This window comes from Papaver somniferum, chromosome 3, assembly GCF_003573695.1.
Source record: "Papaver somniferum cultivar HN1 chromosome 3, ASM357369v1, whole genome shotgun sequence".
Classification (NCBI taxonomy): domain Eukaryota; kingdom Viridiplantae; phylum Streptophyta; class Magnoliopsida; order Ranunculales; family Papaveraceae; genus Papaver; species Papaver somniferum.
The window spans coordinates 203598654-203670742 of record NC_039360.1 but is presented as its reverse complement, the minus strand read 5'-3'; the positions used below and the strand labels follow the sequence as shown (position 1 = coordinate 203670742).

The 72089-nt window shown below is 38.9% G+C and overlaps 1 pseudogene; it reads right to left on the bottom strand.

The window, feature by feature from the left end:
- Window positions 1-39046: 39046 nt before the first annotated feature.
- LOC113358455 lies at window positions 39047-44480 on the bottom strand (annotated as a pseudogene).
- Between the last annotated feature and the right edge of the window lie 27609 nt (window positions 44481-72089).

Sequence of the window (72089 nt, the reverse complement as noted above, 5' to 3'; positions counted from 1 at the left end):
TCAAATATGGGGCGTGTGACCTGGGTTAATTTATTCTCTTACCAAAAACATTTTTCTTAACGGATTTATTTGCATGGATGTCGACATTTTCTTATCGGTTTTTGAATGTTGATGACAGAATTATGTCGACATCATGGCAGCATTATTCCACATGCAGTATTGATTCGCACATTAATGTGCATTGATTTCACCCTTTATGTTTGCCTATAAAAAGAATTCGAAACTTTCATTTTCATTTGTGTCCAGAAGAGCTACTATCCTCTTCTTTTCGTCTCTCTCCCTCTGTGTGGTTTTTTTGTTTTCTTCCGTGCTTTGTTGTTGAGTTCGTATGAGTGGGCAAGTATTATAGTGCTAACAATACTTGCAACGGGCAGTTTTATCATGGATACAACTTGACCACAGGGTATAGGCATCACTCATTCTTGAGGCGTACCAGTCAACTATTGTGTTAAGAACAACGTGTTGAACACGTGACTCTGTCCTCTGTTTGTTGTCCATTTGAGTGTTTATTTAGCTTCCAGAAATATTGTTTCCACTAAGGGCTTGGGCTTACAGATCGAGCTCGTGCTTGCGCCATGGACTTTGGTCAACCAAGACTTTCCTTTTTGGAAAAATTTCTTTTGATTTATTTCCTATTCATTTTGAAAATCAAAATAAATTATGTCTCAAATATGGGGCGTGTGACCTGGGTTAATTTATTCTCTTACCAAAAACATTTTTCTTAACGGATTTATTTGCATGGATGTCGACATTTTCTTATCGGTTTTTGAATGTTGATGACAGAATTATGTCGACATCATGGCAGCATTATTCCACATGCAGTATTGATTCGCACATTAATGTGCATTGATTTCACCCTTTATGTTTGCCTATAAAAAGAATTCGAAACTTTCATTTTCATTTGTGTCCAGAAGCTACTATCCTCTTCTTTTCGTCTCTCTCCCTCTGTGTGGTTTTTTTGTTTTCTTCCGTGCTTTGTTGTTGAGTTCGTATGAGTGGGCAAGTATTATAGTGCTAACAATACTTGCAACGGGCAGTTTTATCATGGATACAACTTGACCACAGGGTATAGGCATCACTCATTCTTGAGGCGTACCAGTCAACTATTGTGTTAAGAACAACGTGTTGAACACGTGACTCTGTCCTCTGTTTGTTGTCCATTTGAGTGTTTATTTAGCTTCCAGAAATATTATTGTTTCCACTAAGGGCTTGGGCTTACAGATCGAGCTCGTGCTTGCGCCATGGACTTTGGTCAACCAAGACTTTCCTTTTTGGAAAAATTTCTTTTGATTTATTTCCTATTCATTTTGAAAATCAAAATAAATTATGTCTCAAATATGGGGCGTGTGACCTGGGTTAATTTATTCTCTTACCAAAAACATTTTTCTTAACGGATTTTTGCATGGATGTCGACATTTTCTTATCGGTTTTTGAATGTTGATGACAGAATTATGTCGACATCATGGCAGCATTATTCCACATGCAGTATTGATTCGCACATTAATGTGCATTGATTTCACCCTTTATGTTTGCCTATAAAAAGAATTCGAAACTTTCATTTTCATTTGTGTCCAGAAGAGCTACTATCCTCTTCTTTTCGTCTCTCTCCCTCTGTGGTTTTTTGTTTTCTTCCGTGCTTTGTTGTTGAGTTCGTATGAGTGGGCAAGTATTATAGTGCTAACAATACTTGCAACGGGCAGTTTTATCATGGATACAACTTGACCACAGGGTATAGGCATCACTCATTCTTGAGGCGTACCAGTCAACTATTGTGTTAAGAACAACGTGTTGAACACGTGACTCTGTCCTCTGTTTGTTGTCCATTTGAGTGTTTATTTAGCTTCCAGAAATATTATTGTTTCCACTAAGGGCTTGGGCTTACAGATCGAGCTCGTGCTTGCGCCATGGACTTTGGTCAACCAAGACTTTCCTTTTTGGAAAAATTTCTTTTGATTTATTTCCTATTCATTTTGAAAATCAAAATAAATTATGTCTCAAATATGGGGCGTGTGACCTGGGTTAATTTATTCTCTTACCAAAAACATTTTTCTTAACGGATTTATTTGCATGGATGTCGACATTTTCTTATCGGTTTTTGAATGTTGATGACAGAATTATGTCGACATCATGGCAGCATTATTCCACATGCAGTATTGATTCGCACATTAATGTGCATTGATTTCACCCTTTATGTTTGCCTATAAAAAGAATTCGAAACTTTCATTTTCATTTGTGTCCAGAAGAGCTACTATCCTCTTCTTTTCGTCTCTCTCCCTCTGTGTGGTTTTTTTGTTTTCTTCCGTGCTTTGTTGTTGAGTTCGTATGAGTGGGCAAGTATTATAGTGCTAACAATACTTGCAACGGGCAGTTTTATCATGGATACAACTTGACCACAGGGTATAGGCATCACTCATTCTTGAGGCGTACCAGTCAACTATTGTGTTAAGAACAACGTGTTGAACACGTGACTCTGTCCTCTGTTTGTTGTCCATTTGAGTGTTTATTTAGCTTCCAGAAATATTATTGTTTCCACTAAGGGCTTGGGCTTACAGATCGAGCTCGTGCTTGCGCCATGGACTTTGGTCAACCAAGACTTTCCTTTTTGGAAAAATTTCTTTTGATTTATTTCCTATTCATTTTGAAAATCAAAATAAATTATGTCTCAAATATGGGGCGTGTGACCTGGGTTAATTTATTCTCTTACCAAAAACATTTTTCTTAACGGATTTATTTGCATGGATGTCGACATTTTCTTATCGGTTTTTGAATGTTGATGACAGAATTATGTCGACATCATGGCAGCATTATTCCACATGCAGTATTGATTCGCACATTAATGTGCATTGATTTCACCCTTTATGTTTGCCTATAAAAAGAATTCGAAACTTTCATTTTCATTTGTGTCCAGAAGAGCTACTATCCTCTTCTTTTCGTCTCTCTCCCTCTGTGTGGTTTTTTTGTTTTCTTCCGTGCTTTGTTGTTGAGTTCGTATGAGTGGGCAAGTATTATAGTGCTAACAATACTTGCAACGGGCAGTTTTATCATGGATACAACTTGACCACAGGGTATAGGCATCACTCATTCTTGAGGCGTACCAGTCAACTATTGTGTTAAGAACAACGTGTTGAACACGTGACTCTGTCCTCTGTTTGTTGTCCATTTGAGTGTTTATTTTGCTTCCAGAAATATTATTGTTTCCACTAAGGGCTTGGGCTTACAGATCGAGCTCGTGCTTGCGCCATGGACTTTGGTCAACCAAGACTTTCCTTTTTGGAAAAATTTCTTTTGATTTATTTCCTATTCATTTTGAAAATCAAAATAAATTATGTCTCAAATATGGGGCGTGTGACCTGGGTTAATTTATTCTCTTACCAAAAACATTTTTCTTAACGGATTTATTTGCATGGATGTCGACATTTTCTTATCGGTTTTTGAATGTTGATGACAGAATTATGTCGACATCATGGCAGCATTATTCCACATGCAGTATTGATTCGCACATTAATGTGCATTGATTTCACCCTTTATGTTTGCCTATAAAAAGAATTCGAAACTTTCATTTTCATTTGTGTCCAGAAGAGCTACTATCCTCTTCTTTTCGTCTCTCTCCCTCTGTGTGGTTTTTTTGTTTTCTTCCGTGCTTTGTTGTTGAGTTCGTATGAGTGGGCAAGTATTATAGTGCTAACAATACTTGCAACGGGCAGTTTTATCATGGATACAACTTGACCACAGGGTATAGGCATCACTCATTCTTGAGGCGTACCAGTCAACTATTGTGTTAAGAACAACGTGTTGAACACGTGACTCTGTCCTCTGTTTGTTGTCCATTTGAGTGTTTATTTAGCTTCCAGAAATATTATTGTTTCCACTAAGGGCTTGGGCTTACAGATCGAGCTCGTGCTTGCGCCATGGACTTTGGTCAACCAAGACTTTCCTTTTTGGAAAAATTTCTTTTGATTTATTTCCTATTCATTTTGAAAATCAAAATAAATTATGTCTCAAATATGGGGCGTGTGACCTGGGTTAATTTATTCTCTTACCAAAAACATTTTTCTTAACGGATTTATTTGCATGGATGTCGACATTTTCTTATCGGTTTTTGAATGTTGATGACAGAATTATGTCGACATCATGGCAGCATTATTCCACATGCAGTATTGATTCGCACATTAATGTGCATTGATTTCACCCTTTATGTTTGCCTATAAAAAGAATTCGAAACTTTCATTTTCATTTGTGTCCAGAAGAGCTACTATCCTCTTCTTTTCGTCTCTCTCCCTCTGTGTGGTTTTTTTGTTTTCTTCCGTGCTTTGTTGTTGAGTTCGTATGAGTGGGCAAGTATTATAGTGCTAACAATACTTGCAACGGGCAGTTTTATCATGGATACAACTTGACCACAGGGTATAGGCATCACTCATTCTTGGGGCGTACCAGTCAACTATTGTGTTAAGAACAACGTGTTGAACACGTGACTCTGTCCTCTGTTTGTTGTCCATTTGAGTGTTTATTTAGCTTCCAGAAATTTTACTTCTAACATCTTTCTTTGAGTGTTTTATTGTTACAGTTGCAACATTATATGCTACTATATTGTATGAACATGATAATACTATCATGTTTATTTTTGATAATACTAATCCTCGTCCCAAATCGATGAATATGAATGGTACTTGTGATAGTGAGTTTGTAATCTAGCATTAGAGATGGAGTTTAACCTAATTTCCTATTTCAAACATTTCTTGTTTGATATCACTATATTTTAGGATAAAAAATATTTTATTTCCTATTTTAGATTATAATTTAATTAAAAAAATGGATTTATGTAAGTTGTTGATGTTTGGTTTAGACCAGTCGATCCAAATAATTTGTTTTGTGCACACTCTTTAAAGGTATGTGCAAAAAATTGGACTTTTTTCGAAACCACTTCTATATTGATTCTCTCTTTGACGTTTTAACGAAACCCTAGTACTTATTCTTCCTTTCTTCTCCACCGCATCCCCTCCTCTTCCTCTCATGAAATTGTTTTCTTCTGCTCACTGTTTTTTCTTATAAAACTTGAGTTTTTTTTTTGTCGCGGGTTAGAATTAACTAGTCGTGTTTTGATTTGTGCATGAGAGTCTGCCAGTTCGAACTAGGTAATGTTTTTTTTAACAATTCAATTCGAACTGGGTAATGTTTTTTAACAGTACCTGGTACTTTAATGATGTTAGAGATTATTCATTTTATGTTTTTGCATTCAAAATAGGGTTTTTAATTTTACATTGTTTTGGATTCTCGAACTGATTGTTAGTTTTTGATTTTTGATATCTGTAGGGGGTTGTCAGTATCAAAATCTATAATCAGGTATTTGGTATCATCATCATGGTTTTTGTGATTATTCAGTCCATTTTTTTGCTTTCAAATTTTCTAATTTTACGTTGTTTTGAGCTCTCGGGTTGGATGATTTCAAAGACATCAGATGTGATTCACTAAATCGGGGCAACAGCTTGATAGAACCCGGAACCAGGTATCAAGACGGCTAGTGCAGTCAAAAGGTATTAATGTTTCTTATGATAATATTGTGATAATAGAATTCAATAGAACCAAAACAATTATGGAAATTAGATGTGTTTAATTGTTGTATTGCAATTGATGTTCGATCTCGAAGAGAAGGAAGGGATGCATGCAAACTAATGGCGCGGTATTATTTATTTTTTGTTGGATTCTGGTCACAAATGTTAAATGCCTAAAAAAAAAAGGAAGGTGATCTTGACGGATCCTAAACCATATATGTGAGTCATGTGGTCTACATGTACACTATCATGGGGTTGTGTTGTTAGACTAACCCTAATGGTAGTATGCGTGGTAATGGAAGTTGTGATCCTTACTGCATTATAGGCATATTTTAATTAGATAAATTTCTTGGGTCCTGGAAATAAGTATTGAGCTTCATTTACTTTGGACAATTCTATGTTTCATTCTCGTTTATTTGCTTTGTGGGATTCGTTTGTTTGGCGTAGTCATTGGAAAAAAGAAATTATTCATGATAATAGCTACTATGCACGTAAGTACGATATTTTTACACCCATATTTACACTAGCTAGGCCTCGTTATTTTGCTGATAATATTATCTTGAGTTTTTTGTAGGACATACAGGAGAATTCAACCACCGGAAAAATAAATGGCGAAATTGGAGGTCAAATTGCGTTTGCGATTAAAATCAACAATACGCTACTCAATGCACCAAAGTAGTTATTGTGCTGCAGGCAAGTCAATAATTATTTATGTTGCCCCGCCACCGTAATACATTATTTCACAGTCAGAAAACAACTAAATGAATCAAAGGAATCCTTTTGTGTGCAGACACATAAAGCCACCATGGGACTAACCGAAATGGACGTCGCCTACTTCCTCACTGCATTTCTTTTATGGTTTAACTTTGAAGCAGCAATCCATTTTATTTAGTTCTCTTTCACCTCACTGGGTCAAAACGGAAATGGGAGAGTTGATGTAAGACGAGATCTCAACAGAGTGGTGGCTGGTGAATCGAACAAGAAGGTTGACTATCAAATAGAGTTTGGGGCTAAACTAGATAGATTTCATTTGTGTTTGATTATTGAGGCGTGATGCAATCAGTTGATAGAAAAATTAAATGAAGTTGGGATATCTCATAGGGTTTGAAATTAGGCATTAGTAGTGTTTTCATGGCTGAAATCAACAAGGAAGTAGTAATGAGTGTGTTAGTTGAATGAGTTGTCTGTGGGGGCTACTTGCATGAACAAGATTGAGCTTAGGTTACAAATTGTATGGGCATTCACATGAGCATCTCTTGGTGCTCAATTGAAATAGAATTAGCAGCTGACTAGGGAGATTATGCCGATAAATCAAGCAAACAACGAGACGGAGATAGTCATTGAATCGAAGGTTGTTGATGTGGCCAAGTTTCATTCAACTGTTGTGATTGGTGGTGTTGGAATTCAGGGACGGAGCTAGAAATTCTATACAAGGAAGGTTAATCAAAAAAAAAAATTTAAGGGGGATAATAATAGATTTTTCTTAGAAATAATGGGAATTATAAAGGACTTTTAATACATTATAAAAGTTTTAGGGGAGGCGGGAGCCACCCCTGGCTTCCACTAAGCTCTGTCCCTGTTGGAGGTTACATGTTGATCCTTGATATGAGTGGAGATGGATTCTCGAGTTGGTGGTAGTACTGGTGACAACAACAACAAATGGAATGGGCGTTTTACTGGTGGTGGCTTTGACGTCCCGGAGATTGAGTGAAGTGATGTGACCGAGATTAGGGGAAATTGAGATGTTATGAACGATGCAGGATGATGAAGGATGGATGGTCAGTATAGCTATTTTCGTGAGAGGAGAAAAGTGATAGACGCACAGAATGGAGAAAGATTTGATGTGTTCTATAATAATTAAGTATGATAATTTGAGTTCGAGTTTGGTTTGATTTGAATTTAAAATTTTGTTCCGGAAAGTCAGACTCAAGACTCGGTTTGTTGTCGTTAATAAGGGGTTGTGGTGTAATGTTTACCATTGGTTTTATGAAATCCTAGTGTTTGGGAAATTAACTCAGAGAAGAACAAGAAAGATGGGTATCAGCTAAGTTGTTTGTGTGGGGATTTGACTTAGCGTTGTAGCGGAGTTAAGCAAAATGGATTTGGGTAGGGCCTTCGAATTTAGATGAACTGATTGGAAGTATTTGCTAGTGCAAATAAACATATCTTTTGAGACAGTTTCAAGGGAGGATGGCTAGAGAGCCGCAAATAGTGAATAGCTAGGATTTGAAGTTTTCAATTCCGCTTATGATTAGTTATAGATTTCATTTTCATTCATTTTTGGCTTTTAAGAAAGCTGTGTCTAGCTAAATTGCTTGTTAGGGTTTAGGTAAAAACTAATTTTGATCATGTACACTTTATATAATATTTTTCAACAATGATTTAATTGATTAGTAGTTTCACTTCATATAGCTTGGTATTTAATTATTCATGTGATAATCTTGATTATCTATGCTTTTGAATTGATATGGTGTGGTTTGGTTAAGTTCTTTGACGTGATATGATTTATGATTGATAAGTAATGTCTTAGAATCACTACCCGTGAAGCGAAGGAGATTACAGTGAAGAAACAAAATTTGATAACACAATGAATGTATTCCAGATATTAGTAGAGTTCACGTGATTTAATTAGCGGAAACCAAAAATCCTAGCAACCCATGACCCACATTCTGTTAGTAATTATTGTTTTATTTTGTTCCGAATTTCTGAAAAATTGTTAAAACATCATCTTATTAATTAGTTATTTTTGATATTAGTTATTAGTAGTATTTTCACACTCCTCATTGGAATAACCTATACTTGCCATTGTCTACTAGTTAATATTGTGCACTTGCAATATTTTATTGTAGGTTTTTGATCCTATCAAATTTGATGAGACTTCAAAGCATAGGTTGCTTTGGGTTTAAGCTAAGATAGCTTTGGAACCAAGCAAACAATATCCACCTTTAGATGAAAGCTTTGAATCTTATTCACACAAACAAGATACACACTCTGGTTAATTAAATCACAACCGAACTGTGTACAAAGACTATGTTCAACATGGTTAGCCAAAGCTAGCCGGTTTGAACTTAAAAGCTTAACACTCATTTTCATGAACACAAAGACATTAATCTTGAGTCCCAATTTTGTGATCAAATAAGTCTAGTGCTAGTTAGAGTATTGATCGAATGCAAATCATCTCATAGAAATAATTTAATCGCATTTGAACACAATCAACATAGTTTGTAAATGCACAACGAACAAATACATGAGTCGCTAGTGAATTGGTTGAGTCATGGTATGCGGACTGGTTTGCAAACTTATGAGCAAAAACAAGTTCCGGAGTTGACATAACTTTTTCAGTGCACGTGTCGGTTTGTAAACTTAGGTGCAAAACTGAGTTCCGGAGTTCACATAACTTTTTCAGTTTGCGAACCAGTTTGGAAACCTTAAGACTTTACCGGTTCCAGAGCTCACATAACCTTTACAGTTTGCGTACCGGTTTGGATACTAAACTGGTTCAATAACATAGAACTGTATTAGTTCGCATACCGGTTTGGATACTTTAACCTGGTTCCCTTGCCACAGTTCTAAAATGGTTTGTATACGAATATAAATATCAATCCAAATCACGAAACAAACAGATTTTCCCATGATATACATACGAATATGCGTATCACACAAATCTGTAAGTCGATATATAGCTACACTGCTACGTGTACAAGCACATGTAATACGGCTTCAGACATATAACAGTTATCTCATTTTGTAAGACTGATAACACCGTCTTGTATTATGAATATAGTAGTTCTGTATTTTCTTTAAATCAATTTGAAACATTCCCGAGTAACATCAATGACACGTATCATTGTTCCAGACTATTTCCGAATGATAAACTTGAATCATGATTTGGTTCCGAACAATAAATTTTTCTCCACCGAAATTGATCAAGTATGAACAAATGTTCATTAAGCTTATTCATTATATTTCGAGAAATTCGTAAACTAAATAATTAGTTCTCGACTCGAAATTCTTGTCTATGCAAGCTAGTCTAATTAGTTATGCGACAATCGTCTCAAGGATACAAAGGTGAATATAACTGACTCCTAGTACATCCCTTTGATAGACTCCTAGAACATACTTCGAGATACACTGATCGTGTCATTCCCATAATATGTACCCAGTCGTAACTGACTCCTAGTACATCCCTGCGAGATACGCTGGTCAGAGACAAGTAACCCATGGTCTCACAGAGACATTATTAGTCACTCAAGCCTCACTTTCCGTCTCGAAAATATCTTAGCTGATTCTGAAGAGATTCAATCTCATGAGCTAAGACTCAACTGACCTCATGAAAATCCGAGCTAAATCATCTCATTCAAAAGGTTTTATGCAAGCTCAAGACTTAGGCACAAGCCTCACCTAAGGAACAATCGTTTTTTAAGCTTTTGAAACATGCTTGTGGTTAACAAATTGGGATTAAATCATGCATGCTTATAAAAAAACGTGTATAAGCTTCCTTGAGCTTCACAAACTTAACAAAGGGACCCACGGGTTAGAGTTCGACCTCCACATGACATATGTGACTGACCGTGAGGATTTGGATCCCAATTTCAGCTCTTCTCACACTCTGCACGATATTTCTTAGGTATTCTTTGTCTCTCACGTGACTTATCCTAGTCATATTCACATTTTTCTATCTTGGCCAACGTATCCTATAAAGAATATCTCTCCATCCCAACATATCATCCCAAAGGTTGACTCAGTCGCACATAAATTGGAGGGGGGGGAGGGGAGGTATACATCAATTAGGGTTTTGGTCTGGTTGTTTATAGCACGCGTGTGAGAAATACCAAGCCTATTTATTATCGCAAAAGAGAGTAAAAGCGGTAGAATAAGAGGATAACCTCAACCCAATTTACCCCTAGTTTTTCCTGAAAAGACGGGAAAAGTGTTTTGCACGGCAAGCTATCCATATTTTCATCGACCTAAGATTAGAGAATTCAGCTATAAATAAGTCATCTATTCACCAAGCTAAAAAAAACTTTCTCAGAAACTTTAAGAGAAATTATTCTGCAAACCTATGATTTTCTGATCTTTCTTCGTCAGTGCTTCCCTACCTAATACCAACTTTAATCTCTTAGTTGACTAAAGCACCCCTTGTACGACCACTTCTCTTGGTTTAGGCGAGGTTTTTTGTATTCAAACTCCCAGAACTCACTTTAAAAAACCCTAGGGTACCACTTTTAGCCTCTCATCGATTCAGGTAAATACACTAGGGCATCTCAGAAAATTTGAAAGGAAAAGCAACCAACAGAGATAAAATTAGAAGCATCTAAAACAAGCGATTTTGTTAAAGGGGGAGCAAAATGCGATCTGAGGAGTGCAAAAACCGTAGTCAACTCGTTAATAAGAACTGATTTAATATATTTTTATGAGTCAGACAAATTTACCCTTGTTAACCACACATATTGTTCGCACACAATTTATACCAGAACAAAAGTTAACCCTTCTGCCGACACCCACTTATCTTCTTAACCATAACCTATTCCACCATTACCAGAACTTAAAACTTGACTTTCTTTAATGGCGATTATGTTCATTCCACTGTAATCACGTTTAATATTTCTTTAATATTTTGCATCGTTATTTAAAACATTGATGTTGAACAATGAATTATATACTTCTCCATCGTATATCATTGTTTTTATTTACTCGAGGAACACAAAAAACTTTCTTCGTAATCTTCATCTTATTTACTAGTACTAGATCCCTTTATATCACGCTAACACATAGCCACTAAATCCGCTGGATCATATTCATTCGTCTGGTAGGTACCACGTACCAACAAATATATTCAATATCCTGAAGGCTTTAATATCTTCTATCTTGTGGATTTCTTTTATGTGTTATATATCATTAATCTGCAGAAAAACAAATCCTAAAATGTGTTTTTTAACCTAATGTTTCTATGTAAAATGGTTGAAATTTTCATAAATTTGTACCATAATGATTTGTAGAACCTGTAAGATTCGGCAAATAAAATTCATTATGTTCCAGTAAACCTAAGTCTGTATGATAGAATTCATTTACAAGGGTTCATAATATTTTTGAAAGAAGAAGATGAAAGAAGTGTTTCAAAACGTGTGCGAGGGATTCATGCGAGTAATAAGGACATTTTAGTCTGAGTCGGGATAATATATTGACTAGGGAACAATTAGTGAGTCGACTACGATTTTTGCACTCCTCATATCGCATTTTGCTCTCCCTTTAACAAAAATCAAATAAGCAGGTTCTTCACTTGATTTTTTCATATCCTCCCTCAATACACGAATCATCAAACATAAAAAATTAGTTATAGGTCATAACATATATAATTTTACTACTTACTAGCATATCAAATCTATATGCGGTTGATATGGGGTTGAAGTAATGAAATTTCAGATGAAACTAGTTAGAATCGATTAAGAGACGAAACTTTGGCAATTCCCGAGCCAAAAAACTGATTGATATGCCTCTATGTCAACGAAACAAAAAAGTTCAATGGAAACTATTTTTTTTTAAATAATACAAACCATGTGTTGGTGGCATTAATTATGTTAATTAATTATTATTTTCGAGGAAAAATATTTTAATTTTGTGACCCTTGTTGTACCAAATATATTCCTATAATACTCTTCGAGATTTGCACTCGATAATGATATTTCAGCCACTGGATGATTCTATAATTTCCTCGAGATGCATGCTTGAAGAAAGAATTTTGCTAATTGATGTATCAGCTCTCCTATAGCTTTGGCTCTCAAAGAACTGCTGATAAATAAAAGTGGCGGTGCCCGCTAGGACACGATCCCTCAATGATAAGAGCGACTGCAGGTTTCTATAGGGAGAGAAGGATTAGAAATGTAAAACCTTTCCAGTTGGAATTCTATTTCTATTTATAGGTTGTAAAGAAATTGTATATCTAGACACATTCGTATCTGGACCAAATCCTCTCCAGGTTCATCCTGGTCCAAACTAATTCACCTTTCTTTTAGGAATCTATAATTTCCGGGTTTGAATATATGCCTGGTCTTACCAGCAAATTGATCTACCTTTTTTTAGGGATTTTTAACCTCTATGTTTGAATATGTACCTGGTTTTACCAACAAACTAATTCACCACTTTTTTTAAGGATTCTAACATCCAGGTTTGAATATATACCTGATCTTACCATCAAACCAACTCACATATATATATAAAGATACAATGCATTTGGTCATTCAATTTAGAAGGGTAATTGATGACCGGGTATAATCATTCTTCCATATTTTTTACCAAATGGTCCAACACTTATCTTGGGTAGAATCATTAGGTTGAGGAACTTGGGCACGTATACCAAACTATATGGTACAAACATCGCCCTTTATTAATCCGTACAAACATCACCCCTACTAATCCTCAACTTGTTAATGGGTTCAGAAAAGTTCCTTAGTTCAACTGCTCCAACATTTTACTTAGACGCCCCCCAAGATACTTGCTGAAGTGACATGGTTGTCTAGCTTGTGAACAAGGTTGCACTTGGTGCTGTTGGAAGAGAGTTTTTCATAGTCAAATATGAACAAGGATTGATGATTATATCACGGTTTTCAAGATATATGCTTGCTACTATAATAAGTCTTTTTGCTTACGTTACGATTTTTTTTTCTTCGCATTTTGGCAAGGCTATTGCACTGACTGCCATAACCTGTTGGCACGTCTCTTGGATAATGTATTAGTCCTTTTGATCAACAATTGTTATTGGTCTCGTTTTTGATACAAGAGTTCTTGGTTTCACTGTCGCAAAGCTTGGTGAGATTTTGTGCTTGCAATGAGAGCAAGACTTAAGTCTCTACTTGTGAGGTGATTCCACGGATGCTTGCATGATAAAAGGATTTTGCTCGTGTTGTGGTTGTTGTATAACTTCACTATTTGGAAAAAGCTAGCATATTTCTTCTCTAAAATATGGATACTCGTGCTTACATTAGTATAATGCTATGAATATACTCCAATTGATGTTCCAATGATGATGAATATGTCGAGATGTGATCTGCGCATTTTAGATGGTTGTAAAACATCACAACTACTCATGCATTGAGAGCTAAGTGATGTTCTTCTATGTTTTCTCGAGTGATGCTTCACTATATCTTAAACCTAATGAGGGGAGTATGAACTAAATAGGAAAATCATTTATTTGAGATCTTCGTTTTACATAGTTGATTTTTTATGATTATTTTTCTTTCCAAAAAATTTTCTTCTATATTTTGCAAAAAAAAATCATCATCGCTCCTTGCGATTTTTTTTCTTCTCCTCCTCGCTTTTTCCTCTGTTTTAAACAAAGCGTCTTCATGCAAAAAAAAAATTTCATTTTTTCGGCTTTTGCTCCAACACCAAGTACGCCTATTTATGCAAATATTTTTTTACTTTTTTTCTCCACGTTCCGGCTCCAAGAAAGCTTGTTCATGCATATACATATATTTTTTTTTGATTCCATCAAAAATTGTGTGGAAATTGATTTGATTTTTTATCTCCTTTTTCATTTTGAATATATATACATATATATATATATATATTTGTATGTATTCCTTTTTCGCTCCAACAAAGTTTCTTCATACACTTTATATTGTTTTGCAGATGACTAGTGGAAATTGTGCATCAACTCATGAAGGCGCCCCTAACGCAAATAGGTGTAAGGTAATTTTGAAGAGAACACACGAATGTCAGTGATATCCGTGAACTTATCATCTTCCAATGGACCCTTCTTGAACACTCCAACTGGTTCAACTGGTCCTTCAATAATGTTGGATCGCCAACATGTACTCCTAGTCCCCTGTGCAAGAAATCTCTGAAAGAAATCTTTGACTGGGTGGCTCCATATGATGTGCATCCAGATTTTATGGCGATGTCTGTGAAGCAAAATGACATCGCAATCGAGGAGTATGAGTCGGTTATCTTTGACTACGACATTGCTAAAGGTTTATCCGAGGCTGCCTCTTATCAACGGATCGTTTGACATTACTGACCAGGCAGGAATGCTAGGTATTTGTTTCCAGAACACGTTCCGTTTATTGCCATCAATTGATTGCGTAAATAAGATGCAAAAATCTGCTATAGCTACCCGGGATATGGGGATTAGAGTTGCCTTTGCTAATAGGGATCATGAAATTTCCTTCCTTCGGCCTGAAAGAGCTCTTAAAGTTCTGGAGATTGAAGACCTCCGAGATGATGTAAAGGAGTATCATTGATGAAGATGAATATCTTTTATTTTTTCTTCTGAAGTAGTAGTTTATTTACCCACTCTTCTTTGTTCCTTAGAAATCTCTATTCGGAAGCCAATTCTTGTTTAAACATTTGTCAGGCTTTAAACAATGATTTTTTATTTTTATTTTGTAATTTGAAATGTTAAGCCCGGTTGTGCGGATTTTTACTATAAACTCTTTTTTCCCTGAGAAAGGGGCTACATTGCCTATGGATTAGGTCCTTCTTGTTCTTGAGCCTGCGCTAAACCGATTTAGGTTTATCCTGCTTGCAAATATGCGAAGTATTGACTAAGACCGTGTAAGAAATATTTTTGAAGCCAAAGCCACGTTGGGATAAGTGCTAGCTCTATATGAGAGTTATTGTTTAACAATAACTCTAACTAGTGTCGAAGTGTACTGATTACGCATTTGTTTATAAATTATGCATTTGTATGTGAATTGTGCATATGTTGTAAGACTAGAAAATATGAATAATGTCAAAGAAAATTGAGCAATAGTTTAAGCTTACCTTGTGAGGCGTGAATGGATACAACATCGCAAATATGCATCCCATACGAATTGTGAACTATTTCCAATTTTTGGGCTCCATTTTGCTGCTCCTCACTCAATATAACTTTCCTCCTGCTAGCTTATCTATCAGGTAAGTTCCTTCCCCAGACGCCCCCATCTGTTTGACTACTGTGAGTAAAACTCGCAATGGTGTGTAGGTCCAATTTTTTTAAACTCGTGCAAGTTTGAACTTGGGTTGATCCAAAAGAATAAATCGTTGATTGGATCAGTGTGTTGAACCACTAGTTGGATCAATGAGCTAAATTTATGATTGAACCGACGACTTGGAATGTTGGTCCTAGCGAGTTAAATCGCTGGGGAAGTCTTGAGTTTGATTAATGGACCGAGGGATCGTTCAGGAAAGCTCAATTATGAGGCAAGCAAGTAATGCTGGAATTTTCATAGTGATATGGTGGTGATGTTTTATGTTGATTTTCTACGAGTATACAACTTGAGATCGATAAATATCTGTGATGCTAGACTAAGAGAGTATGAATGTATATGTTGATTGTATTGCAACTGACACCGACATGATGCTCATGTTGCTAGGCGTATCGTTATTAACAACTGCCATCCTCACACATGCGCGGTGCAAGCGGTGTCTTTTTTTTATCCATCATTACAAGATTTCATCCATAACGGAATACATTGGTGATTATTCCCATGGAAGCCATCTAAGGTGATTAACTCCCATTTTCAAGCGACATTGAGGAACGACGATCTTTGCTTTGTGTTTCTTTTGCTTTCTTTTGTTTGTATTTGTTTTAATCCTTTCGCTTTTTTTCGTCAGGGTACTCATTTCGCTTCCTCTCATCAAGGTATTCCTTCCTCTCCCACTTGTCGAGGTACTCTTCCCTCGCGTATGTTGTTCTGGCAATGACTAGGTCCCGATAGTTATTTTGATTTTACGAAGGAAGGTATGATGACTTCCTTAGAGATCATTTAACAGTCGATTTTCCTTTAATACATTACTTTCTTCAAGGGCTTTCCTTTTACAAGATCCATGTCTCATATCGTGACCACTTCTTACCTTTCACGCTCGCCAGCCTTCGAATAAAGGTCGTGCAAGCTGGTATAGAGTGACACTTTCAGAGTATGAGGTATTACCCTTTGCGGTCTCTTATTCACTAATGCATTCAGTATTTTTTTATTTTTATCTAACTATTGTAATTTTTTGCGTGTACTCAAATTTGTGGATGTTAATCAGGTTGTATCCATATGCATAATATGCGAGGCTAAATAAAAGCATCCTGCGATTTCCATGGGATAAGCGTCGTTACTAGTGACGTTCAACCCCTTATTGAAGTGGGTGATCAACATCGCTCTGAATTTTTATTACTATTACATCTATATTGTTGTTTTGGTCGCTTCGACTTGCTTGTGATGTAGCCATAGATCCTGATCTACTTTTCTAAAAATTCATTCTCTATGCCCCACAGTGTTCCCTAAAAGATGTTGTACAAAATATATTCCTACAACACTCTTCGAGATTTTCACTTGATGATGATATTTTAGTCGCTAAATGATTCTACAATTTCCTCGAGATGTGTTCTTGAAGAAAGAATTTCGTTACTTGATGTATCAGCTCTCTTATAACTGAAGTTCTCTAAGAATTGTTGAAATGTGTGTGTGTGTTTGGGGGGGGGGGGAGGCGGGGTTCACCTTCCGATGCCTCAATAAGTAGGAGAGACTGCAGGTTTTATGGGGAGAGAAGGATTATAAATGTGTAACTTTCCAGTTGGAATTTCATATGTATTTATAGGTTGTACAACGAATATATATTCTAACCTCCAAGTTTGAATATATACCTCGTCTTAGCATCAAACCAATTCACCTATTTTTAGGAATACAATAAATTTGGTCATTCAGTGTAAAAGGATAATTGCTAACTGGGGTCATTCTTCCATATTTTTAACCCAATGATCCAATACTTATCTTGGGTTGAATTATTGGGATGAGGCGCTTGGGCCCATATATCAAACTATATGGTACAAACAACCTTCTTCTAGTTAACTACAGTGGTTTACAGACAAAACTTGGTCCAAGTACCAACCCTTAAATTCTGAATAACTAGGTACCAAAGCAAGGTTCACGTCACGACAAAACTTGCATATAAAAGTACAAAAGGCCCAAATTCTTACTATTACTCATGCTATGGATAATTAAGGAGGATATGTTAACATGCGAAAATAATAATTAGGGCAATTTCTTTAGCAATCTCTTTATGACCTTTTCGACAAAAAAAAAAGAAACGAGATATATATCTCATTGATGGAAAGATTTTGAAGATGAAAGTTATCCCTGGAATCCAACAGTTTCTTCGAAACCTTAAAACCAGCATAATCCCTTTCAGTAAGCCATTCTGTGTCTATATCAACCATATTAATCCTAGCAGTGTCAACTCATATTCAATGACTTGTAGTTTTGCTAAGTTGTGTAGTCTAACAGCTTAATCCACTTGGAAAGGCTTCTCTTAGATATAACCCACACTTTTGTTAATTATAACTTATATTAACCATGACCCATAACCTTTTTTCAATTTATTAACTGTAGCCCAAATCATAGCCCAAAACTTGTTTACCAGTTAACTTAAATTCATAGCTAGTTAGAGGCGAGCTGAGTTGTCATATAACCGACCCTACTGAGTTCGATTCAGTTATTAAAATTAATCCTCAAATCCTAAATCGTTTTATTCAGAAACCCATTGCTACTTCTGAACTAGTAAACCAGTCAAGCGATAAAAATAAACCCTAGAATATTGTTTACAAAATTTGTTGAAAAATAAGTCACCTGAATCATCATGGGACGAACTAAAGGAGAAAAATTCAAATCAACTTCACAAGATAGCTCAAGGTCAGTTGAACTAAATTTTTAAGATTTTAAATTTAAACCCTAATGAGAATTAATCGTGTTTATGGGTTTTTGATGTTTAGGTAAGAAATTTTGTTGTTGAGGTTATGTTCATTAGTTATAGACCAATTAGTCTACCATGAATTTATGATTTAAAGTTTTTATCAAAGTTGTTCAGTGTTTAAGTGTTAATGTTAGGATTCATCATTCCATGTATTTGATAAAATGTCAGAATCAGATACATATATGGTAACGGAAGGAAGCATGTTTATTTACTTTTTTATTTTGTTTGTGATGTTGAGTTCTTTCATTGTTTAGGAATTTGTTGATATTAACTAAATATACGATCTTAATAGAAATTTATTATAAATTAATTTCCTCTTTTATTGTTTTTGGTTTAGAAAAAGAACGAAAAAATTGCCTTATCTTCGGTTCGAAGGGGTGATCAACCACCAAGTAAAGAAGTTGCGTATGAGATATACAAAGATACATTGGAAGAGAGTGATAGGGATAAAAACGAGGATAGTCATGAAGCAAAAAGTGATGAGGTTGATGACGAGAATGGTGATAACGATGATGAACGAATTAGTGGTTATGAGCATGGAAATGAGAATGGTGATAAAGATGATGAAAATAATAGTAACAAGGATGGTGTTATAGAATTTAAAGGAAAAATTGTGGTTGAAGCAAGTGACATCCTTGGACAACCTATTGATCCACATCTTTTATGCTATTATAGATGCCAGATTGCACGACTAGTATGAGAAAGCTCAATATGTTAATGTTTCTTCTTCTTTATGTTGATATTTATGTCGTAAATGCTAGTTTCTCTATTGTGTATGATTTTTTCTTTTGTTTTGTAGAATCCAAGGAAAAACCAAGCACCATTGCTTAAACTCCATCAACTCCAAGACATGGTAAAAATAACGTGGCCAATTGATAAATAATGTACCAAAGTCCAAGAGTATGTGCAAAAAAAACGGTTTTTATCCGTTAATCAAGTATGGCCATGATACGATTGATGGCGCTCTTATTAATGTATTTTGTGAGCGTTGATATGCAGAGACCAACACATATCATCTCCTTTTTGGTGAAATGACTCCAAAAATTGAGGATGTTTAGCGCATCACCGGGTTACCTTCTAAATGAGGAGAAGTTTATACAATATACGCAGGGAAGACTATGACTTCGAAGTTTACATATGGTTTGATTACAAGAACTCTTCGAAAAACTGAGGCACAAAAAAAAAAAGAATTGTGTGGAACCCCAAAATAATTAGAAAATAAATTGAACCTTAACTGGTTAACAGATAATTTTGAAAGACAGTCTCACATTTGTCATTCCATATACTCCAAGCAACCACCATAGCAAGATTCGCCCAACTATCTTCTGTATCATTTTTCTTATCCTGTAGGACCAGCTTTGAAAGATTTCAATAACAAAAGTATGAGGTATTTGTAAGAAGGTACTTCCTCCTGGGATTTTCATCCAGGCGGCCCTTGAATAAGGGCATAAGAATAAGATATGTAAAGTACATTCATCAAACTGGTTGCACATAGGGAACAACTGATTGATATATCCACAAGCCCTAGATAATCTTTCCCTTAAAGGAAGGATGTCTGACAAACATTTCCAAGAGAAGTGTTTTACCCTAGGCCAGGTATGCACGTCTCATAACTCTTTCCATTTTACAAAAGAACCTTGTATCTCAGTTGAGACCTGAACATCACCCAAATTGTTCTCATAAAGTTTATTGTAAGCTGATTTTAAGGTGAAACCTCCATGTTTTGTGAGTTTCCACGGGTTTATCATCCAATGCAGAAGATATTCTCATTTTCGTGATCATATCCACAGTTTGTTGATCAAAAAGGTGTTGAAGTAGCTACAAGTTCCATTCTTTCCCATATGATTGCATCATCTCAATAACCCATATATAGTCTTCACTGTCAATTATACCTGGCCTTGGGCTTGGTGGACTATCCATCCCAATTATCCATACATCCAACCAAATTTTGATATTATTTCATCTTCTTACCGTCCAACAGCTATTTGCTTTCAAGAAGTATATATTATGTTACAACCCTCTCCATGACCAAGAACAATCATTTTTAATATTAGCATGTAACAGGCTAGTAGTTGGGAAATATTTTTCCTGAATTGCTTTTGCCCATGGCTCCTCAGAATTTGTGCATAACCTCCAAGCAGCTCTGACAAGTAGAGCTTGATTTAAAATCCTCAGGTCCCCAAAACCCTGACCTCCAACATCTTTATGTCTGCCTAAAGTTTTCCAAGAAGTTATATAAGGACCTCTCTTCTCATCAAACCCTCACCAGAAGTCCCTTTGTAGTGTTTCCATTTGTTTGATAACATAAATTGGGATTTGTAAGCAACTCATGGAGTAAAAAAGTATAATATTTGCCACAGTTCTGATCATCAATGACTTACCACAGTGTGTCATGGTCTTTCCATTTCATGTTGATAGTCTTCCTTTAACTTTATCCACCAGATAAGAGAAGCATTCAGTTCTTTTCTTCTTTATGATGAGTGGAATACCAAGATGTTTTTGATTTGGGATCATTCTTTGCACCTTCAATCTTCTAGAAAGTAATTTGAAAAATCTATAAGGAACTTTGGCACTGAAGTATACACTTGACTTGTTAAAATTCACAGGTTTCCCAAAAGCATCACCAAAAATATTAATTATTTGGAGCAAATTATTGACATTATGCAAATCAGCTGTTATAAAAAGTAGCCAGTCATCCGCAAAGAATAAATGAGAGATGGAAGGAGCCCCTGGAGAAATTTTAATCCCATCTACTCTGCCGTTTTGCTCAGCATTTAATAATTGTCTTGAAAAAGCCTCCATTAGAATGATGAAAAGGTATGGTTAGAGTGGATCTCCCTGCCTAATTTCCCTTGAAGGTGTGTAGGAATTGCAAGTTGCACCATTTAGCAATATAGAGATCTTAGTAGTACCAATACATTGCATAATCAATTTGCAAAAAGTTTCACAAAAACCCATTTTGTGCATTATATCCATCAAAACAGGTCATTCAACCCTATCAAAAGCTTTTGACATATCCAACTTGAGAGCAAGAGTATGTTTTTATTCTTTCCTTTGCATGGAGTGTACAATTTCTTGAGATAGCTGAATATTATCAGAAACTTGTCTTCCTGGTACATAAGCAGCTTGTATAGGAGAGATAATTTTACTCACAATCTTTTTCATTCTAGTAGCTAGAATTTTTGATATAACCTTGTAAGAAGTATTGCACAGAGCAATTGGTCTTAGATCAGAAGGAAATTGTTTGTTTTTTGTCTTAGGAATCAGTGAGATATTAGTCTCATTTAATTTCTTAAGCAGAAAACCTGACTGAAAAAATTGTTGTACACTGCTAATCATACTTTGACCAACTATATCCCAATGAGTTTGGAAAAATCCAGGTGAAAATTATCAGAAAAGATTAAATTTATCAATTAAGCTTTAATTTATCAATCCACGACTACAAGAGCCACTGTGAAATACATATGTAAGAAAAGAAAAACCTCATGGAGGCTCTGGTAGTTGTGAATTCATTGAATCCGCGACCACCAGAGCTATTGTGAAATATATATGTCACGAAAAAAAATAACTCAAGGAGGCTTTAGCGGTGGTGAATTCATCAAATTCACAAATACCAGAGCCTCAGAAAAGAACTTTAAGTATCCATTATTCCTTGTATCGTTGTCGCTATATAGTAAACGAGATTAAACATTAAACTTGAATATATAATATCCCACAACAAAAGAAATAAAACTTTTAAAGTAACTCAACATAAAATTTTAATACTTGAATCATAACAAAAGTTGAATCAGAATTTTATGCATTTAATTAAGGTCGATGGTTTCAATAAGGTCATCTTAGACTTGTGTTAGGACAAGTTCATCTCACCCTTGGTGTATTCTTTCATACTGAGGAATCCATGCAAGTGCCGCTTCATTGCATACGTTTTCCCATTCGGGATGCACTGGTGGAACGGGAGATCCTGATTTGAGGATTTCCTTTACAAAATGTTGATTATCTATATTGAAGATCGAAACATTCTTGATATCCCTAGGGGACGGTAGTCAAGGGTAAGAAGCAGTTGTTCTCTTTTTCTGAAATAACTGTAAAGATACAGTTAAATGCCGAAAAAAAATCCAATCTCAGGCAAGGTCATCCAGTAAGCCTGTGTCGCAACGCTGTAGGTGTAACTCAGAGCTGCAATTACTTTTTTTTTTATAACTTTCTCTCCACCCATCATGCAACTCAGGGTTCTTTTCTAGTTCATTCAGCGTGCGTTTCTTGACGGTTCTCCAACCATCTACTAGACATAATCTACACATTTTGGCACAACAACGAAATCCACAATAACCACCGGGATCCACAATTAATCATGTCTTGACAACTTTCAAATAAATACAATAAATATTTAGTGTTCAATATACTAACTTATAAATGAAAGCGTAGATGAATATATAAAATCCCATACCTGATTAATTGTAAAAGCATTTGTTACATCGACAAAACCAGTGTCAAGAGGTTGGATTGATGCTGGCCCCAATGTTAATAGTTGTGATTCATGGTTTGGTACATCATTCTCATTTTGTGTAGTATATGCATGGCTTTAATTACGTAGATCAAGATATAATCATTAAAAAAATAGTTTAATAGCAACATGTAGCTGAATAAAATAAAAGATTTGTAGAATTACCTCATTTATAATTAGAAATAAAAGTATTTGTGAAATGAAACAAAATATTGCTAGCCCAATTTGTATCTTTTGTTTACCATAAACCCATCATTAAAGTTGTATATATAAGTAACCCATAATTAGTTATAATATGAGTTGATTACACAAACTAAATTGAATTTTTAACAAATAAAATGTGGACTTTTTCTATTAAACAACTATATAACTAGATGTGACAAACAAAATTCCTAAAATAACTCCTTTGAATTATTTTGCTGATTCAAATAATCTCACTGCTTCTACTCGTGATTATTACCTTTTTTTTCTCCTCATTTTTTGGTGAATTTTTAGTTTTCTCCCTCTGTCTCCTCTCCTGTACTCGTTTAGTTAAGAGTGAAATTATAAACTTTCTCTCTACTAGTTTTCCTTTTATGTCTCTCTTCCTTCTCTTCACTGCACAAAAAATGCAACCAATTAAAGCTTAAGTGAAAGCTCAAATTTTTACAGAAAATATTATTAAGTAAAAAAATTAATTAAGGTGAAAAATAATCTTTTCATTGAAAACTCAAGTGAAAATCTTGTATTCACTAGTTATGCGTGTTCTTAACAAGGTCAAAAAAAAAAGGTGAAAATCAATTTTTTCAACCAAAACATAGAAAAACACAAATTTCACTAAAATTATGATAAGATCAAAAAGTGAAAACGAATTTTTCACCTAAAACCCAACTACAAATTGAAATTTTCACTAAGAATATGCTTTGTTCAGAACCTTGCAAAATAAAAATCAACTGTGAAAAATGAAATTATCACTTGAAAAATGGTGAAAAATGAAATTTTTACGAATAATATACACATTCCAAAACCTAAAAATTTCAAAATAAACGGTACAAAAAACTTTTTTCATCCGTTCTTTTCTCATTGTAAAGAAATTACACATGGTAACAGTAAATTACGTAAATATTATGTCATCAGAAGATGTCTACAGGAGTCGAACCTATATGCTCTACCATTTGAGCTAAGACAACATTTAAAGATACTAAATTAAAGCATTTTGTGGTAGACAAAAATGAAAATGAAGGCATGAAGCTTAAAAGAGGCCATAACCACACATCAATGACTGAATGCTTAAACTGAAATGGCATGTAATTACTTTCAACCATTTTTACAAAAATTAGTATTAATAAAACCTGATAAGTTGGTATCAACATTGCCCCAATGTGAAAATATGCACATAATCCATGTGGCAACAGTGCTAGTAAGTCGCTAGAATATACTGTTGTGGAAATAAAATTTGTAGTCTAAATAGGTGGCGGGATAGTAATCAATGATCCAAAGCATTACCACTTGTCTACCCAGATCAATGGTGCTAATCATGTAGATATACCCAGAAATTTCCGCTGGTGAAAAATCTAATATATACTCTATATATTAATAGGACATTATGAACGAAATCAATGAGGAGTATAAGTCCTTAATTACCTTTAGCTACTTCTTCTTTATCAACAAAAATCCAAGTGAACTTTTCAAATTTCAAGTTCGTCTTATGATAATCTAATGAAATCAGTTTCTTATCAACTCATACCCTTTGTAGGACCTTTATTATCAGGGCCGGCCCTGAGATTTCGCTGCCACGAGACAGAATCTCAGATGTTTCCCCATTGCTAATGCATTTCCATTAGCTAGTATTTGTAGCAATAATGGCTACAGACTAAAATTCTCAGTTTTTCCAAACTATCACCAAAGTACTTGAAGCAGCACGAATCAATTTGACGCAATTGATTCCAAAAAAATAATCAAAAAAAAAAAAAATCAATACATTAACATGAAATCAAGCCTTCACAATTCATCAGATTCACAATTACAAGGTCTTTAGACCCTAAATCCGTTTGAAATATCAAATACATCGTATGAGAAATGCCTTATATTGGACCCAAATAATAAAACAAAACCCTCGTGTTGAGCTTATTAGTCCCATATTGTCTGGGCAATTAAGATCGTGCGATTTATAATCCTATGTGCCTCTCCACTCATTGCCAATCGGTTTTGAGTTGGATGCCCGCAGACTTTAATTTGGTATGAGAGCTAGGCCCGTGTATGAGTAGGCCCAACGATCACCACACAACGTAGGTGCACGTGTTAGACCAACGAGGCTACACGTGAGGGGCCGTGTGAAGGATAATAGTCCCACACTGTTAATATCCCTTTAATAACTTAAAATATAATATGGAAGGGTCACTCCACTCATTGCCAATTGGTTTTGAGTTGGATGTCCGTATTCCAACATGGTATCAGAGCAGGCTATTTGCGACGAGTCATTTGACCGCGACTTTACTCCGCGTCACCCGATTTAATTGTCCACGTGTTAGACCCAACGAGGCTACACGTGAGGGGGCGTGTTGAGACTATTAGTCCCATATTTTCTGGGCAATTAAGATCCTGCGATTTATAATCCTATGGGCCTCTCCACTCATTGCCAATTGGTTTTGAGTTGGATGCCCGCAGACTTTAATTTGGTATCATGTAGATCACGAATGCGCATCTTGGACAAAAGAAATTTAACTTCAGTTTTTTTTTTTCAACACTTTTGTGAAAAAAATCTTCAGATCGTAGTTTAAGGACGTTTCGGTCCCCTTCGTAGTTTAAGGACATTACGGTCCTCTTCGTAGTTTAGGGACATTTCGGTCCTCTTCGTAGTTTAAGGACATTATGGTCCCATCTTCGTAGTTTAAGGACGTTTCGGTCCCCTTCGTAGTTTTTGGACATTACGGTCCCATCTTTGGAAGTTTAAGGACATTACGGTCCCATCTTCTTAGTTTAAGGACATTACGGTCATCTTCGTAGTTTAGGGACATCTTTCAGTCCTCTTCGTAGTTAAGGACGTTTCGGTCCCCTTCGGAAGTTTAGGGACATTACGGTCCTCTTCGTAGTTTAGGGACATTTCGGTCCTCTTCGTAGTTTAAGGACATTACGGTCCCATATTCTGAAGAATACTTCTTGTACTCTTGTTTTCTTGGTTTCTTCGATAGAATACTTTTTGTACTCTCTCGACAACTCATAGGATTTCAACCTATTATTGTTGTTCTTTTTCTCATCACCTCTTGGTGATTGTTTTCTTCTCTTTTTTTTTTTCTTTCTTCACAACATGAATGTTGTTTCTTCTTCTCTTGTTCCAGTCACGCTATTTTTGCGAAACCTTCACACTTCTTTGTTCTTCAAGATTCTCTCACAATCTTGTCGTCTTTACAAAGTCTGCCACACTTTGTAGGATCTCTAAGTTTCTGCCACAAACTCTTCAACCACAATTCACTTCTTCCAACATGTTGAACAACTTTCTGCAACACCTCTAACAGAAACTATCACACTTCTTTACTGTTATATCACCATTGTCACACTTACTCACAATCTGTAACACTTCTCATGTAACACTTCTGTAACAGTTCGACAGCAACAGTTCTTCTGCAACTGTAACACTAATCTTTGTAACAATCACATATACTGTTACAATTTTCAATAACACTTTTTTTTTTTGTTGAACTTGGAGTACCAACTCCGTTGTCACCTCTGTTCACAGCTAACACATCTTCACTGTCTTCTCAAGTCTTCACCCCACTGACCAACTCCATTAACTTCCAATGTCGACAGCATTGAACTTCCTCGCTGGCATTAAAGCAAAACTCGACTTCAGTTAGCACTTTCTTTCTCCCATCTTGCAAAAGGCCCAGTCCAATAACACTGGTTTCCGAACTGAGCTACAAACCACCTTTATCTTCTGGCCGTTTAAGAACTTTCCCTCGCCGACAGCACACAACTTAACCACGGCACCAAGTCCCGCTCCTTGTCATCTTTATTTCACACGCACAACAACCTTCCAAATTAAGACACATCAAACTTTTCTCCATCCTGTCCGTGTAAGCACAACCTTACTTTCTCCATGCAATTTTTTTTTTCAAGATGCAATTAAATCCGAACCTACTAACAATTCCAGCTCAGAACTCTCTTAACCATTCGCCTTCGAAATCAGTTGACTCCCTTCATGTCTTCTGGTTCTCACATCCACAACCACCAGTTCATCTCGGCTCCTTCTTCTTGAGCTCATACCCTTCTTATGCCGCATGTTTTCTTCAATACTGGATAAGAGACATGGAAGCAACAATCATCATCATCTACGGAAATCATCTAGGGCAGCAACTAGTAACCATTACTCCGTTTCACCACAGTAAACCAAACAACATCAGTTCTTCTTCACGGTTTCAACTTCCAAACCAAGCCATAAACCTTTTGTATATGACAGCAGCAACAACTTACCTATACGTTTCTTCTCAGCAAATAAACACAGTTTTTTTTTTTTTTTTTTAACCTAAACCCTAAACGGAAAAACTCTTCTAACTTCTTTAAACCTTTCTTCATCTCCTCTCTCTTCCTCTCACCTCGCTCTGATACCATATTAAAGTCTGCGGGCATCCAACTCAAAACCAATTGGCAATGAGTGGAGAGGCCCATAGGATTATAAATCGCAGGATCTTAATTGCCCAGACAATATGGGACTAATAGTCTCAACACCTCGTTTAAACGCTCAATGCTTGAATCATCCACAATCCCTAGAAAATAAATAAAATACAATTCAAATTTGCAAAGAAAAAAACCAAAATATGTACAGAGAGAAAAAGAGCAGCAATAAACCAAAGTTTGGGATTATTGAGATAATCACAACTATTTCCAAAGAAGAAAGATATTAATATTCTTCCAATTTACCCATCTATATGCGGTAAGGATAAGGAATGATGATAATTGATGTCGATATGGAAGAGACCTTTTCTTTTAGAAAGGTCAAAGCCCCTTTGAAAAATACCTAATTTGTTACCCCAAATGCCGTGATGCCCAAGGCAAAGTCTTGATAAACTTGGCTCAAGGCCGGCTTTGTTTATTATTATTGTTAATGATAACATCAGTCTTCACCGTCTATGAGTTCACCTGCCAATCAAGGTATACCAAAATAAATCAGTTATGCGATCAAAAAATAATCATGTTATATGCAAACCTAACTATTAGAAATTTTAAAATTGATTAGTTTTCTTCTCTCCTCATTCTCATCTAAGGTGGGGATTATTTTTTTCCACATGGGAGAGTTAAACCTGGAAGAACTTTTCAATGAAAAAAATTGAGTGAAAAACCTGGAAGTTTAGATCCAATAAACCGCCCGTAAATAGTGGTAATATTTTCCCAGAACTTGTTTAGTTAAACACTTAAATGTAAAAGATAAAGGTTAGTTTAGTCATGATTTTTTTTTAAATATAAAATCAGTCAAAAACTTACTACATTTAATGGGTAATCTTATATTTTGGGCTAGACATAACTACTATTTTAATGATGGGTTTATCAAAGAGAGAAAACTCATTCTTGGGTTACTCACAAATTTCATAGTACCACCATGATTTTCCTGTAAGTTTTCAGTTGATTTTTCTAGAATTTTAGATGTCGTAGATAGAATAACTAATGAATTTTCTTCCATTTTAATAATATATGTTTGATAAGACTAATAATTATATAAACTTTATTGTAAATAATATATGTTAGATAAGACTAATAATTGTTGGAAAATTTGGTACCGGAGGATGAAAAATCTAAGAACTAAGAGAATGTTGTATCACTGAACTTCAAGGCCTTGCGATTCTTTTCATCAAATATTTCGTCCATTCCCAAATAATCGGCAAGTACAATCGGTCAGTGAAATAATGCTTTCAGGATACAATTAAGCCCTAACAACGTTGTTGGATTTAATAGTTGTACTCCCTTGACCCAACCAAGAACACACAATTTATGGATTCTAATGATGCTTAGTAAGAAAAGAAATCAGAGATTTTGTTGTGTTTTTCCATGCTTGAATGGAAATAAATCATCATTACTTACAGGGGACTCATGCCTATTGGAGATGTCTCTTCATTCCTAAAGGACATTAATAATGTCTAATTGGAATGATGTGTCTTTTGTGAACCATCACACCCTTTGGAGATGCCTTTTCATATCCAACAAACATCCATTGCGTCTATTCAGCACAAGACGCTCCCTGTCCTAACGGCAAATCAAAAACGAAAACCATATTATTTTCTATGTTATTGAAAATATCCAACAACCTCCCTTTATTTTCAATTAAAAAAACATGAAAATAAAATAAAGTAAAACTTACAAAACTGGAGTGGCTGCATCACTCAAGTGACAGCCTACGTACCCGAGTGGGATCAAGCCAACGTAGTTCAAGCTCAGTTGGGAAATAAGCATCATCGTAGAAATGAATACATAAATGATAGGTATCTTTTGAATTTGAACCTTCACTTAGTGTAAGAAATTCAAAGCCTTATCGGGGTTCAGTCGTGAAACCAGTCTTGAACCAAGTACCTCATGTGATAAAACCAGAATCTCCACACATACTGATTTCAGAGATTGTGTGTTTTGTAGCTCAACACGTTAATGTCCCTATACTTATCCTGGATTCACAAGTCTTCTTAGAGAGCGGTCTTTTTCTCTTAGGAAACGACCTGATTTCCATACTCATATAGGTAAGTCCCTTAAGGTGTTTCTGCGAGACAATTCATTGAAATTATTTGCTGTGGGAGATTCTTTATAAATAGTATACCAAGTTCTTCTTCGTTTCAATGGTCAACTGCAATTACTCCTTTCATGAGTAATTATCTTACTTTTCAATGTCTAAGACTCGTATGCCTTGACTTTGCATTATAAGTCTTTGTTAGAGACATTATATATCATAGCCTTATTCATAAAAAATCAAGACTACTTGAATGACTTCTTCCATAACGGTATCTCTACAATTTAGTTTCTAAACCATTCTTCCTCGCTAATTACATCTACTCATGCAATCAATTCTGACAACATTATTAAAAATGCTCTTATTTGATTTTACAGAAATAGTTGTAACTTCTCTAGTGATCATAATTAATATTTGTGGTTAATTCATAATAAGTTGTTACAGACTTGCAGTCCCTAAAGGCATAATTGTTTTAGCCAATTTACATGTTTGTTATCTCAACAAGTATAATACTATGATGAGTAACTCCTCTACTCGTGCCCAATCCTCTACATTCCACTCATTTACATAGACAATGTCTATTTAATATTTTGACACCATGTAATGCAAGTGTTCAAAATTTAAGCATCAGTAATATCGTAACACCTCATCGTTGGATATTTGGTCAACCCTCAATCTTCCAATAGGTTACATATTAACCGGTAATCTACTTTCCATTTGATGTCATTTAAGACATGCCTATTTCCAGATTTTGGAACCTATAGTTCTTATCACAAGAATTATGCTCATGTCATGCAATTGTTATCTTAACATTTATGACAGTTGCAAGTTTTAAAATTTATAATTCCTATCGTAAGAATTATATCTTTACCATAAAATTGTTGCCTGAACAATCATTGGTGATCTTTGTTGGTTCTCTAATCATAGAGCATTTATGACAATACTCCTCTATTATCACGCGACCAAATAAGTCGGATTTGTATATCACTTGTTTGATCAGTATCAAACATGCACAGCGGTAATTTCTAAAGAAATCTTCAAATCCAATCTCTTGGACTTGGCATGAATTCTCAATCATTTTTTCAATCACTAGAAATAACTAAGCATGAACAATATGCTTATACAAGATGTTAATTGCGCAATGTTTTACAGTACCTAGTCTGCCCACATGTATTCCAGTAATGCTATCATAAATGTTAATCCAAATCAAAATTTGGAACCATGTGTCCAACTCATACACAAGTCTTGATCATAAAACATCTTCAAATCCGATAGAATATATATTTATAGTTCATACGTATTTGACTTTTATTTGGCCAGTTGTCTACTGGTGACATCCTATCCTTGAAATGATACGAACCCTTTCTGGCTTAACTCTATTTTTTCGGTACATTTTGATTACATTTGAAAATATGTAAACGCTCACACAAAAAAAAAATGATAATCCATCAATGTGAAATATACTTTTGCATTAACAACTGGAAAAAAAAATGTAGCCTCATGTACCGCAAACCATCGGTACGTCGAAAAGATGGCACAATTCAATTTGTTTACAATGGATTCTTTAAGTCCCTTGTATCTATTATATTGGTTGAAAAACTCAACTAGATCACCCGAGAGGGTATCATTTCCGAACTATATAGTAATACAAGTTATCGTCTCTTCGGATTTGGCTCAATGGTGAAGAACTTGGCGTTCCACTATACTCAACCAAAACCATATGTACTTGAACTAGTATATTGTCATGAATCGAAATATATCAACCATAACAACTCTACCAATATACAGCCCGACAACCATATATAGTATATTCTTAATAGACTCAGTTAGATCACCAAAGAGGCATAGTCACATTAATCTCATTATCCATTCCCTCACATAATTATTAAAATAAAAAAAGTCATCAAATCCCATAAAGTCATACCAACACAGTTACGACTCTTCGGATTTGCACTCGGCCTCTAATGGTGTTTACAAAATTTGTATTCAGTTATGATGCATAATCATGCCTATAAATGATAGTTTATCACATGATTCAGAAATATATATGTCAAGTTCAAAACTATAACGTTTTCTAGGACAAAACCTCCACAGATCAGCAGAAACGATATCAAAAATTAAAAGCTATCAACATAAAAACTCATTGATACTGACCAATTTCCGATTGTCGATAGGTTCCCTCCGCCATGATTGAGAAAGGGAAAATACTTGATTATGAATTCCAGATATTAGATCCCAAATAACAACACCTCTTGTAACTGTTCATGGACCCGTAAGAGGAGTTTCAGTTGAATGGAAAAAAAAAACTGGTCCATTTTATTTGTGCATCGTCCACCCTTGACGGGATCATAGAAAACCATCGCATGATTTATCATTATTCACACGGCTGACGGAATCATATAAAATAATCAATTCTCTAGACTATTGATAGGGTCAACGAAGACAGTCTGTAGATCTCTCGGAAACTCCACTTGAAAATACATCACGTTTTTGTTGTATAAGGAAAAGGCAGATGATGCAGTTTTTCAAGTGATAAGTAAAAGTTCGTTCTCAGACTTTTGAAGATTGGTTTCAGACTAAAATTCTTATTCTAAAATAGCAATTTAAACAAGATCGATTTCAAGATTATAGAGAAAATTGAGACAAAGGATTCTATCATTAACCAATTATCTGTGATTCAATAATAACAATAATTATGCAACTCAATACATTCGATTTGATTCTTAAATATTGCCTAGATAAGTAGATTCTCAAAATAATAGGTGTAAATCACAAACATGGCACATCAAAAACTCTAGGCTAAACATGTACCACCAAGAGAAATCACAGATACTTAATCAAAATCATAAAATCGACTAAATTTCAGTGCAAATAATCATAAAAGAATTGCAAACATTAAGTTAAATAGAAATTACCACATAGTAATTGGAAAAATGGATTCTTCTGTTGGCCCAGTGTTGGGGGTTTAACTCCTCATATTAATCACTTGCTCAAAATATATGTTTATCGCTCAAAATTTGATTAAAAAGAAGAAAAGGCATAAAGCAATGTATTTGTAACAGATACAATTGTTACAGAGAAATCCTAACAGAAATAATTGTTGGAAAAATGTTACAATTATATTGAACTTGAAAGAATAGGTAACAGAGGATCCCGGTCTTCTGCTTCCTCCCGACTGTGTTTTCTCCGTTGATGATGAACACGTCTTTGCACTCTTAGTTTCTCCTCTGCAATTCTCCCAAAGTCTCGATCACTCCACTGTTAGGTCCCAACAGCCTATATATACACCACATCACCGATTAAACCCGATAAAATTTCTCTTTTTCTTCTCCCGCAGATCACAGTTATTTCATTTTAAAACTCCTTTCACGCGTCTCTTTCTGGCCTCATACTCTTCCTGTTTCGTCTAAAGATAGAACCATATCTTGTAGAGAAGATATTAAATCTCACGTGCCTACCAAATATAAATCCCAAAATACCCGATAATATATCTCTTTCTCTGTTTCGTAAAAGGAAAGGAAAACTTCGTTTTTTCAATCAATCCTAGTCCCATACCAATGTTGTACTACGTCAACATGCCCAAACCGAACTATTTCTATGAAAATCTCTGAGTAAAACTTGTCCAAGCTCTGCTTTTCTGTCATATGTTTGTAGAAAACTCAGAGTATCTTTTCTTTCCTTGATTTATCGAAAATCCAATGATACAACCCAATCTAATCGATCCAATCAACAAAACTCTTCGCAGGTGAAAAACAAGATTTCCACCAAAACTTGTGTTTAAATGTTGAATATGGTGTGCCTGGAATCCATCTGTCGGGTGCTGATATCACTGGGGTGCCCTTATCCAATATGTCGGTGCCTTTATCCATTTTTCGGGTGCCATTAACAACTTTTCGAGCCCAAATTTTTCAAAAAAAAAAATATTTCTCAAAAAAACCTACAAACACATAAAATACCATAATAAGTACAAAATCGAGAGCCAACAATATATACAATTGAGATCAAAATAGACACAAAAATGTGCAGTCTGTCAGTAAACCCATCTTGCAAGAGCCCATACTGATGATCGGTTGACCCAACATACAACCGAGAAAAAAAAAAGATCCAAATTCTTCTATTGTATTTGATTTGGGAGATTAAACATCTCCTAAACTTGTCACCACTAAATCATTTTAAAATTTACCCTCTATTGACGAAAATTAATTGTTGAAAACTGTTGGAAAAAAAATTGTTACCAGAGGATGAAAAATCTAAGAACTAAATGAATGTTTAGCACTGAACTTCAAGGCCTTGCGATTATTTTCATCAAATATTTCGACCATTTTCAAATAATTGGCGAGTACAATCGGTCAGCGAAATAATGCTTTCAGGATACAATGAAGCCCTAAAAACGTTGTTGGATTCAAGAGTTCTACTCCCTTGACCCAACCAAGAACACTGAATTTATGGATTCTTATGATGATTAGTGAGAAAAGAAATCAGAGAATTTTGTTGTGTTTTTCCATGCTTGAATGGAAATAAATCATCACTACTTATAAGGGACTCATGCCTATTGGAGATACCTCTTCATTCCCAAAAGACACCAATAGTGTCTAACGGGAATGGATGTGTCTTTTGTGAACCTTATATTACACCCTTTAGAGATGCCTTTTCATCTCCAACAAACATCCAAAGCGTCTATTCGGCACAAAACTCTCCCTTCGTAGGGGCAAACCAAAAACGAAAACCATTTTATTTTTTATGTTATTGAAAATATCCAACAACCGAATATGCCTCTTCACTTCCAAAAGATATCAATAATGTATAATGGGAATGGATGTGTCTCTTGTGAACCATCACACCCTTTGGAGATGCCTTTTCATCTACAAAAAATATCTATTGCGTCTATTCGGCATAGGACGTTCCCCATCGTAAACTAATAAAAGAAAGCCGTTCTATTTTCTATGTTATCGAAAATATCCAAAAATCCCCCACTTCGGTGATGCAACCACTCTGATTTAAATGTTTTTTACTTTGTTTTCATGTTTTTTTGTTATTAAAAATAGGGGAAGATTGTTGGATATTTTTGATAACATAGAAAATAAAACGGTTTCGTTTTTTGGTTTGCCGCTAGATGGGAGCGTCCTGTGTCGAATAGACGTAATGGATTTTTGTTGGAGATGAAAAGGCATCTCCAAAGGATATGATGGTTCACAAGAGACTTGTGACGACCTAAAATACTAAACCTGCTTAGCTAATAGGATTACAACCTAATTGAAGCATCAAAACTAGATTACCGATTTCAAGAAACATACTACAAAAAGTTCTAATAACAAAACCCAAACTCTCTGATATTATATAAATGAAAGTATTTCTAGTTCTAAGAATATATTAATGTGTTATTTACAGAATAAGAAAGAATACATGTAGTAAAAGATACACAACAATACTAGATTCGATAAAGTTCTAAGCTACGATACGGATATCATCGACCGCTCCATTTCTTCTGATTACTGAAAACTGAAGTGAGAACAAGTGAGCACATCATCCCAAATGGGGATCGGTGGATACCATTATAACATTCAAGTAATCACTAACATGCATCACAGTTCTACTAACGAAAACGATAAACATCTTTACACACAAAATAGAGTAGAAGATAGCTTCAACTCATATCCCCAGATATTACGTTCATCGTGGCAATATCCGTGAAAGATGCACCACCGGATGGATCTAAGAGAAAAGAATTAAACAACCTAAACATATGTTATCTTAACCTCGTCTCACTCAATGGAAAATAAGATGCTAGGAATAACTCCAGTCTCAAATGATAGCATGAATCCTGGTACCATAAAATATTATCGTGGAATGCGTACACCTCATTGCCATCATCTAAGTCTAGAATATAATAAGGTTTTTGATTACTATGATCTGACCCGCACAGCAGGTTCACAAAAGGCCCAATCATTATTCGTAGGCCGAAGTCTCCAAATAATGACCATATCCAGTCATGAACCTAGAATTTCTTCCTAAGTCAAGGTCATAGTAACCCATTCATACTACTAAGACTGAACAAACAAGTATGATATGCACAAAATGATTCCCTAAATAAAATATAGTATACATAATATCTAACCGGGGTAAAGCCGGACTATTATCTTAAGACAATAAAATGTAATAATATTTAACCGGGGTAAATTCGGACTACTAGGTAATATTCAAACAACGTAGCATTGACCTACTAAACTTAGTCAGGAGATATGGGGAAACACATACACTCTTCGCGGGGAAATCACACAACGCATAACACATAACATACCCACTGAATTACAAACAATATGCTTACAGAAATTAAAGACTCGTCATGCTCGCAGATAAAGTAAACTTAATGATTACAAGAAAGTTACACAGTTCCCACCTGATTTGATGACAAGCCAAGCCTACCTCGAGATCCACGATCCACTGGTTCATCCTTTGAATCGTTCGTTGTTAATAAAGACTAAATGTTGATTACACGGGCACTCTAGGAATTTAGCCAACATGATCACACAATGTTCATAACATAATATCATACAAGTCTCTAGTTATAGGTTAAGTGAATAACTAATGGTTCTAATTCAATTAACCTGATAATATGTAATTATGGCATAAATTGATATCCACTTATCCAAATAGGGTCAAATTGGGTATCATCTGAAATCCCTCGAAAAACCCTACAACTTTTCAGAAGGAACCGAAAGATAATTCGGATCATAAGTGGTCCGAAAATCAAAATAAGATTTCTGGCTCTAACCCTAACTCGCGGTTTGGCTCAACCCGGACCGCCAATTCAGTCCGCCAAACCGTGGACTAACCCTAGTTGGACCGCTAACCAACCCGTCACGAGTCAGCTTGCTGGCTCGGTCATCTTCTCCACATGATTCTGAAATTATTCAAAGTGTTGAACACTTAAAAACAGTGCAAGGGCTTAACTTGCACGGTCTCTATATTATACAATATAAAACTAAATTGAACACATGACGGCTCTTCGGAATCTAGGAATCACGTTCTACTAGTTTTTCCTACTGAGTTTCGACCCAATCTCAGCCAAACTTATCTAGAAAAGCACAAACTTATTGATACTCGTGACTGTTAACACACAGTTTCAGCTGTGACGACTACTTTTCTATCGACGATATCTCACTCATTCCTAAACGGGTTGGGACAAACTTTATATGTACAGAATCATCACGGATTATAATAATTCATGTTTATATAGTTATGCCAAATTCTCTCTATAAGGTATTTAATTAATTCTCTACATGTTGAGCAGTAAACAAACAAATTCACGTAAAATCATAATTTTCAAAACATATCATATGATTGGTTTTAAGCTATTTTCCATATCTAACACACACCCAAATCATTAAAAACATACTAGAATCAATATAAGAGTTTACCTTAGCCTTTGGAGGATGTTCTATAAGTTTTTCCATCATCATATCCATGATTATCAAATAACATCATCTTTTTTCTCCATATTCATCAAGAACCACTTCTTCAAATCAACACAAGCTACTATTTCCTACATATGATTATATCCTTCCCCTAACCTCTGATCTTCTCTTAAACCTTAGTGAATTCATATAGCCAATCCTTGATAATCTACCTCCCCAAAACTCCCGTACTATCCATATCAACTTCTCAACAATCGTCATATATTCCTTTCTAATCTTCCCTATTCTATTTCCCCCATATAACAATAACACCATCACCTTAAAAACTAATGAGTAATCATCATCCCAAACCAAAATTACAACATCTCCTACTCCAATCCAAACAAAAGCTGAATTGAATTTGAATCTATCCATAAGGTTTTACTACATGGTGTCTTGGGAAGTTATATGGGCTAACCTATTACTAAATAGAGGTCCAGTAAAATTATAGGTTTGGTCAAGAAAGGTCAACGGTTAACGTCAGGTTCCTGGTCAAGGTTAAGTTAGTCGGTCAACAGTGAGTCAACGCCGGTCGAGTTTTGTCAAACTTCGACATCCAAATTTCCAAGTGCGATATCTTCCTCGCACGATGTCAAATCGACGCGTTCTAGTAGTCCATTTCGAATAACTTTTCGAGATATATCTAGTGGTAGTATTGGTTTGTTCAAGTTATTGTTTGACTAATTTCTATTAATTAAGGTTCATCTTTAATTAATCAAGTCTTCATAGACTAAATAGTCTCTGACCGGTCAAATAGTGTTGACGAGCTTGTGAATCCTTACAAGACACATCCATTCGCATTAGACATTATTAATGTCTTTTGGAAGTGAAGAGGCATCTCCAATAGGCACAAGTCCCTTATAAGTAGTGATGATTAGTTTTGATTCAAACATGGAAAAACACATCAAAATCTATGTTTTCTTTTCTCTTTAAGCATCATCAGAATCTTATACCGTGTGTTCTTGGTTGGGTCAAGGGAGTACAATTCTTGAACCCAACAACATTGTTAGGGCTTCATTGTATCCTGAAAACATTATTTCACTGACCGATTGTACTCGCAACTATTTGGGAATGGTCGAAATATTTTTGAAAAGAATCGCAAGGCCTTGAAGTTCGGTGATACAACGTTCTTTTAATTCTTAGATTTTTCATCCTCTGGTACCAAATTTTCCAACAATAATTATATAAACTTTATTGTAAATTATTTTAGTATCATATCTAGTAACAACTAGGGTTCTACGGTTAAATATTTTTGTTTCCCTCACGTTCATAAACACTTGTATGAAAGAAAGATGTAAGAAAAGAAAAACCTAAAAAGATTTTTATTATTAGTCCACTGAGTCACCGATATTCTAACCTAGACTATCACCTATCCACTGAATGGATAGCCTAGTTTGTGGGCTATGAATAATAATAAAAATAGGTCAAACTTCAAATATTAGTAAAACAAATTGACCAAAATTAATAGATTATGGTTAATAAAAGTGTGAGCTATATTTAAGAGAAGCCCTTAAAAAATGATAGGTAACACCGATCTTGAATGGTGTTCCTCTTGGTTCAGTAATTCTCATGAGCGGATTCTCTTTGGGCGAGTTTCCGATCTTGAATGGTGTTCCTCTTGGTTCAGTAATTCTCATGAGCGGATTCTCTTTGGGCGAGTTTCTGCAGCTATTTGCTGAAATGCTTGGAAATCTATGTGAGAAAGTTTTTCAAGATAAAAAACTTACTTTTAAACATACTGCAGTCCACATCCTTCGAACCTAATTGAGAACCCCAATGCAATCAGAAATGTTAGTGTCGTTAATTATAGCAATGCTGTGTCCCAGGATCTTTGGACTATTTTATTTTTAGTAGACCACAAATTGAGAAACTCCAAAGTAGACCACATCATGAACGGCACGAGTATTTTTAAAATTGTAATGTCCAGGGTCATTAGACCGGGACAAAACTTAGATCTTTGTCTGGGCGGCAAATCATGCCGATCCGGTTAGATTAAACGGTCGATTTGGTGACATTGAGAAAGAAATATCTCAAATCATATGGAATTTACTAATTGTTTCACAAGGATTCAATGAAAACTTCTGTTGGTTTTTTTTTTGGTGAAGAACACCAAGAACATCCCAATGAAGATGCTAAATATTCAAAATCATGTTGAAATTTGGCCGTTTTCATATTATAACATCCAATATTATGTTCATGATAAAACATGTGGCGCTAGAATCACTTTCTACCAAATTGCATCAAAATATTTTGCCTGCTTTAATAAAATATAAAGAAAAGACCATTTTGAAACCAAAACGTTATGAAAGTATGTCATTTGCCACAGATTTTCATTGCGGATAAGGCGGCATTTGAGTGACAGGTGGCTGTTGACCACCTTGATTTGGATACTGCATCGTTCCATAACCCCCTGTGGAGTGGGGTGCACCAGGTGGCGGAGGTGGTGGTGGCACGTACGCATTATTAGGCAACTGCATAGTATGATGAGACACACCTGGGTATCCAGGACCTGCAGGAACTCCTCCCATTATTCCATTTCCTGCTACGGGAAATTGATGAGATCCATTACAGTTTGGAACAACTGGAGGACCCATCACTAGACCTGGTTGGTGCCCTAAAATCGATGGTTGGGCATTTACCATACTGTTATCAGGGATTGTATAATCACGACTTCGATCATTATTCACCTGAAACCAGAAAATCAGCCTATCATTTAATCCATAAGGCATTTAGAAGTCTAGTCCATGTATACATGCATTTTGCACAGAACGTTCTACAGGAAACTGGATGACAGATTAAGCTTCTACCTTCACGCTGAGATCAGTATGACGGGAATATGAGAGGTGAAGCTTGCAAAATCCTCCATCATATATACAGTGACCTTCCAAAGCCTCCTTTGCAACAACAGCAGTTTGAATATCTGAAATACGAATGATGTTGAAACTTCCAAGTTTTTTACAACGATGCTTATACATGCGAGTTGTGAAGGTTCTTATGTGATCCAATAATAATATCAACTAGTACTAGCAGAAGATATTGCATAACTTACCACCGACAGATCCTGAAAAAAATTATTTGGAAGCTTACCTGCATACTGTATCAAAGCCTGAAACCCTCCATTTTTTTCAAACATGGCAATTTTTTGAACAGGTCCAAAAGTAGAAAAGACCTGCAAGAAAGATATGAGACCGATGTTGAGATACAACTTCACTAGTTTCTACAGTGGTGAACCAAGACAACTGCTGCACATACCATGTGTAGCACATCCACAGTCACTGGATACTGCATATTCTCAATTGATGCAAGCAGGACATTGCTCTCAGGTTCTACTTTTTTCGCATCAAATCCAGCAATTACCTACATGATAGTTTTGCAGGAACATCAAACTTTAGTCTTATCTGCAAAATAGGTCCGCTAAGAAGAGAAATGCATACTTATTTGGTACTTGGGTCAACATACAAATGGAAACTAGGCATTCATCTTGTTCAAAATCTGAATCACTGCTTTTAGAATACAACTCATGTCGAATTAGGTCATGTTAGGACACGATGTTCCAAATATAAATTTGGACTTGCTCTCAATGTGCGCAGATATGCCGCATATAGGGGAACACAGTAGCGCTATGCCCACTGCTTTGAGGTAACCCAAATATTTTTAGAATACAACGCATGTCGAATTAGGTCATGTTAGGACATGATGTTCTAAATATATATTTGGACTTGCTCTCAATGTGCACAGATATGCCGCATATAGGGAATCCAAATCCAATTAGAAAAGAAAAATAGTTACCTGACCAGTCTCATCCATGGCTGATGGAGCTACGGGAAGGTTTAGATTAATATAGTCCCTGTGTGGAGAGCAAAATATAAGCTTAACGGTTAAAGCATGCACAATAGGAAAAAAATATCTAGTTAGTTTTAAGAACTTACTTTTAAGAATATTACTAAAAGAAAATCTTGCATAAGAAAAAACAAAAAAAAAAAGGTAGATTAATTTTCTTGTTGAAGCAGATGACTGGGAGAAAGAAAATTTTGCTTTTTGTCATATAACCACATCTAAAATATAAGCTCACCTACTCCTGTGGCTCTGAAACTTCACAGTCAAATCTGTGTGCGCAGAAAATGTATTCTGAGAGTACATGCACTCACATGTTCTGGAAGCAAGTAACTGCAAAAAACAAGCAAAAACATAGGGGAAAAAAATCAATAGAATAATAATAAAATAAAATAGCTAGGAGAATCAGTAGTACACATAGACATAGTCCCGCACAGTTGATTTTTAACTACTAGATGGCTTATGCGACTAGACCAATCAAAGAACTCATCAAGGATTAATCGACACTCTTTCTTGAACGACTTAATAAGGTTCACATGGCATTTAACATTAACTATATATAAGCATAATAAAAATTCAGAAATAAATTTTAAAAAACAGCAAAACATAATAAAAATTCAGAAATTAATTTCAAAAACAGAATATAAGGGTCACCTAGGGATGCATCTTCCATCAAGGGCCTCTTTTGCTGCGGAAGCAGTTGCTGCATCTGAGAATTGAACCAGCACCTAATAAAAAACAGGTGGATGCAAGAGTTTTAAGGTGATGATTCAATACTAAGTAAAAATCAAACCAGGAAAATAGTAGGAACAGATTTGATGAACATATATAACCTGAAAACCAGCAGTCTTTTCGAAAGTAGCGATCTTATGCACAAAGCCAAAAGCTGAAAATACCTGCATCACCAGTGATAGTTAGCACTCACAATAATGTTTTTATTATAGTAAAATGTCAATAGGGCAACTTTCAGCCTCAAACTAAGCGGTTACAAACACTTACAGCACAGTAAATTTTAAGAGGAAAAGGCCATGGATGAAATAAAAAGGTGCTTTTAAAGCATAGATAATAAAATGGCATGATTTGCCTTGTACCCAAAAAAAAGAAAAAAAAAATTATCATAATGTACCAAGAAATACAAGAGAGAGACAGAAGTGTAAAGACCTTGATGCCTTATCCCAGATACGGAAAAATCAACTGCTAATATCCAAATCATATCCTGAAGAGAGACACCTAAGCACTATCACAGCTTTGAACACAATGCACCAAAGCAGGAATTGTGTAACAATAGCCCTAAGATTATCTTTAACTCATAATGGGTTTGAAACTAGTTGTTCTAATGCTTTACAAGAAATCATAATTATTGCAACTCAACTGAAGGTGGAAAAGTAAGTTATAACTCTCTAAACTACACATCATTTATGACTTACGAGAATGTTCAAATTCAAACGCTAAGCGCACACAAATGAGAAAAAAAAACTGAGGACAAGCAGAAATATATTCACATGTCCCGGCACAAGAATCCAAACAGGATGCATGCACAAGAAGAAACCATTGTATTAAACAACTACATTTCCTTAATTATGTTTAAAAATCTCACTTATTCAGGAAGACTCAATAATGGGAGCTATGGGTGAGGATGGAGGAAGATTAGAACCATGGCTAACTTTTTGGATGTAGTATGGTTGTGAGGAAGAGGAAGAGGAGTAAGGGTGAAGAGGTAGTGGCAAGAAAGGAGAAAGGAGACAAACACACATGAGCTTTCTCCTGATGCAATATGCTGCCATCGAAGATGTTTCCGTGACATGGACCTGCTGATCCATTCAGATTCATGTCAATCAAAAGCATCATTAAACATGATATATTACTACAAGCAAACACATGAAACTCGCATATCTGAATTATTTCATGCAAGAATATCCAATTTACGACACTTTAATCTCCTCCTCCATAATCCAAATCACATGTAGTCTGCTTACCAAGTGTAGAACATCTATGCTGACATCACGTGCCCCAACGCCGTCGATAGTCACCAATAGTACATTTCCAGCTACATCTCCAGTGGTTTTATTGTGTACTATTTCTTGCCTGTTAGAATACTGTAAGTAGACTGTTTTCCCTCGTACCTGAGCTGGTTCTGAGGATGAAGCATAATAAGATATCATAGAGATAGCTTGATTTTGGTCTGCCTGGAAAAAGAACAAGAGAAAGCAAAAGAGCAAGCATCAAATCTGGAGTTGTACAAATGGAGAGCCTACATACAAGTACAGATGCGATCACCTACAAATTCAATAAAGGCCTGATTGCGGTTAGCTCCGACATTGCACTTGGTGTTGATGACTTTCCCAAACGGCTTTCCTAGTTCTATAAGCTCCTCCTCGGTACATTCCCATGGCAAATTTCTCAAATGGAGAACTTTTGAAGGTTGTTGTGCATAGCGGAATTGTTGCTGACTTGACACAGATGACATTTTACAACCACCAATTCTGATTTAAAAAAAAAAGGAAAGGGGAGTGGAGGGTTATTATGCACTAAAATGAGCACCAATTCCACAGAAAATAAGATGGCATTGTTGCTGACTCGACATAGACGATATTTTACAGTCACCAATTTTGATAAAAAGAAAGAAAGACGCTGATCTAAGAGTTATTATGCACTAAGCTGAGCACAGTTCCACAGCAAATAAGACGATTTTGCTACATTCAAAGCAGTATGAAAAATAAAATTTCAAAACTGTTTACAATGTTTCTCCACATGGTCCCTCGACTAGTCAAAAAATCATTGTGCCGCTGTTTTACGCCTATCATTCGCATTATTCTGACAAGTTTAAAACCCTCTCTTCGAAAAAGGCTTGTACAAATCCTCCAGTCTCCTACATAATCGCTCAATTACTCCGCCTCTCAAAATATCTAAAGTCTTACTCATATTTAAGAGAGGGTTGCCGTGACAACAAAAATCTTGTCCGAGAACCTTCAGGCAAATTTATACATGGTTCCACGATATGATGGACTTACCTGAAAAACAATTCCCACTGTATAACTATTGGCTAAGATTGACTGAAGCTTTTTCAGCCAAGGACCACTCACGCTCCCAAACCAAAAAAAACTTACCAATACCATCCAGCAATATGCAAGTGCTATTAGTACTGGCTATTATCTTATCACTCTTACAGCTCTCTTTTTTTTCCTTTCAATTTCTATGACAAAACCAAGTACGCGTGATTTTATCAAAGTGCCATCCTATATTTTTAGAAAACGCTATCTAGTCTTAACTCAAACTTACACTGTAAAGCAACGTTATCTTCAAAAATTAATTAATTCAATCCATATATGTGTGTGTGTATATATAGAATTGTAAAAAGATATCGATTCCATGAAACCGCTAATTTCAATCGACACACTACCTAATTAGAACGCAGATGCATTTTTTCCTCTACAAATCAATTAAAAACCAACATCATCAAAACAACACACAAAAGAAAAGAAAAGAAAAACTCTTCTCCTTTAGTATGTAGAACTACAATTCGATGGATCGAATACAATCTAATAAACTGAAACGAAATTACCTTATTTAAAAAAAAAAAATACAATCCTATCGGTAAAAGGATTATCTTAATTATACCTAAAACTGGATACGTCTCCCTTATCTGATTTTTTCTTCGGAAAGGCTGAGCAAAGAATAAACTGATCCAGCGAAAGGTTTCTTTCTCCCCAACGTGAACTTCCAGATTTGTGTGTTTTATAAACCTGAAGGGGCTTGGAATCTTAATCCCATCCATGTGAGGTGGATAAGGGGTGCCTAAATATATTTACAAAATAAAATAGATTATCCTAGCCCCTGAGATTGTGACACGTGTCATCCTTTTGGTATTTTCGTTTTAATAGTCTTTGAATCAATTTTTTAATGAATTCTTAATAAATTTTATTTTTGTAATAACTTTTTCTTTTATTTTTATATATACATTTTCATAAAAACAAAAATCACTAGCCGAAAACCTAGATTAAAATTATAAGATCTTAATATAGGTTGTCAATAGTTTCGGGTCCCCCGAGATACTATACAATCCAGAACCAGGTCTGGTATATCAGAGTCGGTTCCGGATCCTAACGGTTCGGGGTACGGTTCCCAATTTTATGGACCGAGAATCAGATCCAGTAAAAGAACATGGATAATCATCGAGTACGGAAATTCGTTGGTTAATAACATAGTTAAGAGTCACGATTTCTGAATTTTATGACTCCTGACATCCGGAAAAGCGACTATTTAAGAATTTGAAAAAATAGAAAAGTAACTATCTATCTTACGAAAGGAAATGTGTTTCCCCAGTCCGACGGTTATGGATATGGGTGTTTTAAGGCGATCGATAAACCATATTCCTTTAAAAGTGCAAAAGATAAATATGACTGAGAATGAACTCTCATTTCACTTACCTTTTTCGTTGCAAAACACATTAGCATTGAACTGGTGAATCCTTCTTTCCCTTAATCCCTTCTTCCATTACATATAAAATTAAGGATTTTCTTCTAATTGTTCTCCTACGTTAATAATTTGTGTCATTCATTACCTTTTATTCATATCATCTTTTGTTAAAAAAAAATAGTTTAGGGCTTTTTTTTCTGATTGATTGTGTCATTTATTCCTTTTTATTCATTATTCTTTTTCGTTAAAGAAACAAATTAGGTTATTCTGATTGTTCTCCTTCACTAACAAATTTGCGCAATCCATTCAACCCTTCGGTTCATACACTGATAATTAATTTGATGCACAACGTTAGAAGAGCTATCCTTTGAAATGTTCCCTTACATAAGCACCTCAACGGAGGTTATCATCTTCCAAGGTTGTCTCCATTTCTTTCTTTGACATACTCTCTCGAGACTATGAGGTAAGTATTATTTTCAATTTAATCTTTCTTTAACTTTGTAGTTGAAAATGCGGGGGTCTAACAACCACACCCAACAGTTCGTTTGGCAATCTGAGAGGACTTACTCCAATATACTTTCTAGAGAATCAACTAGACAGTCAGACTCAATCTAAAGAAAAGTATATCAAAGAGTTTGATATCTCTAACTCGTAATTCAATCAGCAATCAACAAATAGAAATCTGCGAGCCCGATTGAATAAGAGGAGTTACTTGAACGGTACCAAAGACCAATGTTCAAGTGTCAATCAATGTAAATCAACCTGTGATATTTCAATTATATAACAAAATATATGCGGAAAATAAATAACACAGATACCAGAATTTTGTTAACGAGGAAACTGCAAATGCAGAAAAACCCCGGGACCTAGTCCAGATTGAACACCACACTGTATTAAGCCGCTACAAACTCTATCTTACTACCCATTAACTTCGGACTAGACTGTAGTTTAACCCTAATCAATATCACACTGATTCAAGGTACAGTTGCGTTCCTTACGCCTCTGGTCCCAGCAGGATACCAACACTTGATTCCCTTTGTTGATCTCACCCACAACCAAGAGTTGCTACGAACCAAAGTCGAAGACTTGATAAACAAATTTGTCTTACACAAAAAAGTCTATAAATTGAATAAATCTGTCTCTCACAGAAATACCCAAGAGTTTTTGTTATGTCTTTTGATAAATCAAGGTGAACAAGAACCAATTGATAAACCAGACTTATATTCCCGAAGAACAACCTAGTATTATAAATCACCTCACAATAATCTTAATCGACTAGCGAAACAAGATATTGTGGAATCACAAACGATGAGACGAAGATGTTTGTGATTACTTTTATCTTGCCTATCGGAGAAATTAATCTCAAGTCAATTATTTCAATTGTACTCAATACGATAGAATCGGGCAAGATCAGAACACGCAACTACAAAGAAAATAATTGGGTTTGGCTTCACAATCCCAATGAAGTCTTTGAAATCGTTAACCTACAGGGTCTCGAAGAAACCTAAGGTTAAAGGAGAATTGACTCTAGTTATGCAACTAGTAACACACAGGAGGTGTGGGGATTAGGTTTCCCAGTTGCTGGAGTTCTCCTTTATATAGTTTTCAAATCAGCGTTTGCAATCCAAGTTACCTTGGTAACAAAGCATTCAATATTCACCGTTAGATGAAAAACTTAAATCAACCAAGCTAATATATTTCAACCGTTAGATCGAACTTAGATTGTTACACACAAATGAAATGTACCCTCACTTAGGTTTATGTAACCGTACCTAAACGTGTACATCATGTTGGTTCACAAATAGTTAACCGAGGTTAGCTATATGATTAATCTCATATCAACCTTATTCATCTTAACCATAACTAGTTCAAATGACTCAAATGAAACTAGTTAAAGAGTTGTTCAATTGCTATATTCTCATAGAATTATATAAGAACACAATTGAAGCAAAATCGGTTTGATTCACTCGAATCAATCATGAACATTATAGCCACGGTTTGCAAAGATTTTATTTCTTAATATATAAATGTTTATGTTCATGTTTAAAACCGATTTTAGAACTTTAACCTTCAAGTATGCAAACGGGTACGCATACTTGAAATACCCGGACTAAGATTGAGTTCCGCCAGTAGGCAAACGGGTACGCGAACTTCAAATCCCAGCAGAAATTCTCAGACATGAAACTGTACACCAGTACGCAAACGGGTACGCATACTTAGGTTTCCGGATTTCTCAAACCAACAGGTACGCAAAGGGGTGCGCATATTATGGTTCCTGGACATGGATTACATATGTGCAAGAGTGCACAACATGACATATCTAATAACGGTTAAGTTTTCTAAACTCTTATTTCAATCATTGAAACTTTCTTAGAGGATGACAATAGCCGTTTTTCACACACTATTAACATCAAGCAATTTTCAAGTTATTGAAATAATCATTACGAAACATTCCAAGGCAACATCGAATGATTGTGTCACACAAACCATGTAAGATGTTACTCAGCAATGTTCACATGATATAAGATGAACTTGGTCGAAGCGAAAGCTTGCCAACACATATTTCAAGAAATATGTAAGCGGGATAAACTCAGCTCGAAATCTCAAATGTGTATATAGAAAACTATATCGTAATACGACGTATGTCTCGATATATGAGATAGGGTAGAAATAGACTTTCCAAGTGATAGATGAGTTTAAGTCTCCACATATCTTTTGTCGATGAAGTTCCACAAGCTCCCTTAGTAGTTTTTCGTCTTCAAATGATGAACGTCGTGAAAACTAAGCTCAACTACACAATTTATGTCCTAGTCCGAGACATCTATAAATAGGCTAGAAATCAAGACTTATAGTTTTGATCACTAACATTGACAAACATGCTTGAGATAGCAACGCATGCGATTTCGACCAAGCAGTGCTCTAACAATCTCCCCCTTTGTCAATTTTAGTGACAAAACTATCAATACACATGGATTACAAAATAAATAAAAAATTCAATCTTCTCATCCAAATGCTTGATCTCCTTGGCATCTTCAACACGACTCAAAAACTTCGTCACTTCGCAGTACTCCATGATTCTAAACGTGTTCAACTCAGCATCATAGTTGTTGAAGATCCTTAGCGATAAAAATGAGAAAACAAATGCTCTCGATCATTGTTATATAGTGTCATAGTATTATTACACAACATCAAAGTTCAATTGTATTACAACTTTGACAAGAATACTATGGTGATATGCATCTCTCCCCCTTAATCAATAATTCATCTCAACATGAAAACCACTCCCCCTTACATAATGATCCGTAAACTGAAAAAGCAGGGGTCAAACAACCACACCCAATATTTTGATTAGCAATCTGTATGGACTAACTCCAATATACTTTCAAGAGAATCAACTGGAAAGTTAGACTCAATCTTAATAAAAAGTATATCAAAGAGTTTATATCTCAATCTCTTGATTTAATACTTACTCAAGCAAATAGAAATTTGTGAGTCTAATTAAATGCAAGAGAAATAACTTGGATGGTACCAAAGACCAATATCCAAGGATCAATCAATTTCAATCAACAACCAAAGGTTGGATTTACCAATTGATCGATACAACGCACAACCTGTGATATTTTTATTATATAACAAAATATAATGCGAAAAAGAAATAACACAGACACCAGAAGTTTTGTTAACGAGGAAACCGAAAATGCAGAAAAACCCCGGGACCTAGTCCAGATTGAACACACACTGTATTAAGTCCCTACAAACACTAGCCTACTGCAAACTAACTTCGGTCTGAACTGTAGTTGAACCCTAATCGATCTCACACTGATCCAAGGTTCAGTTGCGCTCCTTACGTCTCTGATCCCAGAAGATACAGATTTGTTTATTAAAGTCTTCGACTTTGGGTCGTAGCAACTCTTAGTTGTGGGTGGGATCAGCTAAGGGAATCAAGTACGTAGTATCCTGCTGGGATCAGAGACGTAGGAGCATAACTGTACCTTGGATCATTGTGAGATTGGTTTGGGTTCAACTACAGTCCAGACCGAAGTTAGTTTGGAGTAGGCTAGTGTCTGTGGCGGCTTAGTATAGTGTGTGTTCAATATGGACTAGGTCCCGGGGTTTTTCTGCATTTTCTATTTCCTCGTTAACAAAATTCCGGTGTCTGTGTTATTTCTTTTCCGCATTATATTTTGTTATATAATTGAAATATCACAGGTTGTGCGTTGTTCAATCAATTAGAATATCTGACCTTTTGGTTATTTATTGACACTTGGATATTAGTCTTTGGTACCATCCAAGTTATCTCTCTATTATTTGATAAAGACTCGCAGATTTCTATTTGCTTGAGTATATATCAAATCGAGAGATTGAGATAAAAACTCTTTGATATACTTTTTATATAGATTGAGTCTGACTGTCTAGTTGATTCTCTAGAAAGTATATTGGATTTTGTCCATACAGATTGCTAAGCGAAATATTGGGTGTGGTTGTTAGACCCCCGCTTTTTCAATTGGTATCAGAGCAGGCAAACACGTTTAAGACCTGATAAGTCTGTGTTTGTGGCAATCTGAGTATGAGGACAAAGTCTCTCTTACGCATACCCAGATGTCTCATGAAGCTTTCGATTTCGCCAAGTGTCATGGAAACACCTCAAAGGGTTACTCCTTAGTTGATTATTCCAAATCCCTAGGTAGAAAGATTGTTCCATCTGATGTTGACATGTCTTCTTCTCATGAGGCATGTGATACTCTGGAAAAGGCTGAAAAGGAGCTCACAAGAATCTCAAAAAACTCTGCTGATTTTATTGATTTTCAGAATCATGATCAGCTTATTGATGAATTTGAAAAGTCTCTTGATCGAGAACATGATCTCTACAGCATCATTGAGTCCTTCTCTAAGAATATTGAAAAACTTCTCCAAGAAACTACTCTACAGCGTGAAAAGATTAGTGTTCTTGAGGATATTGTTAAGGAAGACTCAAGTAGAGAAAAATGTTTGATCGAGACGCATTCATCAACTCTTAACAGACTTCGTGTCGAAAAAGAGAAACTAGAAGCATCCTTTAATCTAGCCAATGAACAGTGCAGATCCTTGGAAAAGGAAAACTCTGTCTTAAGGAGAAATTCTTCTGTACAAACTAATTTTCATGAATTACAGTACATGACGAAATGTTCTCCAGAAGAAGATTGTGTCAAGAAAAGTTTACATAACTTACAATCTTCTTATATCTCTATGAAGTTAAAACAGGTGCCAATCATTGTTTCTCCTCCATGAACCCGTACCTTCTGTGGGAAAAAGAATCACTATGCTATCCATCGTTTTGCAAGAAGGAAACAAATTTCTAAACTTCGTAATTTGCTTCTCTCCATTGTCAATCTAACAAATAGTCGATCGACTATTGCTGTGAATCGCATGCCCACATAAAACCAGAAAACTTATAAATATGATCTCATTCCTAGAAATCATCACAGGGCTCGAGTGCATTCTAACATAAATTCTTGTGTTGCTAATAAGAGCATTCCCTGTATTTATAAGACTGTTTCTGGTAAATCTAAATCTAGAAAATGGATCCCTATCTATTCTGATCCTCTTGTGCCAGTTGCAAAAGGTCCTAGATTTAGTCCTCAGAGAAAACCTTCTGACGGATATGTTAAACGAGCCATGTCATACTTCTCTGGGACAAAAGACAACCGAAGAAAGGCGAAGAAAACAAAGATCAAACTGTCAAATGATATATACAACTTATTTCTAGATGATCATAATGGGATTAATTTCCACTCTACCACCTGACTCCAGGTATGTGTTTCCTTGTTTCTAACTTGAGAGGTACGAGGAAATTAATTGGGAAATACTCAAGTATGTTGTATATTATTTCTGTTTGTGTTTTTTGTGTTGACGGTCCACAAACGTCCGTGTCCCCCTCTCACGAGCTCCTAGGGTTTACAAAACTAGAGTTTCCAACTCTTGTTTACAAACACATATATACTATTATATATTGTGTTTCTCCTTCCCTAAAAGTTTATGGAGAACTCTGCAAAATCTCAAGTGATTGTGCATCTTGATATGGAGGAAGACAATCAGGAACGTGAAGATGCTTGAAAGAAAGGATCACAACTCCTGGATTGATGATTCTGTCAAGGATTTAACTCGTTTTCAGAACGATTCAAAGGTCGAGTTTGCGAATCTTCAATTTCAAATAAACCAACTTCTAAATGGTCAGGCCAGAATTCTTGCTAATAAGAATATTCTGATACGGAATCAAAAGAAGCTCATCATGGACTGCGTCAAAGCTAGACAACTTGCTCGGGTTGTTGATCATAAAGTTAGTGTTCTAACTCATGAACATGGTGTGTCTACGGTCAAGAGAATAAAGGAAATCAGTGATACGTTGTTTGATGGATTCATTGAAAGGTATGAAGTTCTCAATGAAATTTGATTTTATTAGTTTGCCTGGTAAATCTTCTTTTTATGATTCTATTTAGAAGAATAACTAGAGTTTGGAATAGCCATTATTGTGATTACACATAGCTACGTCCAACGTTTTCATCTTCATGTTTTTAGATTTATTGGTTTAATTTCTAAAAGTGTTTGGAAGATGATTTTTGCAGTTGTTTGAGGGTGAAAACTGTTTCTGCTGATTTCGGTAATTTCGTGTGTGTGGGTGAGAAACGAGTCTAAACCCTAAACAATGTACTGCACGGGAGTAATTTGATTCAAGAGATCAATCTGTACAAATCCGGTCTAAACCAAGAAATGGTCATTCCAGACTTGCTTCGGTCACAAAGTGAAGGAGAAGGGTTGGTCTTAGGGAGGGAAGAGAAGAGAGTGTTGAAGCCATAATAGTTGATTCTGGAAGAGTGGTTGTATTATGACTCGTATCAGAAGGTGAAACGCTAGCAATGTGGAAAGCTAACAAGTGATTTCTGAGTGTTGTATTCTCATGACCAAAACGTGTCCTTTGGTGAAAATAGGTGAAACCTATTTATACAAGTCGTAATAAAACGTACCCTGGCTTTGTAAGAAATGGAAGTGGTTGAGTGGTGGAATAAAGTGGTAACGGGTAACGCCTAGAATTGATGTTTCCATAATGAGGATACGTTTCACCACTTATTTCATTCCATTACTAACCGCCTCACCTTTATGAAACTTTCTTGTAACGGGCGTATTGCACGTTGCACGCTGTAAACCGCCAGACCAATACCCTGATGAACATCCCCCAGTTTGTGACATGTTTTGATGTCTCAAGAGTTTTCATGGAAAACGTGTAGCGTGTTGCTATGTGTGGCAAGTGAAGATTGAGAGGCTTGCCGTTTCGGTGGCAACCTTCGACGACCGAGATTTGTATCTCAAGATGAAGGGTAGCCATTGATTATGGCTACCTTTCGTTGGAATCCAGCGTTGTAGCTGCGACATAGCTTGCGCATGCTCTTGGCGTGGAAAATTAGGGTTTGGTGCCGTAACCAAAGAATTGCAATCGTAGCCAAGTGTGTGCCGTGGCCAAAGAATTGGCAATGTATCCAAATTAGGGTTTGGCGGCACGGTGGCAAACTTGTACGACTGATATCTGCATCTCAGGAGGAAGGGTAGCCATTGATCGTGGCTACCTTTCGTTTGGTGGCCATCGGCATGGTGGCATGGCCGACATGGCTCGCATATTTTAGGCGCGACCAAATTAGGGTTTTGACATAAACCGTGGAATTTGGCATTGCGACGAAAAGTTGCCACAAGTTTGGTGGCGAACTTGTACGGCTGAGTTCTGCATCTCAGGAGGAAGGGTAACCGTTGATCGTGGCTACCTTTCGTTTGGCGGCCAGCGACATGGTGGCATGGCCGGCATGCTCGTGCATACTTTAGGCGCGAGCAAATTAGGGTTTTGGCATAAACCGTGGGATTTGGCATTGCGGCCAAAAGTTGCCACAAGTTTGGTGGCGAACTTGTATGGCTGAGATCTGCATCTCAAGAGGAAGGGTAGAAGTTGATCGTGGCTACCTTTCTTTTGGCGGCCAGCGGCATAGTGGCATGGCCGGCATGCTCGTGCATACTTTAGGCGAGGCTAAATTAGGGTTTTGGCATAAACTGTGGAATTTGGCACTGCGGCCAAAAATTGCCACAAGTTTGGTAGCGAACTTGTACGGCTGAGATCTGCATCTCAGGAGGAAGGGTAGCCGTTGATCGTGGTTACCTTTCGTTTGGCGGCCAGAGGCATGGTGGCATGGCCGGCATGGCTCGCATACTTTAGGCGCGGCCAAATTAGGGTTTTGGCATAAACCGTGGTATTTGGCATTGAGACCAAAGGTTGCCACAAGTTTGGTGGCGAACTTGTACGGCTGAGATCTGCATCTCAGGAGGAAGGGTAGTCATTGATCGTGGCTACCTTTCGTTTGACGGCCAGCGGCATGGTGGCATGGCCGGCATGCTCGTGCATACTTTAGGCACGACTAAATTAGGGTTTTGGCATAAACCGTGGGATTTGGCATTGCGGCCAAAAGTTGCCACAAGTTTGGTGGCGAACTTGTACCGCTGAGATCCGCATCTCAGTAGGAAGGGTAGCCGTTGATCGTGGCTACCTTTCGTTTGGCGGCCAGCAGCATGGCGACATGGAGCCGCTGGCATGGTGCGGCTTGGACGGTGCCGCTGGCATGCCTTTGGCACAGTGGTGTGGCTGGCATGGACGGTGCATACCTTTGGCACGGTGGCGTGGCTGGCATGGTTGGCATGCCTTTGGCACGGTAGCGTGGCTGGAATGGTTGGCATGCCTTTTCCACAATGGCGTGGCTGACATGGTCGACATGCCTTTGGCACGGTGGCGTGGCTGGCATGGCTGGTGCATACCTTTGACACGGTGGCGGGGATGGAATGGTTGGCATGCCTTTGGCACAATGGCGTGGTTGGCATGCCTTTGGCACAGTGGCGTGGCTGGCATGGCCGGTGCATACCTTTGGCACAGTGGCGTAGCTGGCATGGTTGGCATGCCTTTGGAACGGTGGCGTGGCTGACATGGTCGGCATGCGTTTGGCACAGTGGTGTGGTTGGCATGGTTGGTGCATACCTTTGGCACAGTGGCGTGGCTGGCATGGTTGGCATGCCTTTGGCACAGGCGGCTGGCATGAGCGAAGATGATGCCAGCCAATACTAAGGGTTCTGCCGCGGAACGTAGCATGTATATTAAAAAAAGGTACCCAGTGATTCTTGTAGTGGCAAGGTGTTGAAATTTATGGTGTATTTGGGACGACTGTCGTAGATTTCACGTAGACATATTGAATGGCTCAGTAAGTGTGCTAGCGGAGTTATTAGTGTTTATAGATCCGTTTTTCTTATAGAGTGACGTCACGTCAGACCAAGGTTTTACGATTTTAACTCTAAGCTAAAAACCACCATCAACATTAAGTCGCCTGCTTAGCTTGGAACAGGGGCCTTGTTGCGGGGTAAGCATGAGATGGTGACAGACAAGGCCAAAAATCGAAACGGCAAGTCATGAAAAGATGGTCAGGAAGATCCGACTAACCTTTTTCGGGTGGTAAAGAGAATCCATGACTCTTGCGTTGGTGGCTTTGCATAAATTCTGTGCTGCTGGCTAGGCCGCGGGGTGGTAGAGATGGTTGCTGGCTGAGATGCAGACTGTTGGCATCAGCTCGGAAGGGAGCCTGTAGCATAGAATTGGCGTGAAATGGAGCCGTTAGCGTTGGTCGACTTGGAATGGAGCCGTCAGCATTGGTCGGCTTAGAATGGAGCCGTCATCATAGGTCGTCTTGGAATGGGAGCCGCTGGCATAGGCTTGGTGTGACATGAGCTGCTGGCATTGTACGGCTTAGAATGGGAGCCGCTGGCATAGACTTGGCGTGACATGATCTAATGGCATTGTGTGACATGGTGCGGCTTGAAACGGAGCCGCTGACATTTCTTGGAATGAAACCGTTGGCACTGTGCGGAGTCGCTGCATAGCTCTGGTCGCGCGCGGCCTTGGTTACCTCCTTCCATGCGTGGTATTAAATAAAGAAATTCCCCTATTCGAACTCCAAAGGTATCGTGGCTATAAAATGGGCGTCACCCCTCCTCCTCATGTCATATCACCGGTTTTGCTTCCAAGTCTCAGTGCTGGTGGCAGAGCGGTAGCAATAACGCAGGCAAGCGCGTTCCAAGCACATACTTCCACTTTTTTTTTTACCCTTCTGCCGAGTCACGGGATAGTAGGGATTGCTGTTGACGTGGGTTATCAAACCCTAATTATCTTGTATAGACAAACATCCGCTCCAGCTGATATCATGCCTTAATTCACGGCCAGTAGAAGGGTTTCCTTTTCCGGGCTTCATCGATCTGCTGAATATAGGAGGCGATCCTGAAATCCTTCGTTCGCACAGATCATCATAGAATCGCGTCCATCCTCTTTACATGTATTGTCTCGTGTTTTCTCATGGTTCCCCATTTTGCCTTCTTCTTCCTCATGTAGACCGCCGGTGCAGACCTGGCAAAGATTTACTCCCCATTTTTTTGTAGAGTATAATGGGATCTTCCAGTGACGATCGTATCTCTGACTCTTCGGAGGGAAGTGTTGGTGTTGACGAAAATCAGTTTTCTCCCCATGAGGAGGCGTTAGACAGAATTAATTCTCTGTTCCGTGAAGCTGGCGAAATCATACAGGGCATGCCTCCCACCCATCTATGTGGAGTGCGGGTGCGTGTTCATACTTTCATGGCTTCGGTGGACATGGTGGAAAAGCGGGGAAGTGATGGAGCATCCCAATGCGTTGAGAGACCTCTGGTCAACGAAAATTTTCCGCAACTCAGTGCTAGAGCTGAACGATTTGCCTCTCGGTTGAAACGACGGAAAGCTGAGTCCATGAAACTTCTAGGGGAGAGCCATCTTAATTTTCCTGTCCGGGATGGGGTCATAATCCTTGATTATGATGCGGACGAACCGGGGCATCTTCAAAAGGACGTTGGAAAATCTCCCGAGGAAGACGCCACGATTTGCAAACTGAAACAGTTTTTGGAGTGGACGCCGAAACTGCTGTCAGAGATGTTGGAGAAGCTATGGAGGCATATACTGGGATCGTTGTTGAAACAGATGTCGGACAGGAGGCGGAAGTTGTTGCTGTTGAGGCGATTTCCGGGTGGGATGCTAAGGTTGCTGATGCTGAGGTGGCTTCTAGTTGGAACTTTTGTTGCCAGAGAGAGTGTTGTGGAAAGTGCTTGAAAGGGCTCTGATTAGAGGCGTTGGTGATCCGGGCATCTGCGTTGGACGACTGGTATTTTCCCTTTTGTTGTTTCTATTTGGCATGTAACCGTCTTGATGTTTTGCAGACTCATTTTTATTTTCTTGCTTTCATGGCGAAGTTAGGGCTTCGTCAGGTAACATTCCGCTCATTCAGCTTTTATGGTTTCACATTTCTGAATGAATGAATAAAGCCTATTGTTTGAAAACATCCAAACCCTTCATCAAAGGTGAGTTATTGGAGCCTCCTGTTTCTTGGCCTTGGTGTCGTCGCCAAATGTCCAGAGGAACAGAGGAGCATTGAAACCAAAATATTGAAGAAGATATCTTTTCCGTCATCTGATAACTTCTTGTGCCTTCTTCCCTTTGGAGCTTTCGAATAAGGTATTTCTAGTAGGGTTTCGATTTTCTTTTTGTAACTTTGATGGGAGATAGTTTTGTGATGGCTCGGGATTTATTTGGTGTTTTTCTTTCGAGATTCAGAAAACTTATTTGAAGGAAAAAAAAGGGTGCTTTAAGTAGAAATCGAAACCCTAATTAGGAATGCAAGTGGTGTATTCGTCTTTAGGGGAAATACAAATATTGAGTGGAAAGGGAAATTGCCGAAAGAAATACTAGAGGGAAAAACGCTGGAAGAGAAGGTAGCACATTGCTTTAGGTATTGAAGGGATTGAGCCATCGAGAATGAATCATCATGCTTTCCAACTTGTCGGTATTGATGAGTTTGCAGTAACCTCCCAAAAGAACATCTTCCACCAGATATGGTTCGTCTTCCTTTTCTCTAGGCGAATCAGGCCGAATGACCATCTTCACTGTCATGTTTCCAACTTGAAATGAGGTCATATTGACTACCATATCTCCAGTTTGAAATGAATTCGGGTGTCGCGTAACCATTTGACTTTTGGCCCCGTCGTCTTTGACTGAAGTTTCCAAATTCTTGGTGAAGCGCTTGAAAGGCCCAGCGCCCCATTCACATCTCTTAATGGTGCCTGAGCTGACAACTGGACTGAGTCCCCATGCCGGGCCGAGAAAAGAAGTGACTGGGTTCAGAAAGGGTTGTTTGACCAGAATTACTTGCGTTTGGAATCTACGGGTGAACGTCGACAGGCTTTCTCCAGGTGATTGGGTTACCTTGGTAAGTTGTTGATACGGTAACATGTAATCTTTCAAGTTGTGCGGATTGCTGGAAATTCTTTCGAGAGTCGTCACCGGCAGAGGAGATGCTCTCAATTTCGCTTTGTTTCCATCTACCCATGAGCGCCCCAGGATCACGTCATAACTTGAAAGTTCTTTGAAAATGTGGAATTTGCCATGTGTTATAGCGTCTCCTACCTTGATCTCTAGGTCAATGTAGCCGTATGCGCTCATTGCTTCCCTTTCCGAATTCTTGACCATGGATGGGGAGTGGGTAGCCTCCTGCTTCAAAATTCCCGCAGCTCTCAAAGTCTTGATGGTAAAGATGTTGAAGTCAGAGGCCGCGTCAATCAACGCGCTGTCGAGCTTGGCGACCCTTAGATGAACCGTGGTCAGCAGTCCCCAGTTGTGTTTTTCAGAGTCGTTCCCTGGGGAGCTTGGGCGTGGCTTCCGCAATAGGAAAGAGTCGTTTGCCCGACACAACACGATTGAGGGCCGTGAAGATAGACGCTGCGTCTTGGAAAGGTAAAGGATTTCGTACACATGCTGCATCATGGATTGTATGGTCTCGTGTACGGAGTCCCCAGAGATCATGCAACTCCTGGACGGCAGCGGATCTCTATGAACTCCCTCGTTTCCCAATTGAAGTTCCCCTGCCTCTACCTTCTCTTTGAAGATACACTTTAGTATGTTGCAGTCGCTGGTCGGATGGTGAAAAAATATATGGTAGCGGTAGTATTTGGGGTTTTCCATCTCTGCTTCGGTCGGTGGGCGCCTGGGAGGTGGTAGTCTGATGACATCATCCTGGATCCATGCCTCCAAGAGTTCAATCACCTCCTCGATCGGGAACGGGAAATCCAAGACATCTTCTCCAGATTCCTGATGTCGCATGGGGGCCTTAGCGGCGGTCTTCCGTGGCGGAGCCGCTCGTTGTGCTGGCGCCGCGCGCTTAGGGTGTTGGTCTGCCGCTGGGGCCTTCCTTTTCCCTCCTTCGTCTACTACATTCATATAGGAAGGACCAGTGTTGTATTGCTTGTTGACGAGGCGCCTACTTCCTCGAGTTTCGCGCGCGTCCTCGCTTCTGGTTGGCCTGGTTCTTTCCAACAATGTTGGTGCCGTCGTGGCTGATCGTTTGGCAGCCTCATGGAGCTCGGAGAATGTCTGGAATCACAGATTCTCTAGTAAGGCGCGATAGATGAGAGCGGTGCCATTGATACAGGAATTCACCAGTTGTTGTTCGGTCACGTTTGGGTCGTGACAATCTAGCGCTTGAACTCTGAATCTTTTGACAAAATCATTTGGATGTTCGTTGTCTCGTTGGAACATCCTCCCTAGATCCGAGAAGGTAACTTTCTCGGACACGAAGAAGTACTTCTTGTAGAAAGCTGTAACCATGTCACCCCAGTTAGGGATGTTGTTTGGTGTGATGTTGTTGTACCACGTGTATGCTCTTCCGGTAAGCGACTTTGAAAACTCTCTCAAATGGAGAATGTGATTGTATTCGTGTTCGCCTAAGGACTCCAAGAATCGAGAGACATGTTCACGTGCATTTCCGGTGCCATCATATAGAGTGAATTGAGGATAAGAGTATCCTCTTGGAAGAGTAATTCTTTGTATTTCAGGCGGGTAAGGGGGTTGATGCTGATACATCTCTGTAGCATCACTTTTGTCTCGGTTCCGAAGAAGTCGCTCCCAATCTTCTCGTGTGACAAAATTGGACGGTTGATTTTTCTCCACCGGGGTTCCGGGGCGAATCTCTTCGTCTGTAAAGGTACGCCTTGCATAGTTGCCGACGCCAGGAGAATTGTAGGTATTCCTTATTGACTCTGGATGGCGTGATTCCTGCAGTAGCCGCTCCGTTAGTGTCTTGAGAAAAACAAGCACCTCCTTCTGAGTCGAGGCCATGTCCGTCTTGGCTCTAGAAAGATCCTCCTTCCTTTCCATCAAATCAGCAATGGTGATATAGGGTCGGCTCCCTCTGGTTCCTCCAGTCTCTCGTCTTGACGGCGGAGTAGTCGTAGCCCTATTGACGGTTAAGGGGGTCATACTCGACGAAATATTAGGGGCGGCGACAGCAGCTCTGGCCCTGGTGATCGGCGGTGTAACACCCGAAGGAACGTTTTCCACACCGCTGGTGTTGGTCGGTGGCGTATTAATGCCATTGTAAGGAGTGCTAGTTCCGAGGATGGTTTCGGTGCTAGTGTTCTCAGAGTTTGTTGCTGATCCGGACCTGAGTTCTACCATATTGAGATGGGGTTTTGAAAGATGAAATCGTGAATTGGAAATAGATATTGTAAACGAGAGATTAATCTCCCAATGTGGTCGCCAATTGTTTGAGGGTGAAAACGGTTTCTGCTGATTTCGGTAATTTCGTGTGTGTGGGTGAGAAACGAGTCTAAACCCTAAACAATGTATTGCACGGGAGTACTTTGATTCGAGAGATCAATCTGTACAAATTCATCCTAAACCAAGAAATGGTCGTTCCAGACTTGCTTCGGTCACAAAGTGAAGGAGAAGGGTTGGTCTTAGGAAGGGAAGCGAAGAGAGTGTTGAAGCCAGAATAGTTGATTCTGGAAGAGTGGTTGTATTATGACTCGTATCAGAAGGTGAAACGCTAGCAATGTGGAAAGCTAATAGGCGATTTCTGAGTGTTGTATTCTCCTGACCAAAACGTGTCCTTTGGTGAAAATAGGTGAAACCTATTTATACAAGTCGTAATAAAACGTACCCTGGCTTCGTAAGAAGCGGAAGCGGTTGAGTGGTGGAAGAAAATGGTAACGGGTAACGCCTGGAATTGATGTTTCCATAATAATGATACGTTTCACCACTTATTTCTTGCCATTACTAACCGCCTCACCTTTATGACACTTTCTTGTAACGGGCGTCTTGCACGCCGCACGCTGTAAACCGCCAGACCAATACCCTGATGAGCATCCCCCAGTTTGTGACATTTTTTGATGTCTCGAGTGTTTTCATGGAAAACGTGTAGCGTGTTTCTATGTGTGGCAAGTGAAGATTGAGAGGCTTACCGGTTCGGTGGCGACCTTCGACGGCCGAGATGTGTATCTCAAGAGGAAGGGTAGCCGTTGATTATGGCTACCTTTCGTTGGCAGACAACGTTGTAGCCGCGGCATAGCTTGCGCATGCTGTTGGCGTGTCCAATTAGGGTTTGGTGTCGTAACCAAAGAATTGGCACCGTAGCCAAGTGTGTGCCGTGGCCAAATAATTGGCAACGTATCCAAATTAGGGTTTGGCGGCACGGTGACGAACTTGTACGTCTGAGATCTGCATCTCAGGAGGAAGGGTATCCGTTGATAGTGTCTACCTTTCTTTTGGCGGCCAACGACATGGTGACATGTCCGGCATGGCTCCCATACTTTAGGCGCGGCTAAATTAAAGTTTTGGCATAAACCGTGGAATTTGGCATTGCGACCAAAAGTTGCCACAAGTTTGGTGGCGAACTTGTACAGCTGAGATCTGGATCTCAGGAGGAAGGGTAGCCGTTGATCGTGGTTACATTTCGTTTGGCGGGCAGCGTCATGGTAGCATGGCCGACATGGCTCGCATACTTTAGGCGCGGCGAAATTAGGGTTTTGGCATAAACCGTGGAATTTGGCATTGCGTCCAAAAGTTGCCACAAGTTTGGTGGCGAACTTGTACAGCTCAGATCTGCATCTCAGGAGGAAGGGTAGACGTTGATCGTGGTTACCTTTCGTTTGGCGGCCAGCGACATGGTGGCATGGCCGGCATGCTCGTGCATACTTTAGGCGCGACCAAATTAGGGTTTTGGCATTGCCGTCAATAGTTTCCACAAATTTGGTGGCGAACTTGTATGGTTGAGATCTGCATCTCAGGAGGAAGGGTAGCCGTTGATCGTGGCTACCTCTCGTTTGGCGGCCAACGACATGGTGGCATGACCGGCATGCTCGTGCATACTTTGGGCGCGACCAAATTAGGGTTTTGGCATAAACCGTGGAATTTGGCATCGCGGCCAAAAGTTTCCACAAGTTTGGTGGCGAACCTGTACGGCTGAGATCGCATCTCAGGAGGAAGGGTAGCCGTTGATCGTGGCTACCTTTTATTTGGCGGCCAGCGGAATGGAGCCGCTGGCATGGTGCAGATTGGACGGAGCCTTTGGCATAGTGGTGTGGCTGGCATGGCCGGTGCATACCTTTGGCACGGTGGCATGGCTGGCAGGGTTGGCATGCATTTAGCACGGTGGCGTGGCTGGCATGGTTGGCATGCCTTTGGAACAGTGGCGTGGCTGGCATGGTCGACATGCCTTTGAAACGGTGGCGTGGCTGACATGGCTGGTGCATACCTTTGGCACGGTGACATGGCTGGCATGGTTGGCATGCCTTTGGCACAATGGCGTGGCTGGAATGGTTGGCATGCCTTTGGCACAGTGGGGTGGCTGGCATGGCCGGTGCATACCTTTGGCACGGTGGCGTAGCTGGCATGGTTGGTATGCCTTTGGCACGGTGGCGTGGCCGGTATGGTCGGCATGCCTTTGGCACGGTGGCGTGGCTGGCATTGCTGGTGCATACCTTTGGCACGGTGGCGTGGATGGCATGGTTGGCATGCCTTTGGCACGGTGGCGTGGCTGGCATGGTTGGCATGCCTTTGGGATGGTGGCATGGCTGGCATGCCTTTGGCATGGGCGGCTGGCATGAGCGAAGATGATGCCATCCAATATTAAGGGTTCTGCCGCGGAACGTAGCATGTATATAAAAAAAAGGTACCCAGTGAGTCTTGTACTGGCAAGATGCCGAAATTTATAGTGTATTTGGGACGGTTGTCGCATCCGTGAGTCTGGGTAGATTTCACGTAGACATATTGGATGGCTCAGTAAATGTGCTAGCGGAGTTATTGGTGTTTATAGATCCGTTTTTCTTACAGAGTGACGTCACGTCAGACCAAGGTTTTACGATTTTAACCCTAAGATAAAAAGCACCATCAACAACAATATTAATTTTTATGGTTTCACATATTGCAATATTGTTATGGGATATGTGTGTTTACGTCCGTGAACTTGATTGTCCCATAATTTGTCAAAATTAAAGTCGTTCGTGAGTTGATACGTATGTATTGATGAAAGAATGAATTGACTTTTGACAAATACAAAAGTTAAGCCTATTATGTCAATTTTTGATGGAAGATAGGTTAAAATATTTTGTGTTCAAGGATTATGTCTATTGGATGTCATTGTGCAAATGTGATGGAAAATAGAATGAGTCCTTGATTATTCCACGATATTAGGTCGATCTCCGATCCACATTTTGTGTACATACTGTGTTGTTCCATAAGGTGTCTTATGTTGAGCTCTATCGACTGAGTCATTGTTTTGGCATAGTTGTTGTTCCATGAGATACTTTGTGTCGAGCATGACCAATTAAATTGATTACTTTTGTGATTAGTTTGGTGTGTATTTTGATTAGATTAATTATGAGTTTTCTTGTGATTAATCTAATTGAGTGTTTTTAAGTCTCCATAAGTTTACTTGTGTTGAGCATTTCCGATTAAGTTAATCATGGGTTCTCTTATGGTTAATTTAATTGAGTATTTTGGATTCAAATTCATACTTGTATGTGATTTGTTATGTCCAAAGAAATCCTTCTTTTGTTTTTTGAAATTAAGGTCGCTCTTGTTGTTCTTTCGAGAATGACATATTATGGGGGAGAGTTCTTAATTGAAGTTGTGCTTAATTGCCAAATCTTTGTGGGGAGTGCGGCTGTGGAATATTATAGGGGTTATCTTGTATCTTTAAACTCCTTGATGAATGCATTTAGATTCGACTTTATGATTGCATCTAAATAAGATGATATATGATTTCTTTTGTTCATGAAATGTCTCTTTTGGAAATTTCATTAGGATCCCGTTCTTGTACCTTTGCCAATTTTATTGACAAAAAGGGGGAGAATTAATATGTAGTTCACACTACAAATACATATGGTTTTTGGATCATTATGTAAGGGGGAGTGGTTTCCATGTGAGATGGAGTATTGACTAAGGGGGAGTGACATATCACCATAGTATTGTTGTTAAAGTTGTGATACAATTGAACTTTGACGCTGTGTAATGATACTATGACACTGTATAACAATGATTGAGAAATCTTGTTTTCTCGTTGTTATAGCTACGGATTTTCAACGACGATGATGCTAAACTTACAAACTTTGGGATCATTGGAGTACTTGGAAGTGACGAAGATTTCAAGTAATGTTGAAGATTAGGCATGTGGAATAGGAGCTACAAAAGTTTATTTATATATTTTTTGTATTCCATATGTATTGATAGTTTTGTCACTAAAATTGACAAAGGGGGAGATTGTTAGAGCATTGCTCGGTCGAACTCGCATGCGTTGCTATCTCAAGCATGTTTGTCAATGTTAGTGATCAAAACTATAAGTCTTGATTTCTAGTCTACTATAGCTAAGGTCTCGGACTAGGATAAAAAGTGTAGTTGAGATCAAGAACTCCATGGAAATCATCACACAAGACGAAGGAATACTCAAGGAACTGGTGGATCTTCATCGACTAAAAGGTATGTGGAGACTTGAACTTATCTATCACTCAAAAGTCTATTTATCTCCTATCTTGAGACAAAAGTCGTTTTGCTATATAGACTTAGATTATACACATTTGGTATTTCGAGCCGCGTTTACCTCGCCTATCTATTTCTCGAAATATGTGTTGGTAAAGCTTTCGCTTTAGACATGTTCATCTTTACTTAGTGACGAAAGTCATGTTATGTTTCAATCACTTTGAAAATTGCTCCGACGAAAAATGGTTTGTGAATAACAACTATATAACGTCCTCTGAGAATGTTTCAATGATTGAAATGAGAGTTCCATTTGGAGGATATAAGCATTGTTGTGGAAACACATATATGTATAAGTCCTTATTGCTTGAACCGAAGTTTGAGAAATTTTTTGATCAAGTGAACCGGAGAAGTGCGTGAGCTAAGTCCGCGAACTGGCGAAGTTCTCAAACCCGAGAATTTCTGCTGGAGTTTGTGAACTCAATCTGGGAACTTAAGTCCGCGAACCCAGTCCGCGAACTTGAGTAGGTTATGTCTAAAAACGATGTTTAGTGAACTTATATTTATAAACTAAGGAATGCAATTGCAAACCGTGGCTGTAGAGTTCATGAACCGATTCATGTGAATCAAATTGTTTTTGCTTCAATTGTGTCTTGTGTAGTACATGATATTTCCTTGCAATCGAACTACTCTCTAACTAGTTCATTTGAGTCATTTGAACTAGTTATGGTGAAGAAGAATATGGTTGATATGAAAGTGATCATATGGCTAACCATTTGGTTAACTATTGTTGAACCAACTAATGTACAAGTTTGGGTACAGTTACACAAGCACAGGAACGTGCATTTCATGTGTGTATAACAAGTTGTATATTCGATCTAACGGTTGATATATATTAGCTTGAATCTAATCAGGTTTTCATCTAACGGTGAATATTGAATGCTTTGTTACCAAGCTAACATTGATTGCAAACCCTGATTTGAAAGACTATATAAGTGAGAACTCTAGCAACAGGGAAAACTAATCCCCACGGATTTTGTGTGATACTAGTTGTGCTAAGCTAGAGTCGATTCTCCTTTAACCTTTGGTTTCTTCTTCTAAACCAGGTGTTTGAGGGTGAAAACAGTTTCTGTTGATTTCGGTAATTTCGTGTGTGGGTGAGAAACGAGTCTAAACCCTAAACAATGTACTTCACGGGAGTACTTTAGATTCGAGAGATGAATCTGAAAAATCTGGCCTAAACCAAGAAATGGCCGTTCCAGACTTGCTTCGGTCACAAAAGTGAAGGAGAAGGGTTGGTCTTAGAGAGGGAAGCGAAGAGAGTGTTGAAGCCAGAATACTTGATTCTGAAAGGTGTGGTTGATTTACGACTTGTATCATAAGGTAAAACTGGATATCCAAGATGGGAAACTACCAGGTGATTTCTGAGTGTTGTAGCGTTCTCCTGACCAAAACTTGTTCTTTGATGGAAATAGGTGAAACCTATTTATACAAGTCGTAATAAAACGTACCCCGGCTTCGTAAGCAGTGGAAGCAGTTTAGTGGTGGAAGAAAGTGGCAACGGGTGGCGCCTGGAATTGATGTTTCCATAATGAGGATACGTTTCACCACTTATTTCTTACCATTACTAACCGCCTCACCTTTATGACACTTTCTTGTAATGGGCGTATTGCACGCCGCACGCTGTAAACCGCCTGACCAATACCTTGATGAGCATCCCCCAGTTTGTGACATGTTTTGATGTCTCGAGTGTTTTCATGGAAAACATGTAGCATGTTGCTAGCGTATGGCAAGTTAAGATTGAGAGGTTTGACGATTCGGTGGCGACCTTCGACGGTCGAGATTTGCATCTCAAGAGGAAGGGTAGCCGTTGATCATGGCTACCCTCTGTTGGCAGCCAGCGGAGTGGCCGTGGCATAGCTTGCGCATGCTCCTTGCGTGGCCAATTAGGGTTTGGTGTCGTGACCAAAGAATTGGCATTGTAGCCAAGAGTATGTCGTGGCCAAGAATTGGCAACGTAGCCAAATTAGGGTTTGGTGGCACGGTGGCGAACTTGTACGGTTGAGATTTGCATCTCATGAGAAAGGGTAGCTGTAACACCCCGTGTTTTTAGCATGGCGCATGCTAAAATATGCGCCATTTTCTTGTGATGAATCTTCATACAAAGATTCCATTACGTAGGAAAAGGAACATTGTCCCTTGGCCGATGTGTTGACAATGTTCAGCCAACATGGTTGCACATCGGGTTGGCAGCGGACAACGAACATGGCTGGATATCGGGTTGGCAGAGGACGGACAACATGGCTGGAAATTGTGTTGGCAGCGGACGGCCAACATGGCTGAACATAGGGTTAGCAGCGGACGACCAACATGGCTGGACATCGGGTTTGCAAAGGACGACCAACATGGCTGGACATCGGGTTGGCAGATGACAGACATGTACAACCATCACGGCCATACATCGTTGTTGGCCAGAATGGTAAGGTGCAACCATCATGGTCTGCGAAGTTGATGAATGATTTTTCCTCCCCCAATTTGAGTTCTAAAAATGTGAAATTAACATATATAGGGAGGGTTAGTTGGTTGATGGTGCATATGCGGACTATGCACCAAGTAAGCTTCATACCTTAGCCGGAAGAGTATGAATGATTCCTAAGGCTCATTTATAGTTGCGTAGCCTCGCGAAGAGGGCATTTGATGCTTAGGATCTTTATGCCATATTGCGGACCAAACATGCATCACTTAGATGCATTTTGACGGAACGACCTATACGGACTAGGCCATTTCCATTATTGCTTGGGCACGACCATGCAAACGAGTTGGCTTAAGTTTCTATCCCTTCGAGGATGAACTACGGTCTGTTCTTGATCCCTTTAGAGTAGGTAAGGGTACGTAGGCAACCGCAACGAGTTGCAGCATTTCCGGTCCAGCACGTTGTCGCTCATATCATCTAATTGAGTGATGATTGTGACATACTGGCCTCTCATATCATCTGGCTCGGTAGCTCGACGCAAGAGATGATTGTGGCCAAACTTGATCGGACCAAAGAACAAGACATGTGGATCTGTAGATCGACATGGTCACCATAATTTAGCCAAATTCCATCGTTTAGGCCCTCAAAAGGCCGTTTTTTCCGTTTTAAGAAAGTTTTTGGTTTATTTAATAAACCCTTCGCTTCGCAGAACAAGGGTAAGTTGGAACGGCGTGGAATCTAAGTTAGCTGGATCATGCTCCAAGAGCATGCTTGCAAGGTCAATGAACGTGCATTTTCCTAGCTTTAAGGCCCGGATCGTAGCTTCATCATGGCGCATCGGGGAAGTTACGGCCTGCGGGGCAACGCGCCAAAGGCATAATTTTCCGGTCCGTCACAGTTGGTATCGAAGCAAGTTCCGAGAAAACACTAGGGACTGTGTGGAGTGGACACGTCAGACGAGTATTTTTCCTTCAAACGGAAATAAAGTTGGAGAGTAGGCCAACTTTTGCGCGGAAAGAGTTTGTGACTGCAACGCCAGTTACTATGTGAATCGAGTTGAGCTTGTTCAAGTACTGTGAGTTTGTCTGGCCTAAGTGGCACCCTACTTACGAGTGGATATTCGAAAGACCGTCTGGGACGGTGGGTAGACAATGGGACTGATAATCCCCACACATTGGCAACTGGCCAATGGTGTGCGTTGTCAAGCCCGACTAGCATCCCACTTACGAGTGGGAACCTGGATGACCGTCAGGGACGGTGGTCAACTGGATACTGATCCACACAGTACTGTGCTAAAATCTTGTCATTTTAATGACATCAACCTTGTGAAATTTAGGGACCCTGAGTGTGTAGTATGGGATGCATACTTAGGATACCTTGTTGAGATATCCTCTTGGCACTGGAAAATTGAGATTCTTGGTATTGTTGTGGGCACTTTTGGATTCCCGGGCAGGTGGTATGAGTCATTTGCTCAGAAGGTCTAAATTTTTGTTCATGACAACTTGAAGAAACCCGTGATTTTTGAGCATCTGGTATGAGACTTTTGCTCAGGAAATCCAAACTGAAGAGATTGTCCACAATAGTTTGGTTTTGAATTTCGAGGACGAAATTCTTTGAAGGGTGTAATAATGTAACACCACGTGTTTTTAGCATGGCACATGCTAAAATATGCACCATTTTCTTGTGATGAAGCTTCATCCAAAGCTTCCATTGCGTAGGAAAAAGAACATTGGCCCTTGGCCAATGTGTTGACAATGTTCAACCAACATGGATGCACATAGGGTTGGCAGCGGACAGCCAACATGGCTGGATATCGGGTTGGCAGAGGACGGCCAACATGGCTGGACATCGGGTTGGCAGCGGACGACCAACATGACTGTACATCGGGTTGGCAGCGGACGGCGGCCAACATGGTTGAACATCGGGTTGGCAGAGGACGAACATGTACAACCATCACGGCCATACATCGTTGTTGTCCAGAATGGTAAGGTGCAGCCATCATGGCCTGGGGAGTTGATGAATGATTTTTCCTCCTCCAATTTGAGTTCTAAAAATGTCAAATTAACATATATAGGGAGGGGTAGTTGATTGATGGTGCATATGCGTACTATGCACCGAGTAAGCTTCATAGCTTAGACGAAAGAGTATGAATGATGCCTAAGGCTCATTTATAGTTGCGTAACCTCACGAAGAGGGCATTTGATGCTTAGGCATCGTTATGCCATATTGCGGACCAAACATGCATCACTTGGATGCATTTTGACGGAACGACCTATACGGACTAGGCCATTTCCATTATTGCTTGGCCACGGCCATGCAAACGAGTTGGCTTATGTTTCTGTCCCTTCGAGGATGAACTACGGTATGTGCTTGATCCCTTTAGAGTAGGGAAGGGTACGTAGGTAGCCGCAATGAGTTGCAGCATTGCCGGTCCAGCATGTTGTCGCTCATATCATCTAATTAAGGGATGATTGCGATATACTTGCCTCTCATATCATCTGGCTCGGTAGCTCGACGCAAGAGATGATTGTGGCCAAACTTGAGCGGCCCAAAGATCAAGACATGTGGATCTATAGATTGACATGTGGTCACCAAAATTTAACCAAATTCCATCGTTTAGGCCCTCAAAAAGCCGTTTTTGCCATTTTAAGAAAGTTTTTTGTTTACTTAATAAACCCTTGGCAGAACAAGGGTAAATTGGAACGTTGTGGAATCTAAGTTAGCTGCATCATACTCCAATAGCATGCTTGCAAGGTCAATGAACGCGCATTTGATTAGCTTTAAGGCCCGGATCGTGGCTTCATCATGGTGCATTGGGGAAGTTACGGCCTGCGGGGCAATGCGCCAAAGGCGTAATTTTCCGGTCCATCACAGTAGCCGTTGATCGTGGCTACCTTCCGTTTGGCAGCTAGCGGCATGGTGGAATGGTCGGCACGGCTTTGGCGTGGCCAAATTAGGGGTTTGGCACCATGACCAAAGAATTGGCATCGTAGCCAAGAGGTTGCCACAATTCGTTTGGTTTGGTGGCAATCTTGTACGACTAAGATCTGCATCTTGGGAAGAAGGGGAGCCGTTGATCGTGGCTACCTTCCGTTTGGCGGCCAGCGGCATGGTGGCATGGCTTTGGCATGTCCAAATTAGGGTTTTGCACCGTGACCAAAGAATTGGCATCGTAGCCAAGAGGTTGCCACAAGTCGTTTGGTTTTGTGACAAGCTTGTACGGCTGAGATCTGCATCTCGGGAGGAAGGGTAGCCGTTGATCGTGGCTACCTTCCGTTTGGAATCCAGCGACATGGTGGCATGGCCGGCATGGCTTTGGCATGGCCAAATTAGGTTTTTGGCATTAAACGTGGAATTTGGCATTGCGGCCAAAAGTTCCCACAAGTTTGGTGGCGAACTTGTACGGCTGAGATCTGCATTTCAGGAGGAAGGGTAGCCGTTTATCGTGGCTACCTTTCGTTTGGCGGCCAGCGGCATAGTGGCATGGCCGGCATGCTCGTGCATACTTTGGGCGCGACCAAATTAGGGTTTTGGCATAAACTGTGGACTTTGGCATTGCGGCCAAAAGTGCCACAAGTTTGGTGGCGAACGTGTACGGCTGAGATCTGCATCTCAGGAGGAAGGGCAGGCGTTGATCGTGGCTACCTTTCGTTTGGCGACAAGCGGCATGGTGGCATGGCGGGCATGGCTCACATACTTTAGGCACGACCAAATTAGGGTTTTGGCATAAATCGTGGAATTTGGCATGGCTTGGCATGAAATGGAGTCGCAAGCATCATGCGGAGTTGTTGGCTCGGCTTGGAGCCGCTGGCGTGGTGCGGCTTGGACGGAGCCGCTGGCATGGTACGGCTTGCACGGAGCCGCTGGCATGCCTTTGGCACAGTGGTGTGGCTGGCATGGTTGGCACGCCTTTGGCACAGTGGCGTGGCTGGCATGCCTTCAGCACGGTGGCGTGCCTGGCATGCTTTTGGCACGGTGGTGTGGCTGGCATGGTTGACATTCCTTTGGCCCAGTGGCGTGGCTGGCATGGCCGGTGCATGCCTTTGGCACAGTGGCGTGGCTGGCATGGTTGGTATGCCTTTGGCACAGTGGCGTGGCTGGCGTGGCCTGTGCATACCTTTTGCACGGTGGTGTGGCTGGCATAGTTGGCATGCATTTGGCACAGTGGTGTGGCTGGCATGGTCGGCATGCCTTTGGCACAGTGGCGTGGCTGGCATGGTTGGCATGACTTTGACACAGTGGCGTGGCTGGAATGGTTGGCATGACTTTGGCACAGTGGTGTGGATGGCATCGTATCCAAGAGTGTGTCGTGGCCAAGAGCTGGCAGCGTAGCCAAATTAGGGTTTGGTGGCATGGTGGCGAACTTATATGGCTGAGATCTGTATCTCGGGAGGAAGGGTGTTCGTTGATCGTGGCTACCTTCCGTTTGCAGCCAGCGGCATGGCGTGGCCAAATTAGGGTTTGGAACCATGACCAAAGAATTGGCATCGTAGCCAAAAGGTTGCCACAAGTCGTTTGGTTTGGTGGCAAGCTTGTCCGGCTGGGATCTGCATCTCGGGAGGAAGGGTAGCCGTTGATCGTGGCTACCTTCCGTTTAGAAGCTAGCGTCATGGTGGCATGGCCGGCATGGCTTTGGCGTGGCCAAATTAGGGTTTGGCACCGTGACCAAAGAATTGACATCGTAGCCAAGAGGTTTCCACAAGTTGTTTGGTTTGGTGACAAGGTTATACGGCTGAGATCTGCATCTCGCGAGGAAGGGTAGCTGTTGATCGTGGCTACCTTCCGTTTGGCAGTCAGCGGCATGGTGGCATAGTCGACATGGCTTTGGCGTGGCAAAATTAGGGTTTTGGCATAAACTGTGGAATTTGGCATTGCGGCCAAAAGTTGCCACAAGTTTGGTGGCGAACTTGTACGGCTGAGATCTGCATCTCAAGAGGAAGGGTAGCCATTGATCGTGGATACCTTTTGTTTGGCGGCCAGCGGCATGGCCGTCATGCTCATGCATACTTTGGGCACGGCCAAATTAGGGTTTTGGCATAAACCGTGGAATTTGGAATTCCGGACAAAAGTTGTCACAATTTTGGTGGTGAACTTGTATGGCTGAGATCTGCATCTCAGGAGGAAGGGTAGCCGTTGATCGTGGCTACCTTTCGTTTGGAGGCCAGCGGCATGGTGGCATGGCCGCATGCTCGTGCATACTTCAGGCGCGGTCAAATTAGGGTTTTGGTTTAAACCGTGGAATTTGGCATGGCTTGGCATGAAATGGAGCCGCAAGCATCGTGTGGAGTTGTTGGCTCGGCTTGGAGACCCTTGCAGTGTGCGGCTTGGACGGAGCCGTCGGCGTGTTGCGGTTTGGAGCTGCTGGCATGGTGCGGCTTGGAGCCGATGGCGTGATGCGGCTTGGACAGAGCCGCTTGCATGCCTTTGGCACGGTGGTGTGGCTGGCATGGTTGGCATGCCTTTGGAACAGTGGTGTGGCTGTCATGCCTTCGACATGGTGTCGTGGGTGGCATGCCTTTGGCACTGTGGTGTGGTTGGCATGACTAGTGCATGGCTTTGGCACGGTGGCGTGACTGGC